At 44.5% G+C, this 68,119-nt stretch overlaps 1 protein-coding gene and 1 pseudogene across 3 annotated transcripts; both read left to right on the top strand.

Annotated features, from left to right (window-relative positions):
* The first annotated feature begins 7,637 nt into the window (after nucleotides 1-7,637).
* LOC111153123 lies at nucleotides 7,638-33,253 on the top strand (annotated as a pseudogene).
* On the top strand, nucleotides 33,022-54,067 carry LOC111153358 (poly(ADP-ribose) polymerase family member 16). Of its 3 annotated transcripts, none has more exons than XM_022512343.1 (6): nucleotides 33,022-33,464; nucleotides 44,146-44,226; nucleotides 46,517-46,723; nucleotides 49,375-49,546; nucleotides 51,132-51,273; nucleotides 52,626-54,067. In XM_022512343.1, the coding sequence occupies exons 1-6, from the start codon at nucleotides 33,291-33,293 to the stop codon at nucleotides 52,759-52,761; spliced, it is 912 nt and encodes a 303-aa protein (XP_022368051.1). In that variant the 5' UTR covers nucleotides 33,022-33,290; the 3' UTR covers nucleotides 52,762-54,067. The 3 variants fall into 3 exon arrangements, with proteins under 3 accessions (XP_022368051.1, XP_022368050.1, XP_022368052.1); XM_022512342.1 differs by having other exon boundaries at nucleotides 44,146-44,283; XM_022512344.1 differs by lacking the exons at nucleotides 44,146-44,226; nucleotides 46,517-46,723.
* The last annotated feature ends 14,052 nt before the right edge of the window (nucleotides 54,068-68,119 follow it).

Genomic DNA, 68,119 nt, shown 5'->3' with positions numbered 1-68,119 from the left:
ACCTCAGTACGTGCTTTCTCACTGATTAAGTTCTTTGCAGCTAATCTCTTAACTCAGACGAACGATCCTGCAGGCCAAGCATGCCTCCATGGGAACTGAAACTACTCCCTCAAGCAGTAGTGACTGCCCTGAGGAAGCAAAACCTTGCCCATGACTGACCCCAAGACAATGATCCACCTGACCATGATGGCCCATCTGCACCCTTTCTCCCACATTCTCCCTGTATAAGCCTACAGGTATTTTCAGCACTTTGGAGATAGTCTTTGAGACGCTAGTTCTGTTCTTACTGGTGTCGGCCTCATTGAAACAAATTCCTTGCTTGTTTCACTGCCACACATCTCTCTGCCTTTGTATTTTGTCAGTGGTCAGTGGCCAAACCTGATCTGAGTCCCCCAGAGCCCGGTCCTCTTGCACCCATGGGTCCCAGGTACCCTTCCCCATGGCCCTCCCCAGCGCTGTGAGAGAGCACCCTAGATTCTTCATGCTGATCAGAACTCTGACTGGTGGTCAAATATGTTTTTGATTAATTACAAATAGGAAATAAGTAAGTTTTTACCTCATAAATGCAGCGGGCAAAACTCTTTCAGTATGTGGGGTTCATGAGAAAAAACATTAGATTGTGTTTTTGATGAAAGTTTTGAAAATGTTAGTGAAATGAATGGATAAAGGATGACCATATGACAGGAGCCTTAAGAGACTGAACTTGAGTGCTTTTTGGTCCCTTCATCAAGAGAAAGAATCACACAGGGGAGATGATGGCAGCAGAGTAGGAGGACCCTAGGCTCTCTCATCCCATGAACATAACTAGGTAACTATCAAATCATCCTAAAAACCCAGAAACTGATCTGAAGACTGATAGGACAAACCCCACAACTAAAGGGATAGAAGAGGCCACACTGAAGAAGGTAGGAAGTGCAGATACATGGTGCTGCAGAGGGGAGGGAACCAGAAAAGGGAGAGAGAGAGAGGAGCGCACAGGGGAACACACAAAGAGATTGTTTTTCATAGCCAATGGCTTGGACAGCACAAAGGGCTGAAATTTCTGATTTCTTGCCACAGCGGGGCTCAAATCCTGAAGTTTTTTTTTTGTTTTGTCTTGTTTTTAAAGGTTTTATTTATTTATTTGACAAGAGAGAGAGAGCAAGCCGAAGCAGGGAGCAAGCCAGGCAGAGGGAGAGGGAGAAGGAGAAGCAGACCCCACGATGAGCAGGGAGCACAACATGGGGCTTGATCCCGGGACTCTCCGATCATGACCTGAGCTGAAGGCAGACACTAAACCAACTGAGCAGCCAGATGCCCCAATCCTGAAGTTTTTTAAAGTACAGGCAGGCTTGGCTGGGCTCCTGTGTGAAGGCATCTGGGCTGCTCCAGGAGAGAAGGCAGGCAAACAACCTAGGGGCAGAGCAATTTGAAGAGCACCAGGGACACACGGCGGGGGCGGGGGGGGGGGAGCGGAATTATTTGCTCTTCTAGGAACATGCCCATAAGAGGCAGTGTTCAGAGAGAGAGACCAGGAACAAAGGAGCTGGCTAGTGCCATTTCCTTCCCCTGATGCTCAGCATAAACGCAGAGCCACCTGCACCTGTGGGAAGCACCATAGACACTGGCTGCCTAACTTGCTTATGCCAAATCCCACCCCTGCTGTGCTCTGGCAGGACTGCCCTTTTCATTCAGACTTGCCTTAGTCCCAGCCCAGCAGGCCCCTTCCCCAAAAGACCAGGACAAACCCCTGTCCACACCACATCTCCCAACCAGAATTCTTCAGGACCTCAGTTCTGGTGGAGGTGGTGACAGGTCTCATTTCACAAGCAGGCCAGAACACACCTAGTTAAAACCCACCCCATTCAGGCCAGGAACCAACTGCAGCCAAGTAGAGCCTTGGCAGATGATGGCCTGAAGGATAGAGCAGTCAAAACACAATAGCAGATCACATACAACACACACCAGAGACACTCCCTGAAGCACCAGGCCCTAGGCACTACATGATCTCTTCCTCATAAAGTTATTACTTTCAGGAGCAGGAGATACAACTGGCTTTTTTAACACAGAGAGGAAGGCAGAGTTAGACCAAATGCCAAGGTGGAAGAATTTATCCCAAATGAAAGAAAAAGAGAGGCGCCTGGGTGGCTCAGTGGGTTAAAGCCTCTGTCTTCAGCTCGGGTCATGATCCCAGGGTCCTGGGATCGAGCCCTGCATCAGGCTCTCTGCTCGGCAGGGAGCCTGCTTCCTCCCCTCTCTCTGCCTGCCTCTCTGCCTACTTGTGATCTCTCTCTCTCTAATAAATAAATAAAATCTTAAAAAAAAAAAAAGAAAGAACAAGATAAGGCCATGACCAGAGAGCTAAGTGAGGCAGATAAAAGTAACATGCCTGATGGAGAATTTAAATCAAAATCAAAAGGTTACTCATTGGACTTGAGAAAAGAATAGAACACATTAGTGAAATACTACTTACTATTTTAGAAATAAAAGAGTTAAAAAAGAATCAGAGATGAAAAATGTAATAAATGAGATTGGTAATAGGCTTAATGCAATGAACAGTAGGCAAGAGGAAGCAGAAGAATGAATTAGTGACAAAGAAGACAAAATAATGGAAAATAATGAAGCTGAACAAAAGAGAGAATTAGGGGATATGAAAATAGACTTAGGGAACTCAGTAATTCCATCAAACGTAGTAATGTTCATATTATAGGCATCCCAGAACAAGAAGGGAGAAAAGGAGGCAGAAAATTTATCTGAAGAAATAATAGCTGAAAAATTCCCTCATCTGGGGAGGGAAACAGATATCCAGATCCAGGAGGCACAAAGAACTGCATCAAAATCAACAAAAGCAGACCCACACCAAGACACATTATCGTTAAACTGGCAAAATAGAGTGATTAGGAAAAAAAAATCTTAAAGGCAACAAGACAAAAGAAGACAGTCACTTTAAAGGGAAAACCCATAAGGTAGGAGATTTTTCAATAGAAACTCTTTAATCCAGAAGAAAGTGGCATAATATATTCAAAGTGCTGAGTGGGAAAAATCTGCAGCCAAGATTACCCTATCCAACAAGGCTAACATTCAAAGTAGAGGGAGAAATAACAAGTTTCCCAGATAAACAAAAAATTAACGGAGCTCATGACCATGAAAACAGGCCTGTAAGAAATACTAAAGGGGACTCTGTGAATGGAAAAGAAGGACCAAAAGTGACAGTATGAAGGTAGGAAACACAAAGGCAGTAAGAATGAATATTTCTACTAAAAAATCAGTCAAGGAACTCACTTGTAAAAAGGATGTGAAATATGACAACATATATCTAAAACATGGGGAGGACAGGAGTAAAGAACGTGTGCAAGCTTAAATCACATCAACATAATACAGATTGCTGTATGCAGAAGATGTTACATACAAACCTAATGGTAACCACAAATGGAAAACTACAAATAAATATGCAAAGAATAAAGAGAAAGTAATCCAAATATATCACTAAAGAGAACCAGCAAACCATGAAAGAAAGATATAAAAGGATCAGAGAAAATCTCTGGAAACAATCACAAAAGAAGTAATAAAATGGCAATAAATACTTATCTATCAATAACTACCTTTTTAAAATCAATAATTCGGGCGCCTGGGTGGCTCAGTGGGTTAAGCCTCTGCCTTCAGCTCAGCTCATGATCCCAGGGTCCTGGGATCAAGCCCCACATCGGGCTCTCTGCTCAGAGGGAAGTCTGCTTCCCGCCCCCCGCCTGCTTCTCTGCCTACTTGTGATCTCTCTCTCTGTGTCAAAAAAATAAAAATCTTTAAAAATAAGAAAATCAATAAAATCAATAATTCTTGAATGTAAATGGACTAGATGCCCTAATCAAAAGAGAGTGTCAGGACACATTTAAGAAAAAAAAAAAAAAAGCAAGATCCATCTATATGCTGTTGACAGAGATCACAAGTAGGCAGAGAGGCAGGCAGAGAGAGAAAGGAGGAAGCAGGCCCCCCGCTGAGCAGAGGGCCTGATGTGGGGCTCGATCCCAGGACCCTGGGATCATGACTGCAGCCAAAGGCAGAGGCTTTAACCCATTGAGCCACCCAGGCGCCCCGAGACTCATTTTAGACCCAAAGACACATGCAGGTTGAAAATGAAGGGATGGAGAAACATCTACAATGCAAATGGATGTTAAAAGAAAGCTGGAGTAGGGGCACCTGGGTGGCTCAGTGGTTAAGCCTCTGCCTTCGGCTCAGGTCATGATCTCAGGGTCCTGGGATCCAGCCCCGTATCGGGCTCTCTGCTCAGCGGGGAACCTGCTTCCCCTCCTCTCTCTGCCTGCCTCTCTGCCTACTTGTGATCTCTTTCACTCTGTCAAATAAATAAATAAAATCTTAAAAAAAAAAAAAAAAAGAAAGCTGGAGTAGCAATACTTGTACTGGACAAAATAGACTTTAAAACAAAGACTGTAAAAAGAGACAAAGAAAGACACTACATAATAATAAAGGGGACAATCCAACAAGAAAATCTAACAATTATAAATATTCGTGCGCCCAACATGGGGGCACCCAAATACATAAAACATTTAATAACAAACATAAAGGAACTAATCGATAATAATACAATAACAGTAGAGGACTTTTAACACCCCACTTACATTAATGGGCAGATCACCTAAACAGAAAATCAACAAGGAAACAATGGCTTTGAACGACACACTAGACCAGATGGATTTAACAGATATATTCAGAACATTCCATCCTGAAACAGCAGAATACTTGATTCTTTTCAAGTGCACACGGAACATTCTCCAGAACAGATCATATATTCGGCCACAAAACAGGCCTCAACAAATTCAAAAAAACCAAAGTCAAACCATGCACCTTTTCTGACCACAATGGTATGAAAGTAGAAGTCAACCACAAGAAAAAATCTGGAAAGACCACAAATGCATCGAGGTTAAATAACATGCTAAACAATGAATGGGTCAATTAGGAAATAAAAGAAGAAATTTTTAAAATACATGGAAATAAATGAAAATGAAAACACAAATAAAGCCTTAGGATGCAACAAAAGTGTTTTTTTTATTGTTGTTGCTTGAGAGAGAGAACATGTGAGCCAGTGGGGTGGTTGCAGAGAGGGGCTGAGGGAGAGGGAGAGAATCGCAAGCAGGCTCTGCATTCAGTGCAGGCTCCACATGGGGTTCAATTTCACAAACCTGAGATCATGGCCTGAGACAAAATCAAGAGTTGGATTCTTAGCTGATTCAGCTACCGAGGCGCCCCCACAAAAGTGGTTCTAAGAAGGAAGTATATAGTAATACAGACCTACCTCAAGAAGCCAAAGAAATCTCACATAAACAACCTAACCTTCTACCTAAAAAAGCTAGGAAAATCACAACAAACAGAGCCTCAAGCCAGCAGAAGGAAAGAAATAATAAAGATTAGAGCAGAAATAAATGATTTAGAAACTGAAAAAGCACAGGAACAGGGGAGCCTGGCAGGCTCAGTTGGTAGAGCAGGCAACTCTTGACCTTGGGGTCATGAGTTCAAGACCCATGTTGGGCACAGAGGCTACAGATATACAAACATACACAACAAGAATAAACAATAGAAGAGATCAATTAAACTAGGAGGCTGTTCTTTGAAAAAAATTAATAAAATTGAAAAACATCAAGCAGACCTATCAGAAAGAAAAGAGAAAGACCTTTTAAATAAATAAAATCACAAATGAAAGAGGAGAAATAACAACCAGCACCACAGAAATACAAACAGTTATAAGAAATTATTATGAAAAACTATATGCCAACAAATTGGACAACACAGAAGAAATGGATAAATTCCTAAAAACATATAAATTACCAAAACTGAAATAGAAAATTTGAATAGACTGATAACTAGCAGAAATTGAATCAGTAACCAAAAACTCCCAACAAACAAAAGTCCAGGACCATGGGGCACCTGGCTAGCTCAGTCAGTTACAGGATGCAACTCTTGATCTTGGGGTTGTAAGTTTGAGCCTTACTTTGGCTATAGAGATTACTTAAAAATAAAATCTTTAGGGTGCCTGAGTGGCTCAGTCAGTTAAGCATCTGCATTTGGCTAAGGTCATGATCCTAGAGTCCTGGAATTGAGTTCTTCATCAGGCTCCCTGCTCAGTGGGGAGCCTGCTTCTCCCTCTCCCACTCCCCCAATTGTGCTCACTCTCTCTGTGTCAAATAAATAAACTCTTGAAAAATAAAATACAATCTTTAATAAATAAATAATAAAATAAAACTAGGAAGAACAAATTTCGGGCATCTGACTCAGTTGTAAAAGTGTGTGAATCTTGATCTTGGGGTCAAGAGAGTACATCCAAAAAAAAAAAAAAAAAATCCAGGATTAGATGGTTTCATGGCAAATTCTACCAAACATTTAAAGAAGAATTAATACCTATTCTTCTCAAATTATTCCAAAAAATAGAAAAGGAAGGAAAACTCCCAAATTCATTCTATGAGGCCAGCATGACCCTGATACCAAAATCAGATAAAGACGCCACAAAAAAAAAAGAAAAAGAAAAAAAGAAAGAACTACAGACCAATATCTCTGAGGAACATAGATGCAAAAATCCTCAACAAAATACTAGCAAACTGAATCCAATAATTCATTAAAAACACCAGTCACCATGACCAAGTGGGATTTATTCTTGGGATGCCAGGTGGTTCAATATTTGCAAATCAATCAACATAATATATCACATCAATAGGAGAAAGGATAAGAAATGATGCTCATTTCATGGGGCTTGGGTGGCTCAGCTGGTAAATGTCCAGCTCTTGTTTCGGTTCAGGTCATGATCTCGAGGTCATGAGATTGAGCCCTGCATCAGGCTCTGCACTGTTCTCTCCCTCTGCCCCTCTCCCCACTCATGCATGCACACTTTCTCTAAAATAAATAAATAAATCTTAAACAAAAAAAAAAGAACTATGTGATCATTTCAACAGATGCAGAAAAAACATTTGACAAAATACAATATCCATTCCCGGTAAAAAACCTCAACAAAGTAGGTTACCTTAACATAATAAAGGCCATATGTGAAAAACCCACAACTAATATCATTCTATATGGGGGAAAGATGGGAGTTTTCTTCTTTGGTGAGGAATAAAACAGGATGTCCACTCTCACCACTTTCATTCAACATAGTAGTGGAACTCCTAGCCACAGCAATCAGACAACAAAAATATAGGCATCCAAATCTGCAGGAAGAAATAAAACTTTCACTATTTGCAGATGACATGATACTCTATATAGAAAACCTGAAGGACTCCACCAAAAAACTTCTAGAACTGAAACACAAATTCAGTAAAGTTGCAGAATACAAAATCAATGTACAGAAATCTGCAGCATTTAAGATTTATTCATTTCAGAGAGAGAGCACATTGTGGGGAGGGGCACAGGAAGAGAGAGAGAAGCTCAAGCAGACTCCCCGCTGAATGCAGAGCCCAATGTGGGGCTCGATCTCACCACCCTGAGATCAGACCTGAGCTGAAACCAAGGGTCACATGTCCAACTGACAATACCACCCAAGTGCTGCTCTGTTGCATTTCTGTACTAATAACCAAGCAGCAGAACAAGAAATTAAGCAATCAATCCCATTACAGCTGCACCAAAAAAATAAATAAATAAGATAGTCAGTCCTCCTACCCAAAATGGGGCAGTCAGTTAACATCACCAAACCAATCTTGCCACAGCTAGAGATGCTCAAGAATGAGCCAAAACAGGAAGTGGAGTTCTTGTCCACGTCCATCGTCAGGTCATGGGGTACAGACCAAGTACATAGAAGCCAAGGACTGTGAATGTGCTGAAGAACAAGGGGAAAGCATCATTCATCCCACTGACAAGTTCTATGTGTGTCCCTGGGAAGCTACACGATGTGGAACGTGTACTCATTTATGGACTAGGCTACTATGTAGAAAAGACACCTGAGGATGCCAAGGACTTTTGTGAGAGGAAGACAGACTTCCTCGGCAAGCAAATGGAGAAAATCTAGCCAGTTCTGCAGGAGAAGCAAGCCGTGAAACAGGCTGTCATGGAGATCAGGAGCCAGAAGATTCAGCAGCTCACAGACCTGGGGGCAACTCAGGCTACTGCCAAGGCCCAAGAACTTGTTTTTGATTTCTCTTTTTCAAATAAATAAACAAAATCTTTTTATTACTATTATTATTTTTTTTTTTATTTGACAGACAAAGATCACAAGCAGGCAGAGAGGCAGGCAGAGAGAGAGAGGGGGAAGCAGGCTCCCCGCTGAGCAGAGAGCCCAACGCGGAGCTCGATCCCAGGACCCTGGGATCATGACCTGAGCCAAAGGCAGAGGCTTTAACCCACTGAGCCACCCAGGCACCCCTAGCCAAAGCAACCTTGAAAAAGCAAAGCAAAGTTGGACACATCACAATTTCAGACTTCAAGTTATATTACAAAGCTGCAGTTTTCAAAGCAGTATGGTACTGGCAAAGGAACAGATCAACAGTACAGAATAGAACTCAGAAATGAACCCACAGTTATATGGTCAGTGAAGCTTAGAAAAAGTGGGAAAGAATATCCAATGGGAAAAAGACAGTCTCTTCAACAAATGGTGTTGGGAAAACTGGACAGCAACATGCAGAAGAATGAAAGTTAATGAAAGGAGAATGAAAATACTCTCTTTCACCATACGCAAAAGTAAACTCAACATGGATTAAAGTCCTAAATGTGAGACTTGAAATCATAAAAGTTCTTGAAGAAAGCACAGGCAGTAATTTCTCTGACATCAGCTGCAGCAACTTTTTTTCTAGATAGGTCTCCTGGGGCAAGGGAAACAAAAGCAAAAACAATCTACTGGGACTACATCAAAATAAGAAACTTCTGCACAGCAAAGGAAACACTCAACAAAACTGAGAGGCAACCTACTGGTGGGAGAAAGATATTCACAAATGACAGCTGATAAAGGGTAGTATCCAAAATATATAAAAGACCTATAAAAACTCAACATCCAGGGTGCCTGGGTGGCTCAGTTGGTTAAATGGCTGCCTCTAGCTCAGGTCATGATGCCAGGGTCCTGGGATCCAGCCCGGCTTGGGCTTCCCTCTCGGCAGGGAATCTGCTTCTCCATCTGCCCCTCCTCCTGCTCATGTGCTCTCATTCTCTCATTCTCTCTCTCAAATTAATAAAATCTTAAAAAAAAAAAACCACCTCAATACACAAAAAACAAATAATCCAATTAAAAAATGGGCAGAAAGGGGCACCTGGGTGGCTCAGAGGGTTAAGCCTCTGCCTTCGGCTCAGGTCATGATCTCAGGGTCCTGGGGTCGAGTCCTGCATCGGGCTCTCTGCTCAGCAGGGAGCCTGCTTCCCTTCCTCTCTCTCTGCCTGCCTCTCTGCCTACTTGTGATCTCTGTCTGTCAAATAAATAAATAAAATCTTTAAAAAAATAAAAAATAAAAAATGGGCAGAAGAATGAACAGACATTTCTCCAAAGGTGACATCCAAATGACCAACAGACACATGAAAAAATGCTCAACATCAGTGATCATCAGGGAAATACAAATCAAAACTACAATGAGTGCTCACCTCACACCTGTCAGAATAACTAAAGCCAACAACACAGAAACAACAGATGCTAGAGAGGATGTGGAGAAAGGGGAACCCTCTTGCACTGCTGATGGGAATGCAGACTGGTGCAGCCACCGTGGAAAACAGTATGGAGTTTCCTCAAAAAGTTAAAAATAGAGCTACCCTATGATCAGAAATCACAATACTAGGTATTTACCAAAGAACACAAAAATACAATTGAAAGGGATACATGCACCCCTGTGTTGATGGCAGCATTATTTACAATAGCCAAATTATGGAAATAGCCCAAGTGTCCATGGACAAATGAATGGATAAAGAAAAAATGTGGTGGGTAGACACACACACACACAAGAATATTATTCAGGGGCGCCTGGGCGGCTCAGTGGGTTAAGCCTCTGCCTTCGGTTTGGGTCATGATCCCAGGGTCCTGGGATTGAGCCCCACATTGGGCTCTCTGCTCTGTGGAGAGCCTGCTTCCTCCTCTCTCTCTCTCTCTGCCTACTTGTGATCTCTGTCAAGTAAATAAAATATTTTTAAAAAAAAAGAATATCATTCAGCCATAAAGAGGAATGAAATCTTGCCACTTGCAATGACATGGAAGGAGCTAGAGTGTATTATGCTAAGTGAAATAAGTCAGAGAAAGACAAATACCATATGATTTCACTCACATGTGGAATTTAAGAAACAAAACAAATGAGCAAAGGAAAAAAAAGAGAGCGAGTGAGAGAAAGGCAAACCAAGAAATAAACTCTTAACTATAGAGAACTGGTGGTTACCAGGGGAGGTGAGGAGGGGTGGGGGTGGGTTAAGTAGGTGATGGGGATTAAGGAGGACACTTGATCATATCTTAATAGATTCAGTAGAAGTTCTTAGTAAATATAAGTAATATGTAAGTAAACATCCTTCACTCCATAGAAGGTATATAATACCTAAAGGACATATCAAACTCAATGGAGAAGCATTTGAAAGCATTCTTTTATAATAGGGCTTCAGAAAAAAGGGTCCACTGAACTCATTTCTACTTATTATATAATAAACTTTGTAAGGCTGACTGCTCAATAAGAAAAAAAATAAATCTAAATAATAGAAAGAAAGAAATGAAAAGGTCCCAGATAATATGATTTTGTAAATAGAAAATTCAAAAGAATCTACAAACAATTTATTGGAGTTAATGAAAGAGTAGGTAAGTTTGCCAAATATAAGGTTCTACACAAGAATCAACTACTTTTTTTTTTTTTAATAGGCTCTACCCTGCAACATGCAGCTTGAATTCAGAACCGAACCCTGAGATAAAGAGTATCTACCAACTGAACCAGCCAGGTGCCCCGAGAGTCAACTACATTTAGCTACAAGAACACTATAGAGTTAGGAAATGCAACTTTCAAAATTAGCAAAGGGTATAAGATCTTTAGTAGACATTTTTAACATTTTACTGAAAAATAACAAAGAAGACTTAAACATATGGAGAGACAAATCCTGTCCATTAACAAGATTCAATTCTCCTTAATTAATTTATGGGTTTAATATAGATCCAATAGGGATTTTCAGGAAAATTGACAAGGCAATTTTAAACATTTTTGAAAGAACAAAGGATAGCCAAATTACCCCTGAAAAGAAAACAAGAGGAACTAATCCTATAGGACTTCGAGTTTTATGTTATTATAAATCCATAGCAAGTAGGATGTATGGTATTGAAAGGAACAGAATAGAGAGCCCAGAATGTTTATGGCATTGACTGTGGTGACGGTTTCATGGATGTGTATACTTACCTCTAAACTTATCAAGGTGTGAACGTTAAATAGTACAGCTTTTCATATTCAGTCATACTTCAGTAGACTGGTTTAAGAAAAAAATAGAGAAAGCTCAGAAACATTGCCATGTACATAAGGAAAGCTGATGTATATCAAAGTTGTCACTGAAGAGCAGTGGGAAAGGAGACACCAGTTGATAAATAAACAGTGCCAGGACAACTGTCAGTCGGGGGGGGGGCAGAGAGTGGATAAAAATTGATCCACACTTCACACTATGCACAAGAATTCAGTTCCAGAAGAATCAAGCACTTAAATATGAAAGACATAACTTTAAAAGACAGAATTTCCTTAATAACTTGAGATAGTGATTTATAAAAACACACCAAAAAAGCACAAATCAGAAAGAAAAAAAATTGACATTAAAATTTAGACCAGTTCACCAAGACACACTATAAGAAGAATGGAAAGGGAAGCTAAAAACAGAAAGAAGTTAACTGCATCATATAACCAACAATGAATTACTATTTACAACCTCTACAGGGGCGCCTGGGTGGCTCAGTAGGTTAAGTGTCAGACTCTTCCTTTCAGCTCAGGTTCTGATTTCAAGGTTGTGGGATCAAGAGTCAGGCTCTGCACTCAGTGTGGAGTCTGCTTGAGGATTCTCTCTCCCTCTCCCTCCATTCCTCACCCTCGAGTGTGCTCTCTCTCTCTCTCTCTAAAACAGATAAATCTTTAAACTTTTTAAAAAAATATTTTATTCATTTATTTGACAGACAGATCAAAGTAGGCAGAGAGACAGGCAGAGAGAGAGGAAGAAGCAGGCTCCTCGCTGAGCAGAGAGCCCGATGCGGGGCTCGATCCCACGACGTTGGGATCATGACCTGAGCCGAAGGCAGAGGCATAACCCACTGAGCCACCCAGGCACTCCTAAAATAAATAAATCTTTTTTAAAAAGTCTCTAGAGTCTAGAGGTTGTGTTAACTAAGACAAAGATTCACAATACAAGGTGGCGGAAATGTGCAATGTTTATCTTCACTTCAATGAAGATAGACCATGATGGCCAAAAAAATCTTCGAAAATATTCAACCTCAGTAGTAATTAGAGAAATGCACATTAAAACTGTCAGGTACTATTTCATGTCTACCAGATGGGCAAAAATTAGAGTCAGCAAACCAACGACTAGTGAGGACAAGAAGCTATGGGAATACACAAATGCCACTGATGGAACATTAACTGATGGTACATTAACTCCTGGGACAAATTATTACATTTACCTGCCCCGACCCAGCGGTTCCATTCCACACTTTAGGAAAAGAAAGTCTTGTATACACTCATTGTGAGTAAAATCATTCTAATAACCAAAATCTAGGGAAAGAAACCAAACCTCCAAGAAGAGAGAAAGGATCTATTAAACTGGGCTGTTGGAGCAATATAATTAATACAAGACCTGTGCTGCCCAATACTGTCATTAATTTCACGTGCTGGTTGAGCGCTTGTAGAGCAGTTGGCCCCAACTGAAATACACAACATGCAAATACACACTGGATTTAGAAGATTTAGCACCCAAAAAGATAATACAAGCACTTTTAATCTTCTATACTGCTTTCACGATGAAAGATCTTGGACTAGATTTAAAAAAATCAACCTCATACACTTTCCTTATTTAACCAGCTTTAAAAAAACAAAAACCAAAAAAACAAAACTTCAAACCCCCTGCTTCTACTTGACAAGAGAGCAAGTAACTGACTTGTAAAACGTTAAACCCGAATGAAATCTTGTCATTTACAAACACGTGGATGGAACTAGATAGAAGGTATTATGCTAAGCAAACTAAAAAATAAATAAATAAATAAAAACAAAAATACCATATGACTTCACTCATATGTGGAAGTGAACAAACACAACACACACATAGGGGAAAAGAAACAAAATTAAGACAGACACACTTGTAAGCTTTTAAACCACCAAGAGAGCCATAAATAAAAAGAACCAGCACCTGCAACCAAATGACTTAATTCTCAAAACCCAAGCGAAAAACAAACACATGTAAAGAATAAAAAACATTCGCACTGAGATACGTTCTTAACACAGATAGCCACGTCATTCTTCTACAAAATGATAAGTAAAAAAACACCCCTAAAACTCGTGCATAAAATAACACTTACTTACCATCGCTGAAACTTTTTTACCACCCTGAAAAAACAATTTGCAAGTCTATTTTTCAACCTCACAAATTAGCCTCGCCAAAGCGAGGCCTCAAAAAATTGGGTTAAGACTCAGAATTGTTCCTCTCCACGGAAATCTTTAGTAAAAGGCGAAAGATTTATGCGATCTGAAGAGAAACCAGAGTATAGAGTTCATCCCTTTAACTCACACCTCGGGTAAAAAAAACTCCTAGTACATTGATGGTGGCTGGTTAATGGCAAGATTCACTGACTGAATAAAAATTTTTAGGTTACTCTGTAATTAGCTATATAACTATAAAACACGCAGGTGGAAGAATTTTTAAGTTTTATTGTTTTAAATTTGTACCGTGTGCAGTGCACTGTGGGTATGCAAATAATCGAGTCACCGCTCTTCGGGTTCGGAAAATAGGTTAGTATTCACACTGTACCTCGGCGTCTCCATTAGGGGGCGAAGAAGAGGATTGACTGGACCTAAACGCCTATTGATAAGGGACTCGGTCTTTATGTTTGATGTATTTGTACAGCTGGGTTTCTTTTCTGTCGAGTAAAGACTTTGTCATTAAATCGAATAAGAGAATATTAGCAAATAAGAGACTGATAAAAAATTCTGGGCAGTGGTTCCTGCCTTCAGTGGGGAGGGAGAGGTCAGGTTGAGAAGAGCACGCGAGAGTTGTATTTCTTTCTTAAGCTGCGTGGTAGGCAGACGGGTGTTCGGGTGTTCGTTTGTCCTGGTTTAACCGTGCACCTGCAGGGTATACACTCTTCACCATTCTGCGTTTTCGTCTGCCGTTTGAGAAAAATTCCTGTCAGTATCCTGTTTAAAATTGGAGCCTGCGTGCTTGGCCTCAGGTTTCCTGCCCGACCTGCTGCTGCTGCTGCTTTGGGAGATGAAATCTCGTATTCCAGTTTCAGAACCCGGGTCTCTTTATCCTATGCTTTTACTTTTTTTTTTTTTTTTAATGTTTATTTATTTATTTATTTAATTTATTAAGATTTTATTTATTTATTTGACAGACAAAGATCACAAGAGGCAGAGAGGCAGGCAGAGAGAGAGGAGGAAGCAGGCTCCCCGCTGAGCAGAGAGCCCAACGCTGGGCTCGATTCCAGGACCCTGGGATCATGACCTGAGCCAAACGCAGAGGCTTTAACCCACTGAGCCACCCAGGCGCCCCTAAGTTTATTTATTTTTTTAAAGTAATCTCTAGGGGCGCCTGGGTGGCTCAGTGGGTTAAAGCGTCTGCCTTCTGCTCAGGTCATGCTGGATCCTGGGATCGAGCCCGGCATCTGGGCTCTCTGCTCTGCAGGGAGCCTGCTCCCCGCCCCCCACCCCAGCCTGCCTCTCTGCCTACTTGTGATCTCCGTCTGTCAAATAAATAAACTCTTAAAAAAAAGGGGGGGGGGCGCCTGGATGGCTCAATAGGTTAAAGCCTCTGCCTTGGGCTCAGGTCATGATCTCAGGGTCTTGGATCGAGCCCCGCATCGGGCTCTCCGCTCAGCGGGGAGCCTGTTTCCCCCTCTTTCTCTGCCTGCTTCTCTGCCTACTTGTGATCTCTATCAAATAAATAAATAAAATCTTTAGAAAAACAAAAAAGTAATATCTACCCAGTGTGGGGCTTGAACTCATGATCCCAGGATCAAGAGCTAGTTGCTTTTTGGACTGAACCAGCCAGGCACCCCACCCTTATTAGGCTTTAAAAATGTGCTGTTCCCTATGTATTGTTCTTTGATGTGCTTGTTGATTCTGGTTAGCAGAAGAAACAAACCTGAGAGAAATAAAACAAGATGAAATCAGAGAGGGAGACAAACCGTAAGAGGCTCTTAATCATAGGAAACAGACTGAGGCTTGCTGGAGGGGAGAGTGGGAGGATGGGATATCTGGATGATGAGCGTTGAGAAGGGCACTGGATGGAATGAACACTGGGTGTTCCGGACAGCTGATGAAGCACAGAACTCTACCTCTGAAATTAATAAGACACGATATGTTAATTAGTTGAATTTAAATTAAAAAAAAGACATACCCTCCACCCCCCCACCAAGGAAAAAAAAATGTGCTGTTCTTTCTTCTGCAGTGCTGTTACTAGATCTGAACTGCTTGCAAGGGTTCCCTAACTATTGTGGCAACTGAGCAACCTTGAGGAAGGAAATTACAGCTCTTTTTGTTTTTTTCTAGATGAATATATATATATATATATATATATATATATATATATATATATATAAACATTTTCCTTCCCAACTTTGACACCTTCTTTAAATTGGCACTTTTTTCTCACTTTGCTGGTTCCTTTGCTCGTAACTAGTCAATCAGATGTGACATATATTTTAAATTTCACATCTTAATTTTTAAAAAAGTCTATTATAGGAGTACCTGGGTGGCTCAATCGGTTAAACGTCTGCTCAAGTCATGATCCCTGGATGTTGCTAGGTCAGGAGCCTGCTTCTCCCTCTCCCTCTGCCTGTCCCTCCCCTTGCTTGTGCCCTCCCTCCCTCTATCTGTCAAATAAATAAAATCTTTAATAAATAATTTAAAATAAAAAATAAAAATAAAAAAAGTTATTACAACTTAAAAACAGCTTTATGGGATATGATTTACTTGCCATACAATTCATCCATTTAAAGTGTATAATTCAATGGTTTTTACTATATTCAGAGTTGTGCAATCATCACCACAATCTAATTTTAGAACATTTTTGTCCCCTCAAAGAGAAACTCTACCCATTAGCAGCACACACACACACATAAACACTCCCTGCTCCCCAGCTTCTGGAAACCACTATTCTACTTTCCGTCTCTAAAGTACCTATTCTGGATATTTCATATAAATGGAAGCAGACAACATGTAGCCCCTGTAACTGGCTGCTTTCACTTAGAGTTATGTCTGCTGGGTTCATCCGTGCATACATTTGCTTTAATACTTTTTGCATGTTTTTTATATTTCTCAATGTAATGGGAAGTTAGAGATCCATGAACATGCAAAGTTCCCCCCTATGGTAATAGCTAGGCTCACAGACCTTGTCCAGGGGCTAAGACACTGATGGAACAGGAAAGGAGCAAATCTGAATGCTTTGAAGAGTGTTTCCCTGCTCCTAAGCTTTAGAGGACCTTCACCTTCTGGACATTTCTCTGCTTCATTATGGAAAGGTCTTGAGCAGTTTTAACTGGTTAGAGAACCAAAAGGGAGGTTAACTTTTGTTTTTAACATTCCATGCTCCATAGAGTCGTGGAGTTCCCAGGGCTTCTGAATCCAAAGCGTGAACCCATGTCTGATTGCAAAGGTGGAGTTTCAATTTCATTGTTTGTGATGGGGCTGGCACATCCATTCCTGACAACAATTCATACTGATATTTAATAGAAGATATACCCTAAAAACAACAACAAAAAGATCATAGAAACCTTTAATTGGAATTTTTTAAAAAGATTTTATTTATTTATTTGACAGACAGATCACAAGTGGGCGGAGAGGCAGAGAGAAAGAGAGGGAGAAGCAGACTCCCTGCGGAGCAGAGAGCCGGATGCGGGGCTCCATCCCAGGACCCTGGGATCATGACCTGAGCTGAAGACAGAGGCTTTAACCCACTGAGCCACCCAGGCGCCACTTTAATTGGAATTTTTGATTGAAATTTTGATTCTTGCGTTCTTTCTGACTCCAAAGGGAAAATTTACAACACGTTGTTTACCTGTGGTGTTTTGGTTGGTATTCTTCATTAGCTTGGGCAGATTCCCTTCTATTTCTAGTATGTTCAGATTAATATATATGTACATATGTATAATGAATGAGTATCCAAGTTTATTGCTTTCTCTGCATTCATGGGATTATTACAATTTTTCATGGGATTATTTTGCTCCAATCTCTTTTAGTGGATATCTGCATCAAGAGATTGTTAAATCCTCCTTGCGTGCTCTTATAGATTGTTCTCTGGTTCCTATTTGTTGTGGTTAGAGCCTAGGGGCCACACTTGCAAGTGGGAGGTCCGAGCATAGGAGCAACACCTAATCCTTACAGATTCTGCAGTGGAGAGAGACTTCTATGGAGGTGGATTAAACCTCTAGGTTTCAGCTCTCATCCCCAGAGTTACCTTCTTTCTAGGACTCCTTGCTCATTTTTGCTGCAGCCTCTCTCCTGGCCACGAAGGGGCGCTGCTTCTCTTTGGTGCTCAGCTCCTGCCGCAGGCCACTTGTTAAGATCAGGGAGTCCAATATTTTGCTCTTACAGCTCCTAAGGAATTTTGAAAATATATATTCCTTGTGCACACCTTAAAGATCATATGTATAGGGGCACCTGGGTGGCTCAGTGGGTTAAGCCTCTGCCTTCGGCTCAGGTCATGTTCTCAGGGTCCTGGGATCAAGTCCCACGTTGGGCTCTCTGCTAAGCAGGAAGCCTGCTTCTCACTGCCTGCCTTTCTGCCTACTTGTGATCTCTCTGTCAAATAAATAAATAAAATCTTTAAAAAAAAATCATATGTATAGCTTCTATAAGATAACTTACAATATCATACAATTAAATAGATGCAAAGGATGGATATTTTGTACATTGTAAATATTGATACGCTAAGCTGTTGTATCACTTTAAAATGTAATCATTGGAAAATAAATGCCCAAGAGATTTGATAACTACCATTATAATTTTTTTTAAAAGATTTATTTTTTCATTTGAGAGAGAAAGCACGCTTGAGCAGAAGGGGCAGAGAGAGAGAGAGAATCTCAAGGAGGCTCCACGCTGAGTGCACAGCCCAGCATGACTCGATCCACAGCCCCAAAATCTTGACTGGAGCCCAAAGCAAGAGTCTGTTGCCCAACCAACTGTGGCACCCAGGGCCAAGGATCCTCTATTTTAAAAAATTAAAATTTTTTTAATTTAAAAATTTTTTAAAATTGTTTGTTTACCTAATTACTGTCTCTTCTCAAACTTGTTTTTCTTTTTTCTTTTTAAAAAAGATTTTATTTATTTGACAGAGAGAGACAGTGAGAGAGGGAACACAAGCAGGGGGAGCAGGAGAGGGAGAAGCAGGCTCCCCGCTGAAAAGGGACCCTGACATCATCATGACCTGAGCCCAAGGCAGATCCCTAATGAGTGAGCCACACAGGAGCCCCTCAAACTTGTTTTTCTACTTCCATTTCACCAAGAATTTAATGCAAATATGTTTATACCTGTGTTTTATTTATTACTCAATCATATTTCACTATGACAAAATAAGTACATTACTTGAATTTTAAAACATTTTCCACATTGTTTGGACTTAAAATTCTATGCATTAATGTTTTTCTTCTGGATTAATTTATTATTGTAATTATTAGTACTACACACTTGATCATAAACATAACATACTACATAAACACACTCCATAATTTTGATAATTATTAAACATAAAGTTATCATTTTATTGGAAATACATTTCTTAATTAAATGGATGCATGTTGCTTATTGCCAGAAAATACAGGGTTTCTTTCCAGTCTTTTTTTTTTTAAGATTTTATTTATTCATTTGACAGAGAGGGAGAGATCACAAGTAGGCACAGCAGCAGGCAGAGAGAGAGGAAGGGAAGCAGGCTCCCTGCTGAGCAGAGAGCCCCATGTGGGGCTCAATCCCAGGACCCTGAGATCATGACCTGAGCCAAAGGCAGAGGCTTAGCCCACTGAGCCACCCAGGTGCCCCATTTTTTTTTTTTTTTTTCATTTTTATTAAAAGCTGTAACCTGAGAAATCTTGTTCCCATAAGTCAGTGGATGGAAGGAGTTTCAACAGTGTCACTCACTACCATATAATGAACTATTAATGACAAATTAAATCCTCAAATTTTATTGGAAGAAAAGATATGGAAATTTTTTAATTTACAAAAGAATTTGCTGTCCAGATTCATCTCCTTCCTCCAAATTGATATAAATATTTCAAGCTGACATTTACTGGGAGCCCCAGAAGTTTTTATATCCTCCAGCATTGTTCCTTGGTAAAGTTTAGGGTGGATGACAGGAAAATGTTTACTTTGTGAAATGGGAGAAGGGCAATAAAGTAAAAATGAGGCAGGAAAGGGGTCTTCTGTAGATCTCTTAAAGTCAGTCACTCTGGCCACCTCTCTTTTAAGCCCAGCCCAGCCCAGCTGCCCCATGAAAGTGAGGTGGTTTAGTGACTCCTGACTTGGGGTGTGGATGTTGGGAGCTTCTTCTTCTTCTTTTTTTTTTTTGTTAAGATTTTATTTATTTATTTGACAGAGAGAGATCACAAGTAGGCAGAGAGGCAGGCAGGGGGGGCGGGGAGCAGGCTCCTTCCTGAGCAGAGAGCCTGATGCGGTGCTCAGTCCCAGGACCCTGGGATCATGACCTGAGCTGAAGGCAGAGGCTTAACTGATGGACCCACCGAGGCGCCCCTGTGATGGTTCATTTTATTTTATTTTTAAAAGATTTTATTTATTTATTTGACAGAGAGAGACACAGCTAGAGAGGGAACACAAGCAGGGCGAGTGGGAGAGGTTGAGAAGCAGGCTACCCATCGAGCAGGGAGCCTGATGCAGGGCTCTGTCCCAGGACCCTGGGTTCATGACCTGAGCCAAAGTCAGACGCTTAAGGACTGAACCACCCCGGCGCCCCTGTGATGGTTCATTTTGTATGTCAGCTAAGGGAAGCTCAGATAGTTGATAGGTCATAAACATCATTTTGGGGTGTGTCTGGAAGAGATTAGCATTTGAATTAGCAGAGTGAGGAAAGATCACCCTCATCACTGCAGTGGGCATCATCCAATGAACAGAAGGCCCAAACAGAAAACAAAAAGGCAGAAGAGCAAATTTACTCTCTGTGCTTGAACTGGGAGGCACATTTTTTTTTTTTTTAAGATTTTTATTTATTTGACAGAGAGATAGAGAAAGAGAGAGCACAAGGAGGGAAGCAGACCGCAAAGGGAGAAGCAGGCTCACGGAGCAGGAAGCCCGATTCCATCCCAGGACCCTGGGACCATGACCGGAGGTGAAGGCAGCCGCTTAACAACTGAGCCACGGAGGCATCCCTGGGAGACACATTTTCTATTGTTCTTGGTCTTTGGCACTCCAGGTTCTTGGGCCTTGGACCCAGACTTACAGCACTGGCTCCCCTGGTTCTCAGTTTTTCGTTTCAACTGGAACTGCCCACCAGCTTTCCTGGGCCTCCAACTTGAAGATGGCAGATCATAAGATCTCTTCTCAGCCTCCTTGTGTGAGTTAGTTCCTTAACATAGAAAGTGAGCTTTAGGGGTGCCTGGGTGGCTCAGTGGGTTAAAGCCTCTACCTTCGGCTCAGGTCATGATTCCAGGGTCCTGGGATCAAGCCCCGCATCAGGCTCTCTGCTCAGCAGGGGGCCTGCTTCCTCCCCCCTCTCTGCCTGCTTCTCTGCCTACTTGTGATTCTCTGTCTGTCAAATAAATAAATAAAATAAAATAGAAAGAAAGAAAGTGAGCTTTAATGTCTGACTCCATGGGTTAGAGAAGATAGGGTACTGAAAAGTCCTGGACCCAACCCACAACAGATATGGTATGCACACTGCATATTCAGAACCCCTTCGGTGCAGAAAAAGTTATTCACTTCTCGCAGAATAAAGTACCACAAAAGGCCAGGAAAAAATCATACTGGGGTACCTGGGTGGCTCAGTGGGTTAAGCCTCTGCCTTCAACTCGGGTTATGATCCTAGGATCCTGGGATCGAACCCTTGCATTGGTCTCTCTGCTCAGCGGGGAGCCGGCTTCCCCCTTTCTCTGCCTGCTTCTCTGCCTACTTGTGACCTCTCTGTTAAATAAATAAATAAAATCTTAAAAAACAAAAAATCATACTACGTCGAAAGTAAAAAAAAGCTTATTTCAATAAAACTATACAAAATAAAAACATAAAGGTTAGACTTACTGCATTGGCCAAAAACAAAAACCATCTAAATCAACTGTATTCTATATAATGCGGTCAAGCAAGTTTACTTACTACTTACACTTAGGTTTACTTACTATTTTCATGTAATACACCATTTCAAAAACTAGTCACTTTTTAAACTTAGGTGGAGTCACATAATACTTCTTTTTTTTAAACTTTATAAATAGCCTTGCTAATAATTAACAAAGCCTCAAAAAATTGGGTTAAGACTCAGAATTGTTTCTCTCCACGGAAATCTTTAGTAAAAGGCGAAAGATTTATACGATCTGAAGAAAAACCAGAGCTTTAAAACTCAAACTCCCTAACTCACTTTTCAGGAAAATGAGACTCCTAATACACCGAGGGTGGCTCTTTATTACAAGAGTTAGTGCCTGCAGAAATTTATCCCAGGAATTCTGAAAATAACATCTTCACACTTAGAAAAGTCAAATAAGGAATTTTTTTTTTTACTTGAAAAACAATTATACTGTTTGCAATGTATTATGGGTATGCAAATGATGCTGACTAATGACCCTACAGACTCCGGAAATAGTGTTCAAAACGTTGCTCTGGGGCAACCTTTAAGGGCCAGTGCAGAGACTCAGCTGCCTGATATCTAAATTTTGTCCTGGTCAACTAGACAAATTCTGATTTTCTCTGTTCCTAAATTGGGACTTTAAGTATGAGTTATTTTTTAAAAATATTTTATTTTTTTAATTTATATTCAATTAGCCAAGGTATAGTATTTTATTTATTTATTCCAGGGGGTGGAGGAGCAGAGGAAGAAGGACAAGCAGACACCCCTGATGAGACTGGTACCCTGGCAGGGCTCAATCCCATGAACCTGAGATCATGATCTGAGCCAAAATCAAGAGTCTGACACTTAACCATCTGAGCCACCCAGGTGCCTCTAAAGATTTTATTCTCAAGTAATCTCTATACCAAGGTGGGGCCTGAATTTCCAACCCTGAGATCGAGAGTTGTTTGCTCCACCAACTGAGCCACCAACTCAACTAGTATAGATTTTTTAAATTGCAATTTATAATTGCTTATTATTGGTATATAGTAATGCAATTGACTTTTATTTATCACTCTTGCATTCAACAATGTTAAACTCTGGTTCTAATGATTGTAGATTCTATTGGATGTTGTATGTACACAAGCATATCATCTGAAAGTGACAACGTTGTTTTCTCCTTATAAATCCATACTTTTTATTATTTCTTTTTCTTGATTGGTTTAACTGGGTGTGAAATCTAATAGACACATTGGACTGAAGCAATGATAGTGGGCATCTTTTTCTTCTTCTCGTCTTAGCTTTCACTGGACCATTACGTGTGAGGTTTGCTGTAGACAGGTGGGGTTTCATGGGCAGGCTGTCTATGCAGTTACCCTGTGCTCATAAGGCCCCAGGCATAGTGGTAAGATATTTTGTAGAATGTCCCTCTACTAGGACTCATCCGATATTTTTCCTGTGATTAGACTGGAGTAATATGTTTTTGAGAGGAAAACTACATAGATGATATATTGCATTTTGCATCACCTCATTTCAAGAGTACATACATCTACATGATTTATCACTACTGGTATAGGATGATACTAATCACTCCAGAGAGGAGAGGAGCCTGGAGGTTGAACCAATGGCCGGTGATTTAATTAATCATGCCTAAATGATGAAGTCTCCATAAAAACCCAAAAGGATGAGGTTCAGAGCTTCAGGACTGGTGAATGCCTGGAGATGCAGGGAGAGCAGTGTACCCAGAGAGAGTATGGAAAGCATCCTTTCCCACACACTTTGGGCTATGTATCTCTTCCATATGGCTGTTCTTGAGTTATATCTTTTTATAATAAACCAGTTATCTAGTAAGTAAACCGTTTTCCTTAATTCTGTGAGTTGCTCTAGCAAGTTAATAAAATCTGAGGAGGGGGATCATGAGAACTTCCAATTTATAGTTGGTTGGTCAGAGAAACTGGTGAGAGCCTGGATTTGCCATTGCAGCAAAAAAATTATGAGAGATGCAAAGAAACAGAAGAAGTATGACCTATATATTGGGAAAAAAAGCAGTCAACAAAAACTGCCTGTGAAAGCAACCAGATGTTGAGTTTAACAAAGACTTGAAAGTAACTATTACAAATATCTATAAGGAAGTAAAGTTAGGTATGAGGACAATGTCACATCAAATAGAGAATATTAATAAAGGGATAAAATTTATTTTAAAAGAAACAAGTGAAAATGTTGGAGTTGAAAAGTACAGTAATTGAAATGAAAAATACATCGCAGGGATTCACAGATGTTAACTAGCAGACTTGAAGATAGATCAATAGAGATTATATAATCCAAGGAACAGAGAGGAAAATAATGAAGAAAAATTAATAGAGCCTCAGAGAAATGTGGGACACCATTAAACACATCAGGATATGTGTAATGGGAGTATCAGAAGAGAGAAAGGAGAGAAAAAAAATATTTGAAGAAATGATAGCTGAAAACTTCCCAAATTATAGAAACACAGTGATTTTCATATCCAGGAAGCCCAATGAATTCCATACAGAATACATTCAAAGAAATCCACAAACAGACACGTCATAGTAAAAATGCCAAAAGCCAAAGACAAGGAGGGATTTTTTTTTTTTTTTAAAGTAAGCTCCATGCCCAACATGGGGCTTGAGCTCACAGTCCTGAGATTAAGAGTCACATGCTCTACCAACAGAGGAAGCCAGTCACCCCAAGGAGTGAATCCTCTTTTTTTTTTTTTTTTAAGTTTTATATATTTATTTGGCAGAATGAGACACAGCAAGAGAGGGAACACAAGCAGGGGTGGGGGGGAGAGTGAGAGAGGGAGAACAGGCTTCCCGCTGAGCAAGGAGCCTGATGTGAGGCTCGATTCCAGGACCCCAGGATCATGACCTGAGCCAAAGGCAGAAGCCTAATGACTGAGCCACCCAGACGCCCCCCAAGGAGTGAATCTTGAAGGCAGAGCGAGAGAAATAAGTCATCACTTACAACAGAACCCAAATGAAGTTAACAGCAACAATGGCAGGCAGAAAGTGTGAGATAACATGTTCAAAGTTCTCAAAGAAGAGGCACCTGGGTGGTGCAGCTAGTTAAGCATCCAACTCTTGGTTCTGGCTCAAGGCATGATCTCAGGGTTGTGAGATTGAGTCCTGAGTTCTGGCTCCATGCTCAGCATGGAGTCTGCTTGGGATTTTCTCTCCCATTCCTTCTGCACCTTCCACTCATGCTTTCTCTCTCTCTCTCTCTCTCTCTCAAATAAGTAAATAAATCTTTTCTAGAAAAAGTACTCAAAGAAAAAACTGCCAACCAGAATCCTATACCCAAAAAAACTCTAATTTTAAAAATGAAGGAGGGGAGCCTGGGTGGCTCAGTTAATTAAGCATCTGCCTTTGGCTCAGGTCATGATCCCAGGATTCTGGGATTGAAACCGTCATCCAGGCTCCCTGCTCAGTGGCGAGTCTGTTTCTCCCTCTGCCTCTCTGCCTAACTTGTGCTCTCTCTATCTCACTCACTCTCCCTCTCAAATAAATAAATGAAAAAAAAAAAAAAAAAAAAGGAAGTCTAGGGGTCACTCAGCTTTGAAAAAAATAAAAAATAAAAAAAATGAAGGCAAATTTGCAGGTAAACAAAAACTGAGAAAATTTGTTACTAGCAAACCTGCCTTACAAGAAATAAAAGAAGTTCATCAAGCTGAAAGAAAGTGACCTCAGAGAGTAAATGGGAGTCCACACAAAAAAACCAAAGAGCAACCATAATTATGTAATTACCAGGTAATCATGTAATTAACAGGTGATTATGTAATTGCAAAAGATAGAATAAATGCAGTTTTGTTGTCCTTGTTTTTTCTTAACTGATTTTTTAAAGAAGAGTTTATTTATTCATTTTAGAGAGAGAGAAGCTGGAGGAGGGGCAGATGTTCAGCATGGAGCTGGACACCATGCTCGATCTCACGACCCTGAGATCATGACCCCAAGTGAAAGATGACTGACTACCTCAGCTGAAATCAAGAGTCAGATGCTTAACTGACTGAACACCCATGCATCCTTCTTAACTAATTTAACAAGCAATTGTAGGGGTGCGTGGGTGGTTCAGTTGGTTAAGTGTCTGACTTCAGTTCAGGTCATGATCTCTGGGTCCTGGGATCAAGCTGGCATCTGGCTCTCCTCTCAGCAGGGAGTCTGCTTGTCCCTCTCCTTCTGCCCTTTCCCCTGCTCATACTCCCTCTCCCTCCCTCTCTCTCAAATAAATAAATAAATCTTTAAAAAATCAATTATGTATATAATGTATTGTTAGGTTTATCACATAGAAATGTAATGTTAAAAAAAAAAGAAATGTGGGACGCCTGGGTGGCTCAGTTGGTTAAGCAGCTGCCTTCGGCTCAGGTCATGATCCCAGCGTCCTGGGATCGAGTCCCACATCAGGCTCCTTGCTCGTCAGGGAGCCTGCTTCTCCCTCTGCCTCTGCCTGCCATTCTGTCTGCCTGTGCTCACTCTCTCTCCCTCTCTCTCTCTCTCTGACAAATAAATAAATAAAATCTTTAAAAAAAAAAAAAGAAATGTAACATTTTTGTCAATAAGAGCACATAGAGTTTGTGAGGGAGCAAAGCTGTACTGAGCTAAAGTACTGAAATCCAGAAGAATAAAGACAACCAGAAATGATAAATAAGAGAATATTATAAAAATGATAAATACATACTTGCTCTCTTTTCTTCCCTCACTTCTTTAAAAAGACATAAAATTATATAAAGTAATAATGATAACAATGTTTTGTTTAGCTTGTAACATTTATAGCTGTGACCTAATAATAAGAACACAAAAAGGGCATAGGAAAGAGAACTATATAGGAGTAACATTTCTATATATTGCAGGAAATAAGTAAAAATCTGAAGTTGATTCTGATAAGTTAAGGTGTGTATGGTAAGCCCTAGAGAAATCACTAGGGAAATTACTAAAAAAATTGTTAAAAAATCATTTGAGGGCTTAAAATGCTAAATTAGAAAATATTCATGTAATGCAAAAAGAAACCAGTAAAAGAATAGATGAACATCAAATATATGAAGCACATAGAAAACAAAAAGTTGAGTATATCTTCAAGTATATCAATGATAATATTAAATGTGAATGGATTAAACAATTCAACTGAAAGGCAGAGATTGTCAGACTTGATTTAAAACAAACAAACAAGATCCATCTATATTCTGCCTACCGAAGACACACTAGATTCAAAGATACAAAGAGACTGAAAATAAAAGCTGGAGGGCATCTGGGTGGCTCAGTTGATTAAGCATCTACCTTTGGATCGGGTCATGGTCCCAGAGTCCTGGGATGGAGTCACACATCGGGCTCACTAGCAGTGAGGAGAAGTGGGGAGCCTGCTTCTCCCTCTCCCTCTGCCTGCCACTCACCCTACTTGTGTACTCACTCTCTCTCAACTAAATAGATAAAATCTTAAAAAAAAAAAAAAAGAAAAGCTGGAAAAATATATCATGCATATAGCAAACAAAAGAAAGCTGGAATGATTATCTTAATTTCAGACAAAATAGACTTTAAGACAAAAAAAAATGTTACTAGAGATAGGGACATTTTATAATTCAAAAAAGGCCAGTCCATCAGGAAGATATAATAATTATAAACAAATAAGTACCTAATGAGAAAGCACCAAAATACATGAAGGAAAAACTAACAAAAATGGACAATTCAAAATAATAGAGACTTCAGTATTCCACTTTCAAAATTAGATAGAACAACCAGACAATCAATAAGGAAATATAAGATTTGAAAACATTGTAGAGGCACCCTGATGGCTCAGTTGTTAAGCGTCTGCTTTTGCCTCAGGTCATGATCCCAGGGTCCTAGGATTGAACCCTGAGTTGGGCTCCTTGCTCAGTGGGGAACCTGTGTCTCCTTCTACTTCTGCCCCTCCCCCTGCCTGTGTTCCCTCTCTCCCTGTCTCTCGCTCTGTCAAATATGATAAACAAAATCTTTAAAAAAGAAAAAAAAAGAAAACATTATAAACCAACTAGACCTAAGAGACATCTATTTAGAACATTTGATCCAACAACAACAGAATATACATTTTTCTCAAGTGCTCATGGAACATTCTCTAGGATAGAGGTATGGTGGGCCATAAGACAAAGCTCAATAAATTTAAAAGGATAAGAAGTAATACAACAGTGTTCTCTGACTACAATGAAATGAAACTAGAAATCAGTAACAGGAAGAAATTTGAGAAACTCACAAACAGGCAGAAATTAAATGACACACTCCTATATAACCAATGTGTCAAGAAAGAGATCAAAAGAGAAATTAGAAAACACTTTGAGGTGAATGAAAATGAAGATACAACCTATTAAAGCTCATGTAATGCATCTGTATGCAGTGCTTAGAGGAAATTTTATAAATTTATAACTTACAATTTTTTAAAAGCAGTACTTAGAGGAAAATTTAAAGGTGTAAATGTCTACATTAAGAAAAAAGAAAGGTCTCAATACAATAAACTAACAGGTCTCAAAATAATAAATTTTTATTTTAACACACTTAAAAAGGAAAAACAAACTAAATCTGAAAAAGCAGAGAGAAGGAAATAAAAAAGATCAGAGCAGAACTTAATGAAATAAAGACTATTAAATAATAGAGCAAACAATGAAACCAAAAGCTGGCTCATGGATAACACCAACAAAAGTGACAAACCTTTAGCTAGACTGACCGATGCCTGGGTGGCTCGGTCGTTGGGCAGCTGCCTTCAGCTCAGGTCACGATCCCAGATCGAGCCCCACATGGGGCTCCTTCATCAGCAGGAGGCCTGCTTCTCCCTCTCCCACTCCCTCTGCTTGTATTCCCTCTCTTGCTGTATCTCTCTCTGTCAAGTAAACAAAATCCTAAAAAATAAAAAATAAATAAATAAATAAAATCTTAAATTAAATTAATCTAAAATTAACTCTTGAGATCAGCTTAGGTCATGATCTCAGAGGATCAAGTCTCACATCAGTCTCCAGAACTCAGCTCAGAGTCTGTTTGGGATCCTCCCTCTCCCTTTGCCCCTTCCCCCACTCATACTCTCTCTCTCTCTCTCAAATTAAAAAAAAAATTAAATTAAAACAACAACAAAAAACAACATTTAAAATCAGGGGTGCTGGTCACCTGGGTGGCTCAGTCGGTTGAGCATCTGCCTTCAGCTCAGGTCATGATCCCAGAGTCCCAGGATGGAGTCCCACATTGGGCTCCCTGCTCAGCAGATAGCCTGCTTCTCCCTCTGCCCTGCACTCCACTTGTGCTCTCTCTCTCAATGAATAAAATCTTTAAAAAAAAGAAGTAAAATCAGGGGTGCCTGGCTGGCTCAGTTGATAGAGTATATGACTCTTGATCTCGGGGTCATGAGTTTGAGCCCCACATTGGGTATAGAGATTACTTTAAAAAAATCTTAAAAAAACAACTAAAATCAGAAATGAAGAAAGGGACATTACTACCTATCTTTTGGAAATGAAAAGAATTATAGAAGAATACTATAAACAATTGTATTTCAATAAATTAGATAACAGATGAAACAGACAAATTCCTAAAGAGTCATGCTATCAAAACTGCTTCAGGAATGACAATCTGAATAGACCCATCACAAAGGAAGAGACTGAATTAGTAAAAAAAAAAAACAAAAACCAAAACCAAAACCAAAACCAAAACCAAAAACTACCCACAACAGGGGTGCCTGGGTGGCTTAGTGGGTTAAAGCCTCTGCCTTCGGCTCAGGTCATGATCCCAGGGTTGTGGGATTGAGCCCCACATCGGGCTCTCTGCTCAGCAGAGAGCCTGCTTCCCTTCCTCTCTCTCTGCCTGCCTCTCTGCCTACTTGTGATCTCTGTCGAATAAATAAATAAAATCTTAAAAAAAAAAAAAACTACCCACAACAAAAAGGCCAGGCAGACCTGGCTTTCCTGCTGAATTCTACCAAACATTTAAACAAGAATTCATACCAATTTTTCACAAACTCTTTGATAAAAATAGGAGTGAACACTTTCCAACTCATTCCTTGAGGCCAGTATTACCCTGATATCAGCACCATACAGAGACATCACAAGAAAACTACAGAGCAATATTTTTATGAATATGAATGAAAAAGTCCTCAACAAAACACTAACAAACCTAAATCCAGTGACACAGAAAAATAATCATGCACCTAAGTATGTGGGATTTAGCCCCCAAAATGCAAGGTTGGTTTAACCATCTGAAAATCAGGTAATACACTATATCAATAGAATAAAAAACAAAACCCACATCATCATCCCAATAGATGTAGAAAAAGTACTTGACTAAGCCCAATCCTCTTTCATGAGAAAAACACTCAACAAACTAGAAATAGAAGGGAACTTCCTCAACCTAGCAAAGGGCATATCTGAAAAACCCACAGCTATGATTTAAAAAAGAAGTATTCATGCTTTCCTGGTAAGATCAGAAACAAGACAAAATACATGCTGTCACTTCTTCCATTCAACATTGTATTGGAGGTTCTAGTCAGGGCAATTAGGCAGATTAAATAAATAAAAAGTATCTGAATTAGAAAGGAAGAAGCAAAATTATCTCTGTTCACAGATGACAGGATCTATCTATTTAAAAAAAACTATTAGAACTGGTAAACAAATTCAGTAAATTTGGAGGCTATAGGATTGATATATAAAAAGCAATGATATTTCCCTACATTGGTAATGAACAATCTAAAATGAAATTAAGAAATTATCCCACTCACAATATCATGAGAAAGAATGAAATATTTAGGAATACATTTAATTTTTAAAAAAGATTTTATTTATTTATTTGACAGAGATTACAAGTAGGCAGAGAGGCAGGCTGGGGGGTGGGGTGGGCAAGAGCAGGCTTCTCGCTGAGCAGAAAGCCCGATGCGGGACTCAATCCCAGTACCCTGGGATCATGACCTGAGCCGAAGGCAGCGGCTCAACCGACTGAGCCACCCAGGTGCCCCAGGAATACATTTAATTAAAGAAGCACAAGACTTATACTCAGAAAACTACAAAACATTGGTGAAAAAAAATTTTTTTTTCAAGATCTGAATAAATGGAAAGACATTCCATGCTCAGGTAACACAAGTACTAAATACATAGGGTTTCTTTTGAATGTGATGAAAATGTTTCAAATTGACTGTGGTGATGGTTGAACGTATCCGTGGAAATACTAAAAACTATTAGATTTTACACTTCAAATGGGTGAATTGTATGGGCTGTAGATTATACTTCAACAAAGCTGTTTCTTTTTTAAGTTTTTATTTTAATTCCAGTTAGTTAATATGCAATGTTATATTCATTTCAGGTAAATAAAGCTGTTTTTTAAAAATATAAAAAGTAAATAGTAAAAAAAAAAAATTATAAAAAGTAAATAAATAGCCAGCTCCTGGCTAGCTCAGTTGATCTCAGGGTCCTGAATTTGAGGCCCACGTTGGGGTAGAGATTACTAAAACATAAATAACTTAAAAAAAAAAAAAAGAAAGGAAGGAAGGAAGAAAATAAACACAATGATAATTCAGCTTGTTTTGTAGAGTGCCCAGACACTCAGAATTGCATCCCCAGAGCGGTTCCCACACCCGCTTCGGTTGTGGATGTTTCACCATGATTCTCACTTCATGCGTGAGAAAACATATTCAGAAAAGCAAATTTCATGTTTTCATCCAGCAAATAATCCTTGAGGCCAAGGAGTTGGTCTTGTCTAAGGGACCACAGTGAAGAGGTGGAATGAAGGAGGGTTTCCGGTCTCCTGTCCTACTGTTGCTGGCCCTGCCCTTCTGGGCCTGAACTTCAGCAGCCATGTTAGTTCCCGGACCCCACGAGGTCCTGGGTGTTGGGCTGGCAGAAAGGGCTACTTAAGATGGCGAAAGTTCCCGCCACAAGACCTGAGCTCGGACAGGAGAACAAAGGCCCAAGCAGGAATCTGAAACCCCCGCCCCGGGCTCCAGTGGACCAATGGGACCCCGACGAGCAGGTGAAATATCCGAATAAGGGAAACTTGCCAAAAGACCCCTGAGCTCCCCTCTAGACCCCTTAAAAGCCCCCTCCTCCCTGCCTTAGGCGCGACTTCCGCCACTCTGCTTTCCAGAGTCGCGGAACCTCGCCCGAGGGTGCCCACCTCTTCCCCGCGCAACTTTCCTGGCTCCCCTCTTCCTGAGCCCTGAAACTTCGCTGGACAGTGCCTTTAATAAATCTTGCCTTGCACCCACTTTGCCTGGTGTTGTGTTTATCTCGCTGGAAAAACTTTACACTGGGCACAACGAGTCTTGTCCGAGGATATAAGCCTCTAAGATACTTGTTCGTTCGTTTGGACCGGTCTGGGCCTCCTAGCACCAGAGGTTTGATGTGACTCCTGGGAGCAGTCTGCACTCAGTGCCTGGCCTGGGAAGCCCTGTGGTGTATGGGGGTCCAGTACTGCTCTTCCTCCCAAATCATGTATACAATCCAAGTCTTGGACCACCTCTTCTCTGAAGCAAGAGCCCAACTCAGTCTGGATGGGGAAGGAGGGGAAGCTCCTCTATTGGAGGAAGCTAGGGTGTGGGAGTGGGGGCCCGGGTACTGAAGGGCTTCTCGGTCTAGGAATTAGCAATTACCTGTGCTTCGATTTCCAGGTGACCATGAGGCCAAACTGGGGTTTTCTTTAACGGGGTTGTGAATTGGGAGAGGGGATGGGACTCTAGTCCCTTTCCTTCTGCAGAGTTAGGTCAACCTCCCCTTTGGCCTCCCCCATTGTTTGTCTCTCCAGGTTCTCCTTCTGACAGGACTCCAAAGAAGGATCTTGCTGACCCTTGTCCCAGAGGCCAGAGACTAAAGCGATGCTGTGAATTCTGAAGGCTGAGAAGCAGAGGACAGGTCTTTTGGTTTTCAGATCTAGATGTGAATTCCAGGTTCACCCGATCCGGCTGTGGGACCTTGGGCAAGCAGTGCAGCACGCTGAGATGCAGTTTCCCTGGGTGTTCAATGGTTCCCTCTGCGCAGTCCGTTTTGGAGGGAAACGTTCAGGAGCGAGGCCGCAGCTCAGCAATTCCCGCAGGCTCAGCCCGCGGAGCTGGGACAAAGGCAAATCCAAGGGTGGGTCAAAGGGCGCCTGGGTAATTCCTATCCCTGGCTTCTGGGACGACGGCGTGTAACGGCGTGGGCGACTCTACCGGGGCCCCACACCTCGCGTCGCTGTCCCCTCAGGTCTGGCAGGGCGGACACACCCGGCTCCCGGGAGGAGGCGGGCGCGGGCGCGGGAAGGGGCGGGCCCTCGGCTGGGCTGGGAGGAGTGCGGAGCAGCGTGCGGACCGCGGCCGCGAGGGGAGGTAGGCCGGGGCGCGCAGTCGGGCGCGGGAGTCCCTTCCGCGGGCAGGGCACCTCGGGCTGACGTGCACCGCTCGCGGAACGCAGGCGGCGCCAGGGGCAGCCGGGCGAGCGCCGGGGCTTCGGCAGTGCAGGGCGGGAGGCGGAACAGGAAGGCACAGGCGGCGCAGCAGCTTCTCCCGGCGCGGAGAGGGGGCTCGTCCCCTGCTTCCCCCTGAGGGTGCCCGCCCCACCCCTGCTGCCTCAGGCTCCTGTAGAGGACACGTGTCAGCACGTTCCCGCCGTTGTCGTCTCATCCCATGTCATAGCCCCTCCCCGGGGCCTGGGACACCCCCTCCCCCGGCCCCATTATTCCCAGGCCCAACCTCCCAAGAAGAACCGAGGTCCCGGCCGGGTCCTTTTCCTCCACCGGCCCTTCTCCCCAGCCAGCGAGCGCCCCGGCCCGGCCCCCAGCCGAAGACACTTGACACACCGTCTTACCCCTGTCATCTCATCCCTCAGCCTAGTTTCACCCCGGGCCTGGGAACCCTGGTGTCCTTGGCCCATTGTCCCTGGGCCCGGCTCCGCACTAACCGCAGGCTCGGCCCTAGCCCCTGACCCGCGCGTCTCCCCCGGCAACGCGCCGCCACTCGGGATGCAGCCGGCAGGCTGGGCGGCGGTCAAGGAGGCGGCGGGCCGCGACGTGCTGGCCGCCGACCTCCGGTGCAGCCTCTTCGCCTCGGCGCTGCAGAGCTACAAGCGCGACTCGGTGCTGCGGCCCTTCCCCGCGTCCTATGCCCGCCACGACTGCAAGGACTTTGAGGCCCTGGTGAGTTCTCTCCACCCCTTCCCGCGCTGTCCTCTGCGTCCCAGGCCACGTGGCCTGTGGACCTGTATTAGTGAACACGCCAGCCCCCAGACTTAATATTCCCAGCCGGGCCTTAAGGAAGGTTTCCATGAACTCACAACACCCATACCCTAATATCGACAATCCCAAGGCCCTTGGTGGTTACTCCCTCATGTTAATGACAAGTAACTCCCAGGAGTGAAGTCAGAATTCAATAGTCGCATAAGCCTCCACAAAATTTCCTAGCATGGCCAGCAGTAGGGGGGTTGATCTGAATCAGATGCTTCTACTAAGTAAGAACTTATTCATCTCTTTAAAAGTAATCAGACACTAAAAATCACCAACGCCACCCAGACCTTGATCTTCAAATGAGGTAATATGTGGGCAGTACTTTTATGAATTGTAACGTGCCGTCTGCATGTCAGCTGTTATTTCTCCCATGATTCACAAGGCACTTAATTTCTTACAGAGTTCACCTCAGGGTAAGCATTCCAGATATCACTTGTCTTTGTAATTCAAATGTTGGGAATTACCTAGAAAAATACAGTTTACAAAAATCAGTTCTATAAGAAGTAGAAAATCAAAATAGCCTATAATCATTAAAGGCATTGAGTGAGTAGTCAAAGATATTCCCTCAAAGAAAACTCCTGACCTACCTGGTTTCCTTGGCGAATTCTACCAAACACTGAGAGAATAAGTGCTTCCAGTTTCATTTTGTGTAAAATTCTTTCAGAGTATTGAAAAAGAGGCTAATGTAAGCTTGATCTAAATCTGATAAGGATAACACAAGAAAAGAAAATTATAAGCCAGTGTCACTCGTGAGTATAAATATAGAAATCCTCAAAAAAACTAGCATCCTGATTCTGGCAATGTATAAAAAGAATAATTCCCCATGAACAGGGTGGATTTATTCCAGGTATCAAAATTAGTTAAACATTAAAAAAAAAAATCAGTGAATGTTATGAACCATGTTAACAGATTAAGGCAGATATTTTGAATCAACAGATGCTTAGAATTTTCTCTGATGAGGTGGTCAGGGTTGGATTCCCTCTTTGCTATCACTCTCAAGAGGTCTAGGGACAAAGGCCCAGCCTCCTGCCCTTATCTGGTCCATTATAGCCCAGGCCAGGGATGTGTTGAGGGCACCCCAGGCCTTGACCACAGTGCATAGGCATTTCAGGGTACAGGGAGTGGGGGTTGGAGAAAGATAAGCCAACTGACTTCCCTCATGGTTTGTTCTGAAAATTCAGATATTCAGTTTTGTGAGTTTGTGGTATCAGAGCCTTGGGGATAAAACGTCCTTCCTATTTGTCAGGAGATATTTATGGAGTGTCTGCTGTGGGCCAGGTGCTAAGGGTACAGAATTAAAGACCCAAGGTCTTTAACAGTGTGTTCAGCTGTATTATGGAGTAAGTCTGTATATACAACATAGAAGTCCAGGGCTGGAATCCCAGTCCTTGGCAGTGGACTAGGGTCAGGGAGTACTAAGTAGGGGCTGTGGCTGATGCCATGCTGAGTCCCCAGGGACATGGAGGATTTTTGAGGAGCAGAGAGAAGGGAAGAGGTATTCCAGGAGGAGTAGCAGGATGGGAGGAAAGCCAGGAGCTCATTGAGAAGGACAAGTCTAGACTTTAGTGTGGCTACCAAGGGGAATAGGAAGAGATGAGGTTGACCAGAGCACACAGAGCTGGGCATGTTTTGCCAAAGATGTGTTGATTTTACCCTTGGGCAGAGGAGGGCATGGTGAGATCCAGGATGCATTGTTTTGTTTTGTTTAAGATTTTATTTATTTGAGAGTGAGCGCACAAGTGGGGGTGGGCAGAGAGAGAGGGAGAAGCAGATTCTCTTCTGAGCAGAGAGCCCGATGTTGGGCTCTATTCCAGGACCCCAAGATCATGATCTGAGTTGAAGGCAGATGCTTAACTGACTGAGCCACCCAGGTGCCCCCAGGATGCATTTCTGAAAGACCCCTGAGGAGGCAGGGTGAGAGAGGAAATCTGTCAGGAGGAGTAGACAGAGGAGAGATTAGGGTCAGAGGGACCAAACTCAACGGATATGGTGCCCTGCAATGCACATTATTAATTCTGACCAAGAAACATACAAATGGACTAGAATTCTCATTATGTTCTTTTCCTACTGGAAGGTCTTCTCAGCAAACAGAATGAGGTTTGACAAATATGGGATAAAAACAAAGGGAGCTTTGGAATTATTTTGATGTGCTCATGCTTTTTAAAAATTTATTTTTATTTTAATTTTTTAAAAGATTTTATTTATTTATTTGACAGAGAGAGAGATCACAAGCAGGCAGAGAGTGGGAGGTAGGCTCCCCGCTGAGCAGATAGCCCAATGCAGGGGCTTGATCCCAGGGCCCTGGGACCATGACCTGAGCTGAAGGCAGAGGCTTTAACCCACTGAGCCACCCAGGCGCCCCTAAAAATTTATTTTTAATTATGCAAACAATGGTTGGATATATTTTTGTTATAAAATATACAAATGATATGGATAAAGTAAAAGTGCCCCCAGCAGAGCATTCCACATTCCCCATAGGTATCAGTGCTCTCAGTTGAAGGCACTTTCTTCCTTCCTGTCATATCTATAACCTCTTAGGAGAGCACTGGCGATTAAGGTAACCCCAAATAGCCAGCCTCTCATTTGTAGGGACAGACTGTTTAGTCATGGGGCTCTTTGTGCCAGTTCTAGCTAGGGCACCCTTGCTCCCAAGTGCCACTGAAGAAACATGGACGGGTTCTTCCCATCCTGTTCTGGTGCCTTATTCCTTATTGGGCACCATTGTGAGGGAAGCTAGGCCAGGCTCAACAGCTTCTTGGCTGTGTGTAGGCATGGTTTTAACGAGCAATTTCCCTGGAGAAGGCCACTCACCAGGCAGGGCCTTGCACCATGACTTCTGGGGGCCTGCAAACATTCTTTTTTTTTTTTTTTTTTTTTTTTTAAAGATTTTATTTATTTATTTGACAGAGAGAGATCACAAGCAGGCAGAGAGGCAGGTAGAGAGAGAGGAGGAAGCAGGCTCCCTGCTGAGCAGAGAGCCCGATGCGGGGCTCGATCCCAGGACCCTGAGATCATGACCTGAGCCGAAGGCAGCGGCTTAACCCACTGAGCCACCCAGGCGCCCGCCTGCAAACATTCTTAAATAAATATACTTTAGGTTTCATTTTGCCACATGTTACATGAATTGTAGAAAAGATGCAGAGAACTTGGTATCTGGACCTGTATCTGACTCAAAGCTTAGCTTTTTATTATTTTTAAGTAAACTGTACCCCCAGTGTGGGGGTTGAACTCATGACTCTGAGATCAGGAGTCCCGTGCTGTACTGACTGAACCAGCCAGGTGCCCCCTCAAAAGTTAGCTTTTAGAGAAAACGGAATCAGGTCCAGACTTTGCCTTCTGGATTATTTTGTGGTTACCTGAAGAAGGAAGGTATAGAGCTGTTAAAAAGTCTCTCATTGTTAGATAAGAGCTCTTGGAAATAATGTGAAACAGTGTATCATTTTCAGCCATTTTTATTTATTTATTTATTTATTTATTTAATTTATTTAAGATTTTATCTATGTATTTGACAGAGAGATCACAAGTAGGCAGAGAGGCAGGCAGAGAGAGAAGGGGAAGCAGGCTCCCCACCAAGCAGAGAGCCCGACTCAGGGCTCGATCCCAGGACTCCCGGGATCATGACCTGAGCCCAAGGCGGAGGCTTTAACCCACTGAGCCACCCAGGCACCCCTCAGCCACTTTTAAATCATTTTCTCTCCACTGTTATTACACACCTATAACACATGGGTTGTTTCCGAAACTTAGAGCTCTGGCTGAATTACTTTATTGACTGTGGCTTTCCTGAGAACATCCCCTACTGAACCAAGCTCTTGGCTTTAGGCATGGCTCTGGCCTTATTTTGCCACAGTACCTGCAGTCCCAAATCATCTCTCCAGTGCCTTGTTTGGAGGACATTTCCATTCTGAGTCAGCTCTTCAATTTTGCGCTGGGAGTCCTTTGTATTCCCAGGGTCTGGCCTGAGACGTGCTTATCACATGTTTGAGCAATCAAATTAGGTATGTGCTGATTGCCTCTGACTGAGGGTTTCTAACCCTATTCCCTTGGGAAGAGGGTTGGCTAAGCTCCTATCAGGTAAGAGACCCTCTAAGATTTTTGGGATGTCCTGTAGCCCTGACAATTGACCCCTGAACTTAAGGTTGAGCTATCCTGGGTACAGTTCATATTCCCTGAGACACTTTACACAGAATCTTGTCACTGGCATCACAGCTGTTAAGTTTTTTGTTGTGTTTTTCCACTGGAAAACATCATGCCCCAGTTCACCATTAGCCTGAAGACCCTTTCAAGGGGTAGGAGGTTGGGGGGGAATGGCTCCTTTGTATTAATTCCAGCCCTTTACCACCCAAAGTCTGGTTGAGGACCAGCCACATCAGCATCACCTGGGAGCTAGTTAGAAATGCAGAATGTCGGCCCCTCCACCCCAGACCTACCCAATCAATACCTTAATTTTAATAAGATTCTTGGGCATTTGTGTGCATTGTAAAGTCTGAGAAGCACTGTATCTAGCCTACCCCTTTCCTTTCTACTGAACTGCACTAATCGACTCTTCTGGTTCTGGTCCGTGGCTTGTGCTGTCTAGCCAAGCTGTGTCCCCAATGTCTGGGTTAAACCATGAATAAGCTGCTCTCTGTGCTGACTCCAGGGAATGCCTGTCCTCTCCACACCATCTCCCTCTTTGTCCAGACAAACTTTTCTTAATCCTTTAGGACATAACTGGGACCTCATCTTATTCTCAACCTCTACCCCCAGCAGTTAGGAGTCCTTCCTTTGCGAGCCTTCACAATTTAAAAAATTTTGCTCTTTTAAATGCTGCTATGACAAACTACCTTGTAGAGTAATCATTGTTTACATCTCTAAATGGTGAAATTGCTGGCTCAAAAGGGTAAGCAACCTCTCTAAGCGAGGCTTTTAATGCTTATTTTCAGATTATAAATTGAATATTGACATTTACTGGGGGAGGTCACTCTTTATAAAACTGTCAACCTTGGCTGGCATTAGAATCCCCTGGAAAGCTTTGAAAAATACTGATGTCTGGGCCCTATCCCTGGAGATTCTGATTTCATCTCTGAAGTGGAGCCTGGGCATTGGGATATTATGTTTATTTACAGAGAATATATATGTTTGTTTGTTTAAAGATTTTATTTATTTATTTATTTGACAGAGAGAGAAAGATCACAAGTAGGCAGAGAGAGAGAGAGGAAGGGAAGCAGGCTCCTTACTGAGCAGAGAGCCCGATGTGGGGCTCAATCCCAGGACCCTGAGATCATTACCCGAGTCGAAGGCAGAGGCTTAACCCATTTAGCCACCCAGGTGCTTATTTTAAAAAATAATTTTTTGTGTTTTTGTTTTTGTTTTGTTTTGTTTTTTAGCAGCAAAGCAAGGTTTATTGAGCAATAGCAAAGTGATAGCACAAAGCTCCCAAAGAGGGAGGGGACCCAAAGGGTTGTCTGGGAATATGTAGTTTTAAGATTTTCCTATTAATTGATCATTTTTATGAACACCCATCTGCTGGGTAGTGAGGAAATGATGATGATTAGATTCAATCCAGCCCGTAAGTGTCCATTTAGGTACATATGTGATATCTCAAGGTAAAATCTGTCTCAGATTACCTATTTAGTTCCCTTCTCTCAGAGGTGGTCTCTGAAGAATATACAGATACAGAATTATAGAACATATTTCTGTATTCTATACAGATATATAAATATAGAATATACAGATATAGAAAGGTATCAGATATTAAAAGATTTGGATCAGATGTAGGTTATGTGGCGTGACTGTTGGTAGATGTGTGGCTAGAAAGGTGTCTCAGCCTGTGGGATAACAATATGGAGAACCCAGGGGTGGGATCATCCTTCCAGTACAGACTACCTCCTTCCTTCCCAACCATCCCAGAAATGCAGGCTTTTCCTTATCGAATTGGTGAGCAGGAGAGAGGAGGCATTTGATTAATAATAGTACAGTACCTAATGCTTACATAATACTAATAGCACTGAACTATCTGCCTGGCACTCTTTTGAACTGTTTCTACGGAGAACTCATTTAATCTTAACGAGTCAGTGATATGGGTTCTCTTATCATCTCTGTCACCATCAACTAATCAGTCTCCGTGGGGGCATTACACCACCTTCCAGGTCCTAGATAATGGCGGCCTGCCCCCAGAGAACCATTCCTTTAGAGGGACCCCACAATGACTGCTTGTGTGAAGAGTTCTCTTATAAAGTAGACTCTGACCTTCAGTCTGTTTTCATGAATCTGGATTTTTGTGCAAACCAAGGTATACCTACAGCAGTGGCCACTTTTCCCGGCTTCATCCCAGCAGCCCAGTGGCTCCCCCCATCCCACCCACTCTGCCCTTCCAGGTGTCACTTTATCAGTTTGGTTCCTGAGGCTGGTGACCTTGGCTGTACCTTTTGGTTCATTCCCTTCTAGCATCTTACCCCACATCTAGTAATTACGATCTCTGGTACCTTTATAGGTAAGGATCCCCCCCCCCGCCACTCCCCGGAGTTCTTTCTTTCCTGCTGCCTACCCTTTTAGAACAACATTAATTAATATCTAAACCTGAGTCTCCCCACCTTTTCCTGGTGGTAAGAATCGCCTGTGGGAACATCTGTAAACACAGATTCCTGGGCCTCCTCATCAGGAGATTGTGATCTTGGTGTTTGCAGACCGTCCACTGGGCTGTCCTGTCACTTCCTGACTCAAAGCAAGCACAGGAGTTGCTTGGTTATTGGTCTTCTCTTTCCTGTGTGTCCCCTCGTGGTTCCTTACCCTTGATCTCTCAGTCACCCAAACCACCTCTTTCTTGAGAGACCAGTGCTGGTCACCAGTCAGGCCTTGCCTAGGCTCCTTGACCCCTTCTCCAACTGAATACTTCTTTATTTCTCAGAGCAGAGGCTGTGAAAGTGGGGTCTGGGGGATATGAGGCTCTATTTGTTCCCCTTGCCTTCTAGAAATTGGGAAATTAAAAAAAAAAAAAAAAAGGCAGCAGCTTGCTGATTTCTTTTGAAAAGAAAGACATCTGAGCCTCCATAGCCCAGCTAGAACCTGGCACCCTTGGACAGAAACCAGCTGGGGGTTGGTGGCTGGGCCCTTTGTTGGGCCAGGGATATCCAGTTCAACGCAGTCCTCACCACTCTCTCCTAGATGCCTCCCATGCTCATTTTCATGACTCTCTGGCTCCGAAGGCATTTGAGCTTGGGACCACCTTTTGCCTGTCCCACTGAGAGTGCCATCTGCTCTGCCTCTCAGAATCCTCCCCACCACTGTGTCCTACCCACTCCATAAATCCTTCCCTCCACCTTCTCCTCGAATCCCCAGAAATGCCTTCCTTCCTCCTGAACTCTTCTCCTCAGTCAAGTTTTTCAGAAATGCCTTCCACTATCTTGAGCTGTGGTTTGTCTCTTATCTGCATGGAGGGTTTTCTGATTCCTGACCCTGCTCCATACTACAGGTGACATACGTCTTTCTCTGTATCTTTGACAGGGCTTAGGCTCAGCCAGTAGCTGTCTCGTTGTATTATTTGGTGGTGGTGGTGGTGTGGGGGGTGTCTCCAGGAACATACCAGATAAGCTTCCTAAGCACCCTCTTAAAGTTCTGTCAGAATTGCTCCTTGGGGCTAAAATACTGAATCCATTAAAAATTTCTCCATTGAAGGGTGCCTGGTTGACTCAGTCTGTGGAGCATGCAACTCTTAATCTTGGGGTTGTGGGTTCAAACCCCACGTTGGGTGTAGAGATTACTTAAACCTTTAAAACAAACAAATAAATACATTTCTCCATTGATTTGTTGGGAGAGGATCCCAGATAATGGACTCTGAAGTCAGGCAACCCGGCTTCATGTCTCCGCCCTACCACTGAATAGCAATGTGACCCTGGGAAAGAGCTGAACTTCTCCAGACCTGATCCCTCCCCCTTTAACACAGGCTGTGTGGAGGCTAAAATGATGATGCATGCCTGGCATTTAGCATGGCGCCTGGTATATGGTAAGGCCTGAATAAATAGTAGCTGTTACTGTCTTGTTCTGAACCTCGTGCCAAGTTCTAGGCCAGTTGCTGGGTCTCCAGGAGACATGAGATGTGGTTGGCCCTCAGGAAGTGCTTGTCCCAACCGGATTTGAGGTGACTCCAGAGAGTCAAGTACCAACATGGGATTTTGCCTAGAGGACGGGGGAACACAGAGATCCTGGGTGGTCAAGGACAGGGAGGTGAATTTAGGCTGGCCTTGAAGCCCCCATGAAATGTTATGCTGGGCAGCTGCAGAAGCATAATAAAGGAAAGACACAGGGCAGGTGAGGAATAGCATGGGGGCAGCGGGTGGAAGTTTGTGGTAAGAGGCGCTGTTAGGAAGAGAGGCCAGGTCAGACCAGATGTCCAAGGGCCTTGTTAAAGGAAGTGTTGTTAGCTTTGGCGAACTATGTATAAGCCACCTAGTTAAATTTGAATTTCAGATAAGCAACAGATAATTTTGAAAGTGCAAGTATGCCCCCAAATATTGAATGGGTTATACTTAAACTGAAAGAATGAATTTTGTTGTTTATCTGAAATTCAAATTTAACTGGTGAGACAGTAGTTTATCTGGCAACCCTGCTTGTATGCCTGGTTCCCAAAAGGCCCTGCTCAAGTGCAGACAGGTTTTATTCAGGAGGAAGAATTCTGTTAACTTGTTGGATCAGATTTATTTTTCAGAGTAGCGTGAAAGTGAAATGGGACTTAAGGGAGGTCAGTTGAGGGGTTAAAGAGTAGGGATAAAGCAGGCAGCCTGGCAGGACACATAGGGGCCCTGTCTGGACAGGCAGCAGTGAGAGGGCCGGAGCTCTGGAAGAAGGCTGGCTCCAAGGAGGTCTGAGGGGGGCCTGGGTCCCACCCAGAGCCAGGAGGGTTCTCTCCCACTTTCCCAGACTGAACCCCTAAAAGGGGCCTGGCTTAGCTGACGGGCCTTTTGCAGGCTCCCTGTGCCCAGGTCTGGACTATTGGCAAGGGTTTGTGGCTCACAGGTGGGACTGGAGAATAGGAGTGATGAGGACAGTCATTGTGGGAGAGAATACTCAGCTCTGTCTCTGTGATAACAAGGATGGACCAGGAGAAGAAAAGAAGGACAGAGGCCACAGGCTGCTGGGGGGGTGTTCTCTGTGCAGGCAGCAGGCAGTGGGGACAGCCACTGGAGGGTACCCGCAGTGGCTCCCTACAGTCTATAGAACAAAGCCAAGAGTCCCCAAGGTGGGTCAAGGTCATTCACAGACTGATGTTACCTTCTCACTCCTCTTGGCGACCCTTCCCCCACGCCCCAGGCACATGGAACCTCCTACAGTTCATAATGACAACCATCATGACAGTCCCACTAACATTGGAGTACTTAATATCCTCCGACTGAGCCACCCAGGCACCATCATCCATGGTTTTTAACTGGATTCTCACTGACGCTCCACAAGGCATGTAGAGAGGGTTCTATTAGAAGTTCAAGGCTAGGGGCACCTGGGTGGCTCAGTGGGTTAAAGCCTCTGCCTTCGGCTCAGGTCATGATCCGAGAGTCCTCGGATCTAGCCCTGCATCAGGCTCTCAGTTCAGCAGGGAGCCGCTTCCTCCTCTCTCTCTGCCTGCTTCTCTGCCTACTTCTCTGCCTACTTGTGATCTCTGTCTGTCAAATAAATAAATAAATAAATAAATAAATAAATAAATAAAAGAGGTTCAAGGCTAGTGATCAACTCTTTGGAAATAGAGATAGGAATAAAGTAGCCCCGAAATGTTTCTGATTTTCATTTGCCGAGTTAGGAAATAAAACCCCCAAGGTCAGCAACAGCCAACTTTCTAGAAAAATGGAAAGGAAAAGAAATGGACGTGTAGAGATAGACCTGGGACCTTCTTTCATCTTCTCAGCAACCCAACGTGGAAGCAGTGGGGAGTGAGGAGATGACTGAGGAGATGAGTGGGTGGGTGCCTCAATGAAGCCCCATGTGCCCCAGAGGCTGGCCTCTTTTGTGAGAACACCACAGACATAGCTGCTGGGGTCCTCAAAGAAGTCACCACACTCACACTCAGGGAAGTCCAAAGCCATGGATTCCCCACTCATAGATTCTTCCAGTCCAGGTATAGTTTACCATTCTGGGTCATTTTTTCCAAAGCAGTATTGCCTGCTTGTGTATGGAGTTGCCACACTCCAAGAGACATGTTAACAGGGAGTTAACTCATGCTGAAGGGAAAAGGCTTTGTTCACCCTCTACCCACACTTGGATATACCGTGTATTCGGTAACACCTCCTGGGAGGTGGCGGTATCCCATAAGCAGACATTAATATTCCTGCAGCCAAATGTATCCCATCAACAGCAACAGGAAGTGGGAAAAGTAAAGATTAAACTAACCTCAAAGCAGCTCAGGTCAGGTTTTGTACCAAATGGGTTACGAGACTATGTTTCAGTATTCAGAACTTTTGGAGGTTGGTATTTGGAAGGGGGGGTCCCAGAGCTGTACCTTTCTTTCCCTCTTAGGAAATTCCTTGAAACACGAAAGAAGTGCAGTTTGCCTACTTTACCATGAGAGGGCACCCCGTTATCATTTTGTTCAGGATCCTTGCAAATGGAGGTTTTTTTTTCCTCATTTCAGCTTGCAGATGCCAGCAAGTTACCCAACCTGAAAGAACTTCTCCAGTCTTCTGGAGACAAAGACGTACGGGCCAGGGATCTGGTGAGCTGGATTTTATCCTCAAAGGTCCTGACAGTCCACAGTGCAGGGAAGTCAGAGGTGAGACTTTGGTCTATAGGACAGCAGATCCCTAGGGCTGAAGGGCTCTGGGACCTCCTCCTACACCAGAAAGGCCTGGGAAGCTTGCTGAAAATGCAGCTTCCTGGACCTTGCCCTGAGAGATGCTGATTCTGTGTCTGGAGTGGGCTCAGGAACTTGCACACTGGCAGTGCGAAGCAGTGTTCTCGCCGTTACGGTGAACCTGGAGCAGGCCACCGGGTACATCTCAGTATCTCCGCCTCCTCATCTATAAATAGTGTACTTCCATTAGGGAACTGGCTGTGAGAATGGCATGAATATTCCCAGCTAGAAGAATGCCTTAGGGTACATGCTAAGGGCTCAGGAAATGTTGGGTATCACAACGGTGGACCCTTGACCACACCTTAAGAAACACTGGCCTCATCCAGTTGTCAGGAAACACAAAGGCAGAACCTGGTTCATGAAACACTTCAGGCACTGGGGTCAAATCCCACTTGCATCTAACATTCAGTCTCCTTTTCCCCATTTGAACATTGAGAATATTAATAGTTACCACAGAGGGGAGCTATGGTAGAATGTATGGCACCCCCAGTATAGTTTGTGGCACAGACTAGACATTCCGTAATCTGGTTTCCCTTGCCTGGCCAGCATCTCCCAGGGTCAGGCTGGGAGGACAAGGACCGGGGCATGGGACGGCAGACCCTCTGGCCTTGTGCTCGTGCCTCAGAACAGAAGCAGGGGTTTATCTGTGTTGTTCTTTACTTCATCAGTTTCCATTTAAGAGCATTTAATTTTTACAAGCTCCTGCCAAAGACAAAAACCCTCTTCAAGTGGCAGAGAATTGGGTGTTTCAGATTCTGGTGTCTAGGGGTGTCCACCTGTGTTGGTAAAGGGTCAGTAACAGAGAGCCCTGGAGTGGTAGTCAGGAGATCCATAATCAAGTCTGGGCTGGGTTGCTGACTCAGAGAAGATATCTCCGTTTCACTTCTATCATCTGCTAAGTTGAGATTTATTTATTCATTCCTTTATTTATCCTCTTCAAGCATCTACTAGATATTGGGTGCTGGAGCTAAAGTAGATAAGACAGTGGTTCCTTCACTTTTAATTATGGGTCAGTTAAATTTCGTTAAGATGTGGAGTGGAGTGTTGGCACTCCACATATGGAGTGAGGATTATTAGCTTTTTATTTTATAGCTCAAGTAAGGACATTAGGCTGCTATGTCTCATCACTTTATAAAAATATGTTTTAGTACAAAAAAGGAGGATGGCCTCAAAAAAATGACAAAGACAGGCTCATGGCAACCTGACAGCAATATAAACGTATTTGTTACTTTGTCCTTAGTTTTCTCATTTAATCACAACCCAGAGAAAACTTTGCCACAGACTGGTTTTGGTCTATGACTTACTGTTTAGAAATTACCCAAATGATGTGGTCCCTGCCCTGAGAAGGATCACTGCCCGTCAGGAAGAGCTTACTCTTCCGTATTAATTTGGTTTTGTTGCGTAACAAACCATTCCCAAAACCTAGTGGCTTAAAACAACATTGATTGTTTCTCAAGATTCAGTGGATTAGTTGGGTTGTTCTTCTGGATGGGGCTGGATGATCTAGGGTAGCTCACAGGTCTAGGTCTTGAGCTGGAATGGCTGCTGTGGTGGGGGCCTCCTCTGTGAGGCCCTCATCCTACTGAAGGTTAGCAGGGGTTTTCCCCATGGCAGTGAAGGGTTCACAGCAGCAAGCCATTTTCAAGTTTCTGCTTGCTGTATTTGGCCAGGGTCAGAGCAAGTCACATGGCCAAGTCCAGATTCAAGGGGCAGAGAAGTAGATGTCACCTCTTGGTGGAGTTCTGGAGTTCCCACCTGCAAAGTCAGTTACAGAGGGGCAAATGGACAAGGATGGGAGGAAACATTTTTGGCCATTCTTGCACTTGATCCCACCTTTCTACCTCCTGAGATTATTGTAAAGATGGAATGCAGGAAATGGATGTGATAGTGTTATGAAAATTAGAAGTAGTCTTTAGTTAGAAGAAAGAGTTAATGCTTTGCAGCTTGGTGTAGGGAAAAATAGTATTAGAGGGAAGCAGTCTTGAGCTGTAAGCTCTGAGCTTATTTATGAACTGTTGTCTGTATTCTCATGCAACTAGTTGTTCTCATGAGCAGAGCCCGTAGGAGGTAAGCCCAAAGCTTTCGGACGCCATTTTGCAGCACATCTTACCAGGTTCCCAAATAAAACTGCCACATCCTACGTGTTTTCAAGTTCGAAAAGATCCAAAAGCTGACTGGTGCCCCTCAGACGCCTGTCCCCGTGCCGGACTTCCTGTTTGAAATTGAATACTCCAACCCAGCGAACGCCAAATTTTATGAGACCAAAGGAGAACGGGACCTAATCTACGCCTTCCACGGGAGCCGCCTCGAAAACTTCCATTCCATCATCCACAATGGGCTGCATTGCCACCTAAACAAGGTGGGGCCTAAGCCTCCTGACCTGGGGGTCAGAACCCTGGGGAATTTGCTGGTAGAGGGTGGGGGGAGGGGCTCACTAAGGCCTTGCCCCTCCTAGTATAGTCTGCAGACCAGTAGTAACACCAGCACCTGGGAGCCTGTGAAGATGCAGAATCTTGAGCCCACCCTAGACCTTCTGAATTAGAATCTGATTTTTAATAAGCTCTCTGGGTGATTCCTGTACTGATTACAGTTTGAGAAGTATTGATTTGAAGATGGTGCCCAACCTTGGCTGCCCATTTGGAACCATTTGGGGAGCTTTTAAAAATCCCAGTGCTTGGCTGCATCCCAAACCAATTAAATCAGGATCTCTGGGTATGGGGCCCAGACACCAATATGCTTTAAAAGTCTGGTGATTCCAGGGTATAGGCAATCTTTATGCTCAGCATGGTCCCTGGCCCAGCCACATCCACATCACCTGAGAACTTGTTGGACTTGTGGAATCTCAGCCACACCCAAGATCACCTGATATGGGATCACTTTAACAAGCTCACCAGGTGACTTGTAGGCATGTAAAAATTTGAGAAGCACTTGCCTAGGAGGAGAGCCTCCTAGGAGCCAGAAAAGACCACTTTAGCAGCTCTGTGTCTTGGGCAAATTTCATTAACCTCTCTGAACCTCAGCGTCCCCATTTGTAAAATAGGACGTCATTACCCACCTTCTGGTGTGCTGAGAGGATTCAAACAGTTCATATATGCAAAAGGCTCTTCCCGTACTAGACTCCAAGAAAGCAAGGGCTGCTTTCATAGGCGGATGGAGAGGGAATCTGGGGTAATTGGAGGGCTTCGGCCTTCTGCCTCATCAGAGGGTCTGGTTCTGTGAGCCATGGGCTCAGCTGTGGCTGATGCAGCCCCGGGGCTAGAGAGACTTTTCCAGCACTGCTGTAGCTGATTAGTGCAGTTGGGTTTTGCGTAGGATGACGGGCTTGTTTATACTGGCTCTCAGCTTATTTTTATGGCCAGGCTACTGGAATCCAGGGGGCCTCTGCTTCATGGTAGAGCCAGCTTGGAGAAGCTGCCTGCAGATTACAGGCTTGTACAGCAAACCTTCACTTCACTCACTGTCTGGGGAGTCGCTGTGTAGAGGCATCTCCTCAGAGTCCGTTGGTAAAGCGGATGCTCCATTGGCCACTTCTGTCTGGGTTTCCAGTGAGGGGCTTGCTTGAGGGAGCATACTTGCCAGTTGAAGCTGTGAGATTATTTTCACAGTACAGATACCCGACCTTTCCCACTCTTGTTTCTCTGCTCAGAGCAGTCTTGCTTGAGGTTCTTGAGTTGAGGGGGGTTTTGTCTGTGTATATATTACAGCCAGAGCTGAGAGTGGGTATGGAGTCAGAGCAGATGACATCCAGTGTCCTTGGAGAAGGTCTGTGTCAGCTTCTGAGACATGGGGACAGTGCCTAAGTTGGCAAGGGGCTTCCCAAAGGTAAAGCAAAGGCTCGAGTTTCATTCCCCCTAAGCTTCACTGAACCAGCTTAGAATTGTGGAAGCCTAGGGCCCCTGAAAAAGACATCTCTCAGTTCCCAAGCTTGGGATGTTCCGTGAGCAGTTTGAGTTCACTCAACAAATGCAGACACTGCAGCCCGAAGATAGCAATTGAATTCCAACTTCAATTTCAAAGTCCATCCATTGGTAGCAGCTACCTGAAATGAGAAGGATTCTGAGTCAGGATGACAGAGTGCCATGACTGGTACTGTTCTGCTGGCCATCATGGTTGATTATTGACCCTTTGCTGTGGTCTGCTGTGGGCAAAAGATGAGTTTGCTACACCTGCTGTAGCCTCAACCTATGGGTATATCACCTGGGCTCATTCTCTCTCACTTGACATGCTTCCTCATGGAGGACATCAAGTTAGCCCCTACCACTAGGGACCTGCCTCCTGGATTTTGGACATTTTCTTGGTTGACACCAATACGAAGAGTAATACTTACCCTGCCCCTAATACAGGCCTGCCTTATATGGTAACAGTTTCTGGTCTGAGATTCATTTCTTTTCCACATGACAACTTCGGTCCTTTCTACCCTCAAGTGTGATCCTCCTCCCTGTGCATAAGTGCATGATTTGGCTTCTGGAGGCTGTCAGTGTGACCATGCTAAATGCATTCATGTAACAGGAATGACTGATATACTGTGACACACATGCCCTCTCCTTTCATGGGCCGGGGTCCGGCTCAGTGTTATGTACATTATCTCATTGAATCCTCCTCTGTGATGTTGTGAAGGAGATGCACTTATCAACATTTTGTAGACGTAGAAACTGAGACCCAGAGAGTTTCTATAACTTGCCAGCTTGTTGGAGGTACAGTCAGGATTCAAACTCAGGTCTGTCGGGTCTCTTATATCTATGTTTTTCTCATTCAAACTTGACCACTAATTTGCCAGGCTAGGTGGGCACATCCACAATTAAGTTAAACTGTCGTCAGATGGGAATGTGTTTAACTACAACTCTGAGATGATGTCTTAGAATGAGCTGACATTATATACCTTTTCCCGGGGGAAAAAGAGGCTTAAGATTTTGTTGTTTACAGTTTTATTGAAGAAAGACCTATGTCATCTTGCTGTGCCAACTTTACATTCACTCAGCCCTGTTTCTTTGTTAACCTCTGCCATTCCAGACGTCCTTGTTTGGGGAAGGGACCTACCTCACCAGTGACTTGAGCCTGGCCCTCATTTACAGCCCCCACGGCCTGGGATGGCAGCGCAGCCTCCTTGGCCCCATCCTCAGCTGCGTGGCTGTGTGTGAAGTCATTGATCATCCAGATGTCAAGTGCCAAATGAAGAAGAAGGGTGAGTGAGCGCTTGGCCTGGGCCCGGGCTGCAGGCCTATTAAAAGTACAGGCTCTTATCGTTGGCTCATCTGTTGAGTGGAACACACATTGCCTGCCAAGGAATGGGCTGGGTCCAAAGCAACGTGGGACAGGAGCTTGCCTTTACAGAGCGAGCAGTCTCCTTGCAGACATGTGATAAAAAAGATACACTTACTACAAGGTGGTGGGCAGAGCGTACCAGGGGAGGGGGCTGATGAGGTCCACAGGGGCAGCTGAGAGGAAGGTACAATCATAGTATGTCCAAGCGCTCAGGGAAAGCTCTGGGGTAGAGAGGAGCTTCAATAGGTAAGGGACACCTGGGTGGTTCAGTCGGTTAAGTGTCTGCCTTCGGCTTGGGTCATGATCTCGGGGTCCTGGGATCGAGCCCCACATCGGGCTCTCCACTTGGTGGGGAGTCTGCTTCTCCCTCCCACTCTGTGCTCTCTCTCTCTCTCTCTCTTGCAAATAAATAAATAATTTAAAAAGTAGATAAAAGGAAAGGTGTGAGGCCAGAATGCGGGCTCTTTGAAGGCAGAAACTGGGTTTCAGTCACTCTTGGGCACCTGGTATCTGCAGAAAACCTGGGACGTACTTGGCATTCAGTAGGTTTTTGGTCAACTGAAGCTAAAGACACATGTCCAGACCCGTCCCTCCAGGCTACTTTGGTGTGTGCCTGGGTAGGCGCCCAGAGGATGTGAGAGGCACCCGAAGCTGTGGGGAGTAAATCCTGGGCTCTCTGGGGAGCGGATGACTAGCTAGCCACCTCCAGTCTGATCCATTCCTTCGAGTCTCTGCCTTGTGTGCTCTGCTGTTTTGCCCTTAGTGGTAAAAGAGTCCCAGAACTCTTACTCTAGTCTCCAGAACTGACTGGTTGGTTCCACTGAGAAAACTGTCTGTTCCTGGCCTCTAATGTAAAACAACTGGAATCCTGAGGAATGGGCCCAGGTCTGACGCCACCCTTCCAAAGCAGGCAGCATGAATATCTGCGTTTATAACTCTTAGGAAGTTTGCAAACTCTGACCTTAAACAACAGAACAAAACCTTGCAGTATCTGCTGTCACATAACTTTGTTTGTTTGTTTTTATCAAGCTTCATCATGTTATTAAAAAGTTTGGGGTTTTTGGTTTTGTTTTTTAAACAAGTCTTGGTACAAAGGATGGAACATGAGAGTTCTAAGAAGCTCGAAAATCTGGATGGTTAATTTAAAATGCCTGCTAAGGGACTCATTTTAGGTCAAGTCCTGTACCTAAGCCCAGATCGTTTTTTTGTGATGGCCATCAGTCCGCTTCTTCCCTCTGCTTTCCCAACTCCGTTTTTCCCCCCTTGTATCCCTTATTATTTTCCTGTTTTGTTTTGTTTTGTTTTGTTTTTGTTTTTCCCCTCTTATCTTGTTTGTCAGATTCTCCTGTCTTTTTGGTGCTCCTCTATACACCCAGACCCTTCCTCAGCCTGCTGGGGCTTCTCCACCCTCATGACCAGGAGGCTTGACCTGTTTCTATTCATAATTTGCTTCTCTTATTCCTGAATGTCCCCCAGTAAAGCTGTGCTTCATTCTCCTTGTTCAGATTCCAAGGAGATAGATCGCAGGAGAGCAAGAATCAAACACAGCGAAGGGGGAGACGTCCCCCCAAAGTACTTTGTGGTCACGAATAACCAGCTCCTGCGAGTGAAGTACCTGCTGGTGTACTCACAGAGGCAGCCCAGCAGGTAAGGCGGGCGGTCCCCACGAGAGGCCCAGGGCAGCACCGCAAAGCTGCATTCAGAGTGGCGGGTTCTCTGCTGCCAGCGTCCCTTGCTCCCCGGCCTTAGACTTGAGCAGTGTGTGAAGTATATAAAACACGAGGGGTGAGGAAGACGGGTCTGAGGAGATGGGGTCCTGGCCCTAAGAGGGACTGTGTGTTCCTAGTGAAGAAGATAGAGACTTGTAAACACAAATGACATGAGGGACTAAATGAAACCAAATTGGCTGCCCCAGAGCACGAGGCCCCCTCACCACCCGGGCTCCCGACTGCAGTCTGCACCCACTGACGGAGGTGAAGCTGAGAGGCTGGGTGGTGCCTGGACGCCAGCTGGGAACGTGTGCGCCCTGCTTGGTCACTCCCTGCAGTGGTGTGGACCCACCACCTGCTGCTCTCTGCACCTGAGCTGCTTCCTCTTTATCTCTAAAATGGGAGTTGAATTCAACAGCAGATGAGACCTTTCAGCCCCTCATAGCCATGGCCGATGCCTCATCCCATCTCAGCAATGTGGTAGTTGGTGGATGTGCGGGGATCTCTAGGGTCAAGGGTTGCTTTAAGATCCTGTTGCCTTGTTGGGGTCTGTGGCAGGGCTTCTGATGGGGACAAGCAGTAGAGAAGTAGGTAAGATAGGAAAGGGGGTCACCTTTAATACACCCCACTCCAGTGGTTTCCACGCTTTAAGACTTCATAAACCAGTAAAATCCTCCCCTCCCATGGCCGTCCCCCACATTTGGGGAAATTTGGATAGGGTTTCTGAGTCTGAGGAACATTATCCTTTGGTTTAAAACCGTCTGGCTTTTTCTACTTGAAAATTCCATTCCTCTCCCACTTCTCCCTGGAGTGTCTCTTAGTGTACACTCGGATGCTTTAGATCATCTCCTGGTGGGCCAAAGAGGGCTCCCCCAGCTCTGAATGATATCTGTACATGTGTCACCATGAAGAGACTTTTGCTAAGTAACCTGCCACCTGCTGCCATCTGGGCAGACACCTTGAGCAAGAACCTTCTAGATCCCAAAGTCTCACCAAAGAAAAGACAGGTCATAAAAGGTACAAGAGGAGCCATAAGAGAGATGATCAGGATGAGCTCATTGCATAGCTGTCTTTGCACATTTAGAAAATGTTCTGGTGAAAGATGTGTCTGTGCCAGGGCAAATAGCCTCAGATTTTTTGAGCAAAGGAGCATGCACGAAGCTTCATTTCATGGCTTACCCAGAGGATGAAATTCATCATTTCATCTTCTTTGAGCCAGAAGTTGTTGCATACACTTAAAAAAAAATGTTTTTCTCTTCTTGCCAACATCCTTTTTCCCCCCTTATGCAGGGCTTCCAGCCAGCTGTCCTGGTTTTCCAGCCATTGGTTTATGGTCATGATATCCCTGTATCTGCTGCTGCTGCTTATTGTGAGTGCCATCAATTCCTCAGCTTTCCATCACTTTTGGAATCGTGCAAAGAGATAATCCCTTGGGGCCTGGTGTGGGGGCCACCTCAACCACGTGCCTTATGATATAATCTGTTCTGTATCTCCCTTGCCCCATGTCCAACCGGGTGGAGTCTGGGGGCCAGCTGGGGACCACAGGACAATTTTCATACACCATAAATGTATTGATTGCCTTTGACAATGCTCCCGGCCACACTCTGGTCAGTGGGGACCATGAGGCTCCTCACTCTGAGGTTTCAGGGGAGTCCTCCTGTCTTCTCCTTCCTAAACAATCCTAGGGAGTTGGCTTTTCTGCCAGGGCCAAAGGAAAAAATCCTGCTGCATTTAAAAACAAAGTGTCCAAGCTGTCAGTGGTATGTTTACAATCGCTCCTGGCAGACCTTGGCCCTTTCTCTAATGCCTTCTGGAAGGCGGAATATGTGTAGTGGGGACTATAAATCATGAGGCGGTTGCCTTGTTTTGACTTGAGACACCCAAGAGGAACAGTCATGTTTCTCATAAAAATCGGTGGGATCGTTTCTGAATTCCATCAGCCTTTGTACATGAGTGCAAAACATTTTTGCAGTTTTCTCAAATCCACAAACAGCCTTCTGCTACAGTTGTCACCCCTCTGCCCCAACCATGGAAGAGAAAGGAAGGAGCCAGAGACTTGATAAAAAAGACAAACTTGACAATGAGCAACTCATGTCATCTTTTTCTAAAAATTACCAACTGCTGATTACAGCTGAAATGGAAACACGTTTGTGTTTTTTTGTTTTTCTTTTCTTTTCTTTATTTTTTTAAATAGCTATTTGACAAATTCATCTTCGGGAGCTGAGTAAAAGGGAGATTTCTAAACCTAGAGCACTCTTTGGCCGATGCCTGTAGTCTCTTTCCTGGCCATGTTTTAGAGAGCCACAGGCCTGCCCCCTATTCTCGTTCTCACGAAGCTGCCTTGACGGTGGCCTCCCAGCCACAAGTGCCACGTCGCAGGCCTTCTGTGGGCTGCCGGCCTTCAGGAGAGAGGCCTGCCTCAGTCTGCCACAAAGGTGCATGGACTGAGCCTTCCTTAGAGGGGTTGCAGGTCTTTGGGACTCAGCCTGGGCTTTAAAAGTGCCGAGGAAGCCTCTGGCTGCCCACGGGAGTTGTGCTTGCTGATTCTCTGCCCTTCCTTCCTGCCCTGTTTCAGCCATCATGGAGCCCCATCTGATCTGGGGGGTAGATTTCTATAAAGATGGTGGAAAGTCAGCTTTCTATAATCTGTGAAGTTGTGAAAAAGCCACTATCATGGTTTTTACATTGAGTATGGCAACATTTCAAAAATAATAAAGGTATTTTCCTAATTACTGAGCTGTCTTTGTGACTGCTTTTAGCCTCAGTGAGAGCCTGCCCTGTAGGCCTTGTTGCTAAAAATATTATCCTCTCCTCCCTTCCCTGTTCAAGGTAGCAGTTTGCTGGACAGCATGTATCCCCAGGTTATCTAGTAGGTGTTTGATTTCTGGTCACTGATTGAACAAATCTGAGCATCTGCTGTGTGCTGGGCACTAGAAATAGGAGGAGGATCAAGGTCAAAATGCCCCGCCCTCCTGGAGCCGAGGTCTGGCCAGGTTGGGTATGGGCAGACATTCCCAGAAGTGAGGTTGGATTATATGATATTACAAAGGAGTTTTGGGAAATACTTGGCCAGGAGCCTCACCTTCATCTGGGGTCAGGAAATATGGAGATGACATGTTTGGCACTGCAGAGCACCTACAGGTACTGATTTGTTTAATCCTGACACCAGATGAAAAATTGAAGTCCCAGAGTTTCCTAGCTTGCCCATGGCTACGTGGTCATAGAAGTGGCACAGAGCTGGGAGCTGCGCTGGGCAGGTTCTAGTGTGACTGTCATAACCAGTATCCTTGAAGGCCCCCAGGGTCTCCTGGCAAAGGTGATGTCCAACTGAAACCCGACAGAGCCATGGGTGTTAGGCTAAGAAGGGGAGGAAGAGTGTTTCAGGCGGTGGGAACAGCACATGTAAAGACCCAGAGTTCTCGCTGGAGAAGTTAAAAGCAGGAGGGCCATACAGTGGTAAGCAGTGGGGCTGGAGAGGTATGCAGGGGCCAGGTCATGCAAGACCATCAGAACTGAGGGAGAGCCACTAGGTTTTAAGCAAGGAAATGATAGGATCAGGTTTGCTTTCCAGGAAGACCCCTCTGGCTGGTGGTTGCAGATTTAGATTGAGCATGGTTTTGAGGATTAACAGGACTGACACAGTAGGGCTCAGCAAAGAGCAAATAGCTGGTGAGTTTAGTTTTTAATGGCCCAGTAGAGGGAATGAGAATGCAAAGGAGACCTAGCAGCAACGTCCAGGGAAATAGGAGGAAACCAAGACAGCAGAGTGTCATGGAAGCTAAAAGGGAAGTCTTGATGTGCTCTGTCAAATGCTTCGGAATTGTCAAGATTATACCTGAGAGGTATCCTTTGGATTTACCGAGTTGGAGATCACTGGTGAATTTGGTGGGAACAGTTTCAGTAGAGTTCAGCACAGGGGATGTGGACAAAGTCTGACTGCATAGACATGAAATGTTCACCGTTTCCAGCAATTCACAAGCAATCTTTCTTTAAAAACTAGCCTTTTGGGACACCTGGGTGGCTCAGTGGGTTAAAGCCTCTGCCTTCGGCTCAGGTCATGATCCCAGCATCAGGCTCTCTGCTCAGCAGGGAGCCTGCTCCCCCCTCTCTCTCTGCCTGCCTCTCTGCCTACTTGTGATCTCTGTCTGTCAAATAAATAAATAAAATCTTAAAAACAAACAAACAAACCTAGCCTTTCTTTTTTTCTGAGGTTTCTGTCCTTCTTCTGCCTCCCCCAGAGTCAATGCAATTCATTATGTGAGTGCGGGACAGGCATTGAGCATATGGGGAGGGCAGGGACATTATGAATGAAGAATGGTCCTATCCTCCAGGACCTCCTAGGCTAGTGGAGGGCCATTGGACAGGTATATTTTAATATGGCAGAAGGAAATCCCTGGAGTCTCGAGGGTTGAAATGAGCAGAAAGGGAGATGAGGGCAGAACTACATTATGACTTCATGACTTCACGGGCCCTTTTGCCTTCCTCAATAAAAAATATCTAAAATTATATTTTATGGGGTACCTGGGTGGTTCAGTCGGTTAAACATCTGACTTTGGCTCAGGTTATGATCTCCAGATCCTGGGATCACACTCAGCAGGGAGTCTGCTTGTCCCTCTCCCTCTGCCCCTCCCCCTGCTCATTCTCTCTCTCTCAAACGAAAAAAAAAATTTTTTTTTAAATTGTTCTATGATTGTGTTGGTATAAAGGTGAATATTACTGCTAAATACTAAAATGTTCGCTTCCACTTATAAACTTGTTTTTTTCCTTCTGATTTTAAAGGAAATTAAAACATTTTTATAATGTGGACTCTAGGCCCTGTGCCTACTACGCTAATGGATGAGTCAACCCTGGACTAGGGTAATGGGGGATAGTGTGAGATCCCTGGGTAGCTGGGAATGGAGACACAGGAAGAAGACAAAGACTTACAGTTTTGTTTAGCTCCAACCTGATATCCAAGGCAGACCCCATAAACCAGCCAGCGCTAGGGAAGGACAAGTTTGGGTGCTGGGGTTTGGGAGCTCAGGGGGGCTCATGCTGCAGACACTTTTTCATGAAGAAGCGGTCTCCTTGCTGACAAACCCCTTCTGGGCCAAGAGCTTCAGCAGGCGGCTGATGGCGGAGAAGACCAGATGGTGGTTCATTTGGAGCCACCTCACATGGGAGCCCCAGCTGCCTTGGTCTTGTGAAAGCAACCCCATCAACCCTCTGTCACTAATGCCACTCTCATGGGGGACAGTTTGGGGAGGGCTGGCAAGTAGAACTCTCACAGGTTTGGGCCCTGCTTCTGGAAAGTGCCAAGAATCCGATGAGCTGTCAGTACCCCCAACAAAGGGAAGGGGTTTTTGGATAAGTGTATGTGTGTATGTGAGAGGGACATGGAGGAGGAATGTGGTTCACTGTTGTTTCTGATTAATTCATTTCATTAAACGCTGATTGCCAACAAAACCAGGAGTGTGTAAGGAGTTTGTGACTTAAAGAGCCCAATTCGGATTTTTTACTTTAGAACGTGACCCCATGCATCTGAGACCATTCCTGCCGCTGAGCCCTGGAGGTTTGTGTTGGCTTGGAATCAGCTGCACTCGCCTTCCCCATTGCCATGGTGATTCTTGGACTGGTTGAAGGGAGCTGGTTTCAGCTTCTCTCTCTCTCTCTCACACACACACACACCCAGGACCATTCCTTTCCCTAAGCTCCCTCACAGCCCCCACCCATCTCTCTCCCTGCTCCCCGCCTTTCCACCCTGCCCCACCTCGTGAGTTTTCCATCTCTTGGCCTTTGTTTGTTTTGCTTTTGTCAGTCTCCCTCCTCTGGATGGGTTTGTGTTTGTTTCCAAACTGTCTGGGGCTGTGTACCAGGGAGACGGTGTCCTGGGCTGCCTCTAGCCCTGATCTGGTTAGAATAAGCCCCTCTCCTTTGTATGATCTCCAACCTGACATTTGGAACATCCAAAACAAATCATGACATTCTGAAGCAAGATAGAAACCACCATCTCCACCCACTCCTGTTGGCACTCTTGTCCACCTGGAAAGGGTTTTAGAAAATTTCCAGTTGTTTTCCACATCATGCAGCCCTGAGAAGGGGACACAGGATTTATTGAATACCTACTGTATACCAACCACTGGGCTTGGCTTTGTGTGCCTTAAAAATCCGGTGGTGAAGGCCACGTTTCCTGCATTTAAATCAACTGCAAGCTGTGGGCAGGGCCCAGGCTATCTTGGTATACCCAAGAATCTCAAATATGGTGGATACTCAAGAAAAGTTTGTTGAGGAAATAAATGGATGAAACATGCAAGAAACTTCCCTGCCATAGCAGAGAGTAATGACTGAATATCAGCAGAGATGACTGAAGTTAGACTTGAGAAAAAACCCATTGGCAAGGCCATGTGCATGGGTGAGGGTTTCTGGGAAGGTAGTGGATATTTGATGCTTAGTTTCAGAGTCCCATTTGCTCTCTGTACCTTTTGCTGAATAGTCAGGGGTGGGTGGGACAGTGCCTTTTGTTTCACTGAAAAGGCTGAATTAAAATGCAAATTGTCCAGTGAAAGGTTAAGCTATTTATATGATGCTTATTCATACACACAGAAGTGACTGATGATAAAGTCCTTTCTAAGAACAGGATTTAGGAATAAGCTGGGGAGAGTGGTGGTTGACAGAAAGCAACCACGGGAGATTAAAGGGCAAGAGATTTGAGGGGGTAGGGGGAGAAAGGGGGAGAAGGCTGGGGCCACTGGAATCAAACTTCCTTCAATGCCCACTTAGCATCAAACTTCTTTAAATGCCCACTTAGCCAGGGGAAGACCCGTGTGCAAACAGTCTGTGGGGCCGACAGGGCCTTCCAGCCCCCACAGCATTGGACAGGTGAGTCAAACTGCCTGCTAGTGGGGGCAGGAAGAAGACCTGGCCAGTCTGATTCCTGTATGGATTACAGATTGGCTTAAAGATGTAGTTTTACTGGGAGGCCTGGGTGTCTCAGTTGGTTGGGCGGCTGCCTTCAGCTCCGGTCATGATCCTGGAGTCCCGGGATAGAGTCCCGCTTCAGGCTTCCTGCTCAGTGGGGTGTCTGCTTCTCCCTCTGACCCTCCCACTTCTCATGCTCTCTCTCTCTCTCAAATAAATAAATAAAATCTTAAAAAAAAAAAAAGGCGCCTGGGTGGCTCAGTGGGTTAAGCCGCTGCCTTCGGCTCAGGTCATGATCTCAGGGTCCTGGGATCGAGTCCCGCATCGGGCTCTCTGCTCAGCAGGGAGCCTGCTTCCCTCTCTCTCTCTCTGCCTGCCTCTCCGTCTACTTGTGATCTCTCTCTGTCAAATAAATAAATAAAATCTTAAAAAAAAAAAAAGATGTAGTTTTACTGATCCTAGGCAAATATAGGCTATCCCAAATGGGCCCAGTAACACACTGCCTATCAGAGAGCTGTAGGGATTTAAAACTGGCAATCTATTCTTAGAGGGCTTGGGGGTGCTTGAAAGTACTAGTCTTGTTAGCTCTTTGAACCTTTGGATGACAGCTGTTGGTCTCGTGGCCCATGGTCCATTTACCCTCCTGGTTCCATACCCCACCTTCCCTCTGGGACACCAACCTCTTTGCCACCCTCATTGGTTCTGGGTAAGGCAGACTGTCCCTTCTACCCACACACTCTAGGGGCAGAGCAGTGGCTCAGGCCTGAGCCAATCAGCAAGCTGCATTCTGCTGACCTTAATGACTGGTTGAGATACTAACATGTGATCCAATAGGAAACTATAAGGTTTTCACTGGTGCTGTTGGGAAAGAGGTGCTTGCATTCATCCCCACCGTCCACCCCCGCCAACCCCACCAAGTCCTCAACGTGGGAGACTGGTCCTGGTGTTAAACATCCCAGTGGAGAGCAGAGCCAAAAGAGTGAAAGGTCCCCCACTAATGGGCTCATGATTAAAGGAGCGAGACTGATACAAAGCGAAGGTCAAGCAAAGCTTTATTCTGAGCCAAGCATCAAGAATCAAACCTACCGGCTGGGGCCACGCCTCTTACAGAGAGCGCGGCCCCTCTCTGCCCCACAGACTAGCCTTTAAGGGCAAAGGCCATGTGGTTGGGCCTGGCCACGCATCGGTGGCCAATGAGATTGTAACACACAGAGAAAGCTACACAATCCTGCTAGGTCACACATAAGTAACCAATTGAATTACAGTTTACCCTATAGTAGACATTTGAACTAGCCTATCACCTTGGTCAGAGTTGGTGCTCAAAAGGTGGGGCCCATACTCTTGGTAGCTAGGGAGACAGTACGTGCACCCCCCCACCCCCACTGACTGGATGTCTCCACCTGGCCTGACCCACCCTTGTATTTGGGCTATGTTACCTGGGACTGGTTTCCGGGACTTGTTTTTAAGTAAGTCCCCTGGGGGGAAGGGGGGCAGGGACAGTTTAAGTTTTATTGCATAAACAACAAAATGACTGTTTAATCCAAGATGGAATCGCTCTGGCTAAATAGGCCCTTACAAGAGGAAGAGAAATGGAGTCTTTTTTTTTTTTTTTTTTTTGAGAAATGGAGTCTTGATGATGTTTGAGGACTAAGTTCGGTCATGCCTAAAGCCATAAAAAATTCCTTTTTATTTAAGAGTTTAGATTGGATCTTGTGGGGATACAGTGGGGAGGGGTCCTTAACTAATACACTTTGCCATCCTGGAACTTAATTATTTTTGGTGTAAACCCTTTATTAATTATATAGAAAGATGAATTCCAAACAAATGAATCAGGATTGATGAGTTTTTCCTGGCTCCCACCCTCCTTGAACAAGGCACTCAAACCTGTGCAGAATGAGAAATGGGCAAAACACACCAAAACCCCCACCATGTTCTGGGCCTTCTATAGCCTCAGCATCAAAGGCTTCCTTGGGTGAACTTGGATTCTTCTCCAGAAAGGCTTCCAACCTGGGGCGCCTGGGTGGCTCAGTGGGTTAAAGCCTCTGCCTTCAGCTCAGGTCATGATCCTAGGGTCCTGGGATAGAACCCCGCATCGGGCTGTCTGCTCAGCAGGGAGCCTGCTTCCCCCCCCTCCCCCTCTGCTGGCCTCTCTGCCTACTTGTGATCTCTCTCTCTCTGTCAAATAAATAAATAAAATCTTTAAAAAAGAAAGAAAGAAAGGTTTCCAACCTATAGAGCCCCAAGGTGCTCTGAGATCTGGGAGCAGAAATAGGTAAATGTGACCAGGGCAGGTGTGACAAGCTACACTGGAGAGGCCTGGCCCTTAGGAAGACCAGAGGTTGGTTCTGCACCAATAGAAAGAAAGACTGGGAGAGAAAAGCACAACCATCTCTCCATGCCTCCTGCATGGTTGGTGTATTGAAAGAATGATTTAGGGGCGCCTGGGTGGCTCAGTGGTTGGGGCCTCTGCCTTCGGCTCAGGTCATGATCTCAGGGTCCTGGGATTGAGTCCCACATCGGGCTCTCTGCTCAGCAGGGAGCCTGCCTCCTCCTCCTCCCTCTCTCTGCCTGCCTCTCTGCCTACTTGTGATCTGTCAAAAAAAAAAAAAAAAATCTTAAAAAAAAAAAAAGAATGATTTAGTCTTCATAATATCCTTGTGAGGCTGGCACTATAACTTTTATATTATATATAAATATATTATTATAATATTTTATATATATATATATACTGGAGAAGTGACTTGCCCAAGGTGAAAAGTCCCGAAAGAGACAGTGCCAAAACTGAGCCTAAAGCTGGAGTAATGATAAGTCAGACAAGCATAAGGCTGCAGCTCAAGGGGCTGCCAGAGCAAAAAGATCTGGGCTGGTGGTGTAGGGAGGTTGCAACCGGCAATACTGGGTCTGGGGGATACAAAATGAGCTCCCTTCCTGGGCTAAGGCCATGAGCTCTGCCGTGTCTCCTAATCAGGGAGCACCTGGGATGTTGGGTGTGGGACCATGGAAAGTCTTTCCCGAAAGCCACACAATTAACAAGAGCTCTGGGTTCAGCTCCATTCACCTTTCCGCCCCATCCCTACAGACCCAGGAGATGAGCTCAGAAACACGGGGTATGGAATGTGGGGCAGGGAGGGGTGGCCCCTCCCTTCCACCTCCACTGCCTTCTCAGAGCTCATGCCACCAGCCTGCTCTGATTAAGCTGACTTCTTGGAGTCCTCCAATCCAGGGGCTGCCAGCAGCCAAATCCCCCTGATTGTCTGGGATGTTCCCGACAGCAGAGAATAAACAGTCTCCCCTGTCCGGCCAGCTGTGCTGAGCAGCATTCCTGTCTCTCGGCCCACCCGCCTGGGTGGGGCTGCAGCCCTGTGTCCACCTCCAGCAGAGGCCCAAGGAACCTGGCAGGAGGGTGGAAAAGGGGAGGAGAGGTTATTGTCTCTGGGCCACACAGGACATTCCCCTGCCTAAGTCCTCATTTTGCCTCACGGTAGGCACCTCTGTTTCAGGCCACTACTAGCACAAGCTCTGTGCTTGTAATAATGACCCTGTGACTTAAGAGGAGGCCCACACCAGGCCATTGTCCCCAGGGTTGGAGCCCCTCACCCTTACCCAGAGACTGCCCGGGGAAATCTGAGATGCCTATATCACTCTAGCTATGCCCGAAGCATCACGCCCAAATGGCTCCTTCTGCAGAGGTGGACAGAGCAAGTCAGCAGCAGAAGCAGGACCAGACGCTGGACCTTTCACTGCTCTCCACTGCCTTGGGATGCCGTGGCTGCTGTGGCTGGAATGACATAGGGGCTCTGAGTGAGAAGGGCGGCCCATGTTTTTGGAGAGGAGCAGAGGTGTTTTCATCCTACGCCTGTTTTGGAGATCAGGCTTGTGGCCGAGCCATTTCCTGAGGAAGTAAGGCCTCTGGAAAAGTGCTGTTCACCAGCCCCTCCTAAATCATGCTTTTGGGAGCAGAGCTGGGGCAGCAGGGCCTGAGTGGGGCTCTGTTACTGTCTAGAGGCCAGTGTCCAGACTGGGCTTGGCAGGCTATGGGCAGTGCCTGGGGACAGAGGGCAGAGTCCTTGGCAAGGGGCAGTACCCCCAGCACACACACCATCTGTGGAGGGCAGAGTCCTTGGCAAAGGGGAACACCCCCAGCACACACCATCTGCTTCTCTGCCTGTAGGACTCTGGCCTGGGATTGCGGGGGAGGAGAGAGAGCAGCCTTTCTCAGCAAGTCTGCAAAAGGAATTCCTCTAGGAGCCCCCTCTGGCCACAGACAGAAGGGGGAGGGAGGCAGACAGTGTGGGAGCCCAGGGCAGCCCAGGGGTCTCTGTGGACAGGTGTCTCCCTCCCAGTCTGTCTCAGGCCCACAGCCTTGTCTTTGTCTAGCTGCGTGTATCAGTGTGAATTGATGGGACCGTTCCGTGTTTGTATGTCTGGCTGGCGGCATTTCTGGTTGGAGCTGGCTTCCTTGGCGGGAAAGCGTGTACTTGTGTGTTTGCTAGCTAGCCTATCTAGGAGTCCACATCTCTGTGTAAGCTCGTGTATGTGGGTATGTTCAAGGAAACATGGGGGCCTCTGCCTAGGTGAGTGGGTCTACACCTGCCTACATGCTTCTATGGGAGTATGCATATCAGCATTTAGGTTACTTTGGTATAACACAGACCACTCCTAGGTTTAAGTTTAGGCATGTGTGTCTCTGGGTAGATCTTTGTCAATGTGTTGGTGAGTGCCTGAAAGCATGTATATGCCCGTCTATTTAGATTTGTGCAGAAGACTTTATTCACTCATTCATAAAATGATTTTCTCATTTGCTAACAGCCATCTTTAAAGTGCTTGCACTTTGTGAGCACCAGGCAGGGGGAGTTTAGAGAGGTTTCCAGGGCAGCTCCTAATGTTTGCAAGAACCAGGGCAAGAGTACAAATGAAGGCTTAAATTCATAGACCTAAATATTTAAAATGCTGTAAATCACAACAACAAACTGCTAAATAAAATATTTAATCCCAGTAAGCCAGAGGCGTGGATTTGATTTTGAATTCCCAATTCCTCTGACTTTTTGCCGGAATTCAGCAACACAGAACAAGGAGCAGTGATCTGAGTTTGAGCCACTGTCCTAGACTCAACTGAAGACTCACTCCGTGGTCTGGCCTCATTTTCCTCATCTATAGAATGGAGGGGCTGCATGACCACATCTTTAACTTACAGCTCTTGCTTGCTTGGTTTACAGGAGGAGTGTGATTGATTTCTAAATTAATTATTTTCTAGAAGTCAAATGGAAGAATGCCTAAGTGTAGAATCTGTGGGTTCAGACAGAATTGGGTTTGAATCCCAGCTCTGCTGTATACAAGATGAATCTCCTTCATTTTTTTTTAAAGATTTTATTTATTTATTTGACAGACAGAGATCACAAGTAGGCAGAGAGGCAGGCAGAGAGAGGAGGAAGGAAGCAGATTCCCTGCTGAGCAGAGAGCCCGATGTGGGGCTCGATCCCAGGACCCTGGGATCATGACCTGAGCCGAAGGCAGAGGCTTAACCCACTGAGCCATCCAGGCGCCCCAAATCTCCTTCATTTTTAAAAAAAGATTTATTTATTTATTTGAGGGGGAGGTGAGGAGGGAGAAGGAGAGAAGCAGACTCCCTACTGAGCATGGAGCCCTATGCAGGGCTCCAGCCCAAGACCCCAGGATCATGGCCTGAACTGAATTAACCAACTGAGCCACCCAGGCGTCCCACTGTATCTCCTTTAGAGTTAGTTAATCTCCCTTAGAGTTATGAAGAGTAATAAAATAATGTGTGTGAAGTGTTGAATACTGTCAGGCTCACAGTAGGTGTTCAATAAATACTAGCTTCTGTCCTTACCAAGGCTCTTTCCAGCTTCCATACCTTAAATTTCTGGGTTCAGTAGACATGTTGACTAATGGCAATGATTGGGACCACATGTTCAAAGAGTTCTGGCTTTGTTGGGGGGAAAAGGACAGTTGGGTGAGAAAATCAGTGTATTCTAAGAAGCTGCCAATCAGATCTGGGTGTGAGCCATGCCCTCTATCCCATTCTCTAACATGGACCCTTGACATTTTCTCACTTTTAGGTAAAGCGCTATGAAGTACAGGTTCAATGCCCTCTTCTGACCTTTCTGCCCATGAGCCCCTCCCTGGTGCTGTAGGTTGCTGAGCTAAGTAGGATCAAGCCACACGACAGAGCTGGGTCAGGAAAGGCCTCAGGCTCCCCGACATGTCTGGGCCTGCCTGACCAGCCCCTGCAGTGGGCAGATCCAGCTAGGCAGAGGGCACCTGTTCCCCATGATTGATACTCCTGAGAGGGCATGGCTCTGCCTGGCACAGGTAGCCTGAGGATCCTGGAGCAGTGGGGAGACTGAGGAGCCCTTTGTGTGACCCCTATCCTCTCAAGGCCCCTAGAATGGCTAAGTTCCAGCAGGAACAACATGAAGAGAGTTGGGGTGGGACAAGTGACAGTGCCTCTCAGCCAGGGCTGGGGGGGTGACCATCTTGGGAATCCTCTGGAGCCTGTGAAAACTGGCGGCTCTTGGACTCTCCTGAAATATCTCTGACCCGAAGGGAATGAGGGAGGGGTCTAGGGCCTAGCCAGGGTTGCTGAGTAGGGAAATGCTTTGTGTATGAGCTCAGGGTGGCTGAGGCCATGAGGGAGGCCTGAAAGAGAGGGTCTGCCCTGGAGGTCATGTTGGCCATCCCCCTGATCCCATGCACACATGGGTGACTGAGAATTGGTTTGATGCTCTCCCAGCTCCAGGGATTACTGGGGAGGTGGGAGCAACTTAACCTCCAAAAGGTCTTCTGGGGGTCATTGTGATCTCCCCCCACTACCCCTGGGTTGCTCAATTTGGGGCTAGACTTGGGAATTTTCCTCTTGAAAAAAACAAAAAACAAAAAACTGAAAGCAAGGGAGCAAGTGGTGGATTGAGCCAAAATAATATGTTTAAGGAAATTTCTGCTTCATGCTGGCTAGGCCAGGGACTGTCTGGTCAAAGCACCGCTAACAGCCAGGGTCCCTGTAAGTAAACAGACTGCCTCTGATGGCCACCTTGAGCTCATTTCCCTCAGCAGTATGCGAGGAGGATGAGGTCACCGGAGCAGGACCTCCTAGTCATGGAGTTTGTCGGGCGAGCAGGAGTGAATCTCCGTGATCCCTGGCAGCCTGGGTGCTGCTGCCTAATTATTACAAGCAGCTGCTCTCCCTCCTACACATACTCATCAATGATGGGATCCCAGCCCCACCCATGACCCAGAGCCGGGGATATTCTCTGGGAAATTTGGATTAACTGTGAAGTCACTAGCTTCCACACAAGGTCTCTTCCTCGCCCAGAGAGCTGGGCCTCCTCTGGTCTATGACGAGGGGCACCAAGGATGGGTTCAGTTGCAAGGAGTGGCTCCTGGAGCTGGGTACAGGCCCATGTCCTATCCCCGTGGAGAGCAGGCAGGGCCAGTATGCACCATGGCCTGTCTCCTGGGACCAGGTGGCCAGGTCCAGTGGGGCACTTTCCATGACCAGAGGGCCCAGGTCAGGGGAGGTTGGGAGGTGGGGTGGGAAAGAAGCCACAAAGGTCTCTCTGTGTCTCCTGCACAGCTCTTCCTGAGCACAGCAGTCGCCAGGTGAGATTTTTATGGGCTTTGAAAGGCCTGTGGCCGAGTAGCTGAGGAGCTGCCAGTGGCCTGGCCAGACTCTGCAGCCTTCCCTGACTTGCCCTGTCTCATCCCCATTTCACCTTCTGGTTGGGCAATAGGGAGCAGAGAGCCTCCAATTAGACAGGTGGGCCAGAAGCTTCTTGGGGGTGGGCCTTGGCCTTTCACTTTTTTTTGTCCCCCAGAACCATGACCTGACTTCACAGCGTGGCTCATCAGTCACATAGATCCTCTCCATAGAGTAAACGGCCACTCAGTGCCTGCCTGACCTACTCCAGGCTGATCTCAGCCTGATAGGCAGGCTTACAGAAGACTTACTGCCTGCCTCACTGCCTGACTGACCCTCTAAGTGAGCCTGCCTATACAAAAAATAGTAATTGACCACCTCACTTGTGTCAGATCTCATGCTGGGTGCAGAGGATGCAGTGGTGAACAAGACAGGGAAAATCCATGCTCTTAGCTAACAATAAGCAAACAGAAAGAATGGTGACAGAATGTGATAAATATATTATGGATGGGAAGTTAACAGGATTCTGTGTGACAGAGTATCCAGCAGGCCCTACCATGAATATAATAGTCAGGGAAGACCTCCTTGACACATAATCTGAGACCTAAGGGATGAGAATGAAGAGCTTTCCAGAGAGAGAAAAGCAATGCCCAGGCCTTGAACTGAGGAAGAGTTCGACATAATCTTGGAATACCAGAAGACCCAACGTGACTGAAACATGGTGAGTGAGGGGAAGCTACTGTTGTAGATGAGACTGGGAAGGAGGGCAAGGACAGACCAGACAGGGCCTCATAAGCTACAGCCAGAGTTTAGGTAGGTGTACAGGGAAACACCCAGGGCTTTAAGCAAAAGGGTGACACACATTCAGGAAGAAATAGATAAGATGAAAACCCTATATCCAATAAAGAAATTAAATTTATAGTTAAAAATCTTCCCATAGGGGCACCTGGGTAGCTCAGTTTGCTAAGTGTCTGCCTTTGGCTCAGGTCATGATCTCAGGTCCTGGGATTGAGCCCCATGTCGGGCGCCCTGCTCAGTGGGGAGTCTGCTTCTCCCTCTCTCTCTGCCTGCTGCTCCCCCTGCTTGTGCTGTCTCTCTCTCTCTCTCTGTAAATAAATAAATAATCTAAAAATCTTCCCACAGAGAAAACCCCAGGCCTAGATGCCTTTACTGGTGAATTCCACCAAACATTTAAGGAAGAAAAAAAAAAATACCAATTTTATATAAAATCTTCCAGAAAAGTGAAGAGGAATGAATACTTCCCAAGTTATTCTATGAGGCCAACATTACTCTGATACTAATAAATGACAACTAATGATAACTGGATAATTAAGAATGCAAATCAGACAAAAACATTCCAAGAAAAGAAAATTACAGAATAATACATTTTATGAACACAAATGCCCCCCCAAAATTTAAAAGAATAATTCATCAAATAAGTGGGACTTATTGAGAAAGGCCAGGTTGGAGAAATATTTGAAAATCAAGTAAAGTAATTCACCATATTAACAAATTTAAAAAGAAAAAAAAATATGATCACTTCAGTAGATGCTGGAAAAGGATTTGACAAAATCCAACATTTATTCTTGATAAAAACCCTCAGCAAAGTAGGAAAAGAAGGGGACTCCCTCAATTTGAATACCCTCAACCTGATATCTGTGAAAAACTTAAGGCTAACACCATAGTTAATGGTAAAAGATTAAATAGTTTGGGGAAAAGATCATCCTTTCAACAAATGGCATTGGAACAACTGTGTATCTGTTTGTGATGGGGGTGGGGGAACCTCTACCCTTACCTCACACCATACACAAAAACGAATTCAAAACAAATCACAAACCTAAGTGTAAGAGCAAATCTATAAAACTTCCAGAAGGAAACATATTTATAAATTTGGGATGGGCAAAGAATTCTTAGATGTAACACACACAAAAAAGCTAGCAATAAAAGAAAAAGTTGACAAACGAGATTTGCTTTCTAGAAGATACCATTAGGAAAGTGAAAACACAGTCACCAGTAGGAGAAAATATTTGCAAAACATATATTCAACAAAGGACTTGTATCCAGAATATACTTTTTAAAAACCTCTTTATATTCCTAGAATACATAAAGAACAAAGGATTTGTATCTAAAATATATTTTAAAAGTATATGCAGCTCAGCAAAAATTGTGGACAGACATTTCTCCAAAGAAGATAAACAAATGGCAAATAAGCACATGAAAAGATGTTTTCTTG

The sequence above is a fragment of the Enhydra lutris genome, unplaced genomic scaffold (genome assembly GCF_002288905.1).
Source record: "Enhydra lutris kenyoni isolate GAN:26980312 unplaced genomic scaffold, ASM228890v2 scaffoldscaffold31, whole genome shotgun sequence".
In the NCBI taxonomy this organism is placed as follows: Eukaryota; Metazoa; Chordata; class Mammalia; order Carnivora; family Mustelidae; genus Enhydra; species Enhydra lutris.
Note: the sequence above shows the minus strand (reverse complement) of the source record. Positions and strands in the feature narration are given on the sequence as shown.

What these genes read in the sequence shown, in the direction of transcription:
- LOC111153358 (XM_022512342.1), top strand. Translation starts at nt 33,291, where the DNA reads ATGCAGCCGGCAGGCTGGGCGGCGGTCAAGGAGGCGGCGGGCCGCGAC. An exon ending in TGCATTGCCACCTAAACAAG is followed by an intron (nt 46,724 to 49,374) that starts GTGGGGCCTAAG and finishes CTGCCATTCCAG; the next exon opens with ACGTCCTTGTTTGGGGAAGG. An exon ending in GTGCCAAATGAAGAAGAAGG is followed by an intron (nt 49,547 to 51,131) that starts GTGAGTGAGCGC and finishes CTCCTTGTTCAG; the next exon opens with ATTCCAAGGAGATAGATCGC.